This window comes from Theropithecus gelada, chromosome 18 (assembly GCF_003255815.1).
Source record: "Theropithecus gelada isolate Dixy chromosome 18, Tgel_1.0, whole genome shotgun sequence".
In the NCBI taxonomy this organism is placed as follows: Eukaryota; Metazoa; Chordata; class Mammalia; order Primates; family Cercopithecidae; genus Theropithecus; species Theropithecus gelada.
The window spans coordinates 70,498,237-70,570,325 of record NC_037686.1 but is presented as its reverse complement, the minus strand read 5'-3'; positions in this window follow the sequence as shown (position 1 = coordinate 70,570,325).

The following is a 72,089-nucleotide window of genomic DNA, read 5'->3' as shown; positions in this document are numbered from 1 at the left end:
TAGCTCCCACTTATGAGTGAGACTATAACATAGAGATTTTTATCCACTCGTTGATTGATGGGCATTTGGATTGGTTCCATATCTTTGCAACTGCAATTTGTGCTGTTATAAACATGCATGTGCAAGTATATTTTTCATATAATGACTTTTTTCCTATCAAGAAAGTACAGGTTTGTTCAGAGCCAATAAAAAGGTGATTTCCAAAACATATCATCTGAAATGAGAAGACCTCTTGGTATTACTTTTGTTGAATTAAAAAAAATAGAGAAGAAGATCCCTAAATATATTCTTTGCAAGCAAACAATAGACATCACAGTTAAGTTAGAAATACAAATTTTATATGCCTCGGTTAATTTGACATAACTTTAACCCACCACTCAAATCAACTGCCTTAGCCAATGAAATTGTCTTTTCTGGTCAGTAAGTGGCATTTTCCATGGTTACATGTCTTTGGGAAACGTCCTTGATTTCTGAGACCAAAACTTATAACTGAGGTTTAGATTATAAATGCTCTCAAGAGTGTTCAGTTGAATAACCCCTTTCCCAATATATGATGTATAATGCCATGGTTTCCAAGCATAATTTGTTTTCCTTGTCTCATAATTGGTTTAAATAAACAAATTGTTGTCCAGTGACCTTTATGCACCATCGCACCACTGACAAAAAACTAGTCCTACTTCACCATGTCAACTATTTTAAAACAAACATATCTAAAAATTATTAGAAGTGTTTTAAAATGCAAACGATTTTTAAATGCACCAACAAAGATAACAACCGCAAATCTGATATCAGTCTTAACCAAAAATACTATGACATATAAACCAATTGGTTTTGTTTCTTCATTGAAGTTCAAGAAAACCAATCAATTAATTCATTGCTCCGTAGTTCCAGCTGCCAGATATGGTAAAAATTCAGTGTCATAAATTATAACAACTTATTTACAGAAGCCAGTGCCAAAATAATCATGACATGAACTATGTGAAGCTTAATATATGTGTTTGATTTCTGAATGCCCACCATACTTGTTAGTGGTTAATGAACAGACTGAGTGGATGGGTATAACACACTAGTGTATTCACTTGTGATTAGCATGTGCAAAGGCAGTTCTGGGGAACTTTCACTTTTTTACTTCCGGTGTAAATATTTGAGAGGAAAGTGGGGAAATTCCTATGCATTTATTCAAAACCATACATTAATAAAAATCCAAAGAGGATAAAAGATGTAACAGATTACATATGAAGTCAATGTGTGAGCATGGTGCTTTGTAATGAACTGTGGATTTAGTCAGCATTCTGCAATTGAGTCATCGTTTAAAAAGAAACTGGTTAGTGAGAACCTAGGAACCAAAATTAAGTTGTTTGGGAATTCACTTTTTGATGGTATGTTAAACTGTGCTATTATAATTTCTCAGTGGAGTGGGTTATTAGACCCAGTTGTTGGTTCTATGTGGGAGTAATTCCAGTAGTCATAAAGCATAGTCTACAATTGGCCCACTTTTTAAAATGTAAGATTGCTTCATTTGGTAATGACTTTTAGAAGTTCCAGATGTAGTTTCAGAATCACTATAGGTGCCGGTAGAAATTTAAGGCACGTGGTGCCCTGAACGGGAAGACAACATGGTGCGATGTTCCAGCTGAGAGGCACTGGGTTGACGTGTTCTGTGTCCGTAACTCGTAGTAAGTTTCTTACATGGCCAGACCAATGGAGTGTGCTATAGGTCATGCGACTGTAAAATATGACACTAGGAGAACCAAACAATGGTCAGCACAGAGTCCTCCTTTTGTAGGTTAGGAAGTGAGAGATATTTGAAAGTGACTTGGCCAAATGCATCTGCTAGTTAGGACACAGTCAAGCCACCCAGGTATCATATCTGCTGGCACCCTGTCCATGCTCCCACAACTCCATCCTACTCTACTGTTATTATTCACTCAGAAGAAAAAAGTACACACACACACATATACACACACACACACACGTATATGTATATATACATCTAAAAAGAAAAAAAAAAAACAAACCTAAAGTGATATGTGCAAAAACGTAATGTAAGTAATGAAAAAAATAAATTCAGAGACAAATGTTAAAAATAATAACTTAAATTTACATTAGTGTGACTGTCATCTATCAAGAAACTACTTAGAAAAGACCAAGAGATATAATTACAAATATATAAATCAGAAGTGGAGAATTTTATCAGTATTCTAATTATATATATTTTAGAATTCAACTAAATAAAAATATAGAGTGCATTCCATGTAAAGGGTGTGGCAAAAATTAATGACATTATTTAATCAAATTAAAAAGATAGAATTTTGGTCTCAGTGTTCATCATTGTGTAATTAGATTTTTTAATTAGGAAAGAATTAAAAATAAGCATAATGTGATAATATAGTAAGTATTTTTAAAATTGATAAATTCTTAAGGAAAAAGTGAGAGAGACAGCTACAATACATACATGGTTTGAATAACAATGAATACTTAGAGAGTATAGTTTCACAGAGTTCTTTTACTTACTTTTAGATGTGAGAAGTCTTCTGTAATATGACTCATCTTCAGAGTAAAACAGATTCCACTTGTGAGAATTGGTCATTGGTAACTTCAAGTCCTGGGATCTTTTTCTTTATAAGGGGTTGCCTGAAAAAGTATTAAACTAAGTAAAACTTCATAAATTTAGAATATTCTGCCGTTATTGGTCTATACAAATGGAAATTGTATATGGTTCAACTTAATCAAACAACACTTTACTGAAATAAATGTATCAAGCAATGTCTAAGGGCTCATAATGAACGCAGCCATCTCTGCCCTGCTCCTGTTTACCTCTAACCCTGCCCCATGGAGCACCATCTTCATTGTTTTCAAACAAAACTGAGTTTATTTATTTGCCAAGCAAGGAAATTTAAAAAAATTCAGAGTAATTGCTGAGGGAGACATGTCTGGATTTTTAGCACTACAAAAAGTGTGGGTGGAGGGAGTGGAGGGATGGAGGTGATGACTGTAGATGGCACCTATTCCAACTAAGGCTTGAAAGCTGGCGTTTCAGGTAGAATGGGATGAGTTCTGTGGTCTGCATATAATGAGTTAAAACAGATCCCAGTGTAGTGAAACGGTATTTGGTTTTGACATCTCCCAGGCAGGTGCGAGCAGGTATAAATGGAAAAGTCTCTTGTCACAAGAGCTTCTGGCTCCTTTTCTAAAGCTGACTTAATGTCTTACGAAGGATCTGAACCAAACCGACTCTCCCGAGGGTCCCTATTGATGTGGTCTAAATTTGGTGAGCCACTGGCTTGGCAGTGAACAGCTTTCACTTAGCCATGAACTCCTAGAATATTCACAAAAGCCCCTGGATCTGCATACTTTCTTTGTGAGGAACCTTGGCTGGTTATACTATGGCTTTGCTCAACATATGCCAATCTTGCCAGAGAGTACAGAACTATGTGGGTGTTTGTTTGGGTTTTGTTTGTTTGTTTTTGTTTTGAGACAGGGTCTCACTCTGCAATCCCAGCTTTCTGTAGCCCCGACCTCCCCAGCTCAGGTGATCCTCCCACCTCAGCCTCTCAAGTACCCGGGACTGTGGGTGGATGCAGGTACACCCAGCCAATTTTTGTATTTTATGTACAGACAGGGTCTCACTATGTTCTTCAGGCTGATCTCGAGTTCTTGGGTTCAAGCAATCCACCTGCCTGGGCCTCCCAAAGTGCTGGGATTACAGGCATGAGCCACTGTATCCAGCCAGTGAGCGTTTGATAAGTGGTATTTTTTGTTGTTGTTGTTGTTATATACAACTTAGGATATGTATAATTTCTTGATAGTTTCTTTAGAATTAATTTCTGCTTCCCTTACTACTTGAAGTCTTTTATACTTTATTATTCAGTGAGCCCTTCAAAAGTGACTCACACTCTCTTACGACTCACACTCTTCATGGAGAAATCAGTGACCTCTCAGGACTGCTAGATGATTTTGCTTCTTGTAGGAAGGTCTTGAAATATACTGTGCTCAATTACTTTTATTTCACTGGAGAAAAGTTTGTATTACTTTGGATTCTCCTCATTATCGTAGGTTGTCGTTTTCATCTTTTTTGTTATCTAATTCAATATAGTTAATTTGTTACCAGTATACTTTGTAACCCCAATGGAAAGAGATGCAATATTTTTATCAAATCTTTATAATTTTTATTTTTGGCTGATATCTTTGCTTAGAACCTCCAAAACAATTTTTCCCCATTTTACAAATTGTGTTAAAATACATATAACATGCACGTTAACCATTTTAAGTGTAAAATAATGTATTAATAAATACATTAATAATGTTTATGCAGCCATCACCATCATCTATCTACCTGACTCTTTTCATCTTGGAAAACTGAAAATTATATCAATTAAAACATAACTCCCGATTCCTCTCTCCCCAAAGCCCAGCAACCACCATTCTATTTTGTAGCTCAATGATTCTGTCTCCTCTGAGTATCTCACATGAGTGAAATCAAATGGTTTTTGTCTTTTTGTAACAGCCTTCCTTCACCTAGCGTAATGTTCTAACAGTTCCCTCATGTTGTAGCATGTGTCAGCAATTTTAATCTATTTGTATATTTGGATCTAAAGTATTCTCTTATAGACCACATGTAATTGAGTCATGTTGTTGTTGTTTTTTAATATATATTCTGTTGATCTCTGTCTTTATTAGAGCATTTAATCTATTTACATTTCAAGTAATTACTGATAAGGGGGGACCCACTTCTGTCATTTTGCTGTTTGTTTCGATTATGCCTTATAGCTTTTTTGTCCCTTACTTTCTGCATTACTGTCTTCTTTTGTGTTTAGCTGAGTTTTATAGTAAAACATTTAAATTTTCTTCTCATTTTCTTTTGCATATATTGTAGAGCTATTTTATTTGTGGTTCCCATGGGGATTACATTAAATATTCTAAAATTATAACAGTATTAGAATTCATATCAGCTTAACTTCAATGGCATACAGAAATTCTGCTCTTTATAACACTGTCCCCAACCGTCTCCTTTGTTGATATCACAAAATTATATTTTTATTTATTCTGTGACCAAAAACATAAGCTAATAATTACTTTTACCTGCTTAAATCTACCTTTGAGTCCCTCTGGTGAATGAATTCTTTATTTCAGTTATTGTATTTTTCAGCTCCATAATTTTTTGTTTGTTTCTTTTTAGGTTGTCTTCTGTACAAAAATGATAGTTTCATTTTGTTTACACATAGTTTTCTTGACTTTTTTCACATCTTCCTTTCTTTCTTTGAGCATCTTTAAAATAATTTTTTAAAAGTCTTTGTCTAGTAGATCTGTCATTAAGTTTTTTTCAGGGACAGTTTCTATCAATTAATTTTTTCCTTTGAATGAGTCATACCTTCTTATTTTTTTGTATGACTTGTGAATTTTTTTTGCTTGAAACATGGACATTTGCATCTAAAAATGTGATAATTAAAAATCAAATTCTCCGTTTTCCCTATCTTTTAAAGTTTTTTCAGTGAAATTTTTTTTCTCTTTTCATTGTTGTAAGCGCTCTCTGTGCTGAAGATCAGCCTGAGGTGTAAACTTAAGGTCTTCTCAGGTTTCTTTCCGAGTCTTAGGTCACTTTCTAATTTCTCCCACATATGCAGCTGGTTTTGAATGTACTAATCTGTAATGTCTCGCCAGCCTTTTTAAATTCCCTGGAAGTCACTTCAGCTGGAGTGGGAGGGGCCTGCCACCGTAGGGGAAGGTTAAACAACAATGACCACTTTGTCTGCACCTCTTTGATTAGAAGCAGCAATAGATGACCAGAGCACACATCCTTGATATTTGGAGGACAGGGTCTTTTTGCCCACCTTGGTTTCCTCAAGCTGCGTGCAGAAACACGTGTGCAGCTGCCTGCCATGGGGCTAGCGGGGATGAGTAGCTGGTATTCTGCTGTGAGATGAATTCGACCTAAGTTAACCACCCTGTAATGCCTAAGCTTTTCCCTGGAAGTTGCAAGCCTTCAGTGGCCTCCAGCGTTCCAAAATAGTTACGTCAAACAGATTCTGCCATGCAAGTGTTGTCTCTGTGGGGAGGAGCCCTGGTGTTCCCGCCTGTCGTCTTCCCAGGATCGTCCCAGGCACCACTCCTACGTGTTTCTGGTTTTAGTTCTGGTGAATAGTGAATCCCCTCACATTGCTAATTCATATGCTTAGCCTACATTTTTTGTCTATTTAATGTATAGAGAGTCTATTGAGGTTTTGCTGTGATATGTGGATTTAGCTGTTGTAGTTTTATATATGTGTGTGTATATATATAATGCAGCATATTTTGGCTTATAATCCAATATGTTATGGCTATATAAAATTATATATAAATTAATAATCATATTAATATATAATTATTATATTACATAGAATGTCATATATTATATATTACAATGAAATATATAATGTCTATATTATAATTAATATTATATATCCTAATAAATTATATATCTAATTTTACATAGCCATAATATGTTGCATTATAATGTATATAAAATGTGTATTATATAACTCATATACATACATATGCATGTGTGTAAATATACATATAGAACGCTTCATTATTTCCTCTGTCATTACCTGTTAACTTAAATTTTAAATCTTTAGAGAATTTATCCAGACATCACACTCTGTAAAGCAAGGACCTGACATTTCTTACGTACACTGTCATCTCTCCTCCCTAGATTCCACTCTTGACTTCTATCACATCTACTTCAGATTTATAATAAAGTTTTGATTGTAGAACAGATTTAGATTTACTGGAAAACTTAGATACTTCAGAAAATTTATCCCTGAAAAATTGTGGAAAATTCTTTAGTCATTACTCTATCAAATAGAAGAGTGATTAAAAGTCCCAGCTCTGGAGTGACTGATGGTCCAAGCTCTGCAGGCAGACATTTAGAGTTCAAATCATGCTTTTATGATTTAAGAACACTATGACCTTGGTAAAGTTATTTGACCTTCTGATGCCTCAGTCTCTTTATAGTTAAAATGGGAACAATAATCTCACAAATATTATATGATTATAGGCTTATAAATATTTATAAACATAGGATTATTAAAGAGTTAAAGCATTTATAACACTTTAAACTGGTAAGTATGTATATATTAGACTTTGGTGCATTATTACCTATCTTTCAGTCTCTAACTTTCTGGGACATTGATTACTGTTACTGCACTGTTATCAATGTTGATTATGTTAAACCTTGCTGTTTAACTTTTCTATCTCAGTTTATCTTTCATTATTTCCTTACCTTGTTCACCTAGTATTATGAGTAATTTTTTTTCTGATCTATCTTCCAGCTCATTGATTTACTTTTTGGCTGCTTTGAATCTGATGTCTTAAACATCCATTATTTTTGCTAGTTTGTTTTTATCTGCAATGTCTGTACTTTTAAAATTCTAGATTAAATAAGTTCTAAAACAAATACATTATTTAACCAAATAAGATTCTTTTTCAAATCTACTTAGCCACTTTTTGAAAAACAATTTTGAAGTGACGTCTCATTCTGTCACCCACGCTGCAGTGCCGTGGTGCAATTTGAGCTCATTGCAACCTCTGCCTCCCGGGCTCAAGCTATCCTCCCACCTCAGCCTTCTGAAGAGCTGAGACTACAGGTGTGTGCCACCATGCCTGGCTAGTTAATGTATTTTTGTAGAGGTAGGGTTTCCCCATGTTGCCCAGGCTGGTCTCAAACTTGTGAGGTCAAGCGATCTGCTCGCCTTGGCCTCCCAAAATGCTGGGATTACAGGCATGAGCCACTGCACCCAGACTCTACTTAACCACTTTTTCTAATGCATTATGACTGGCTTATTTTTAATCCTATCATTTATATCCTGAATTATTATGTTTTATTGTAAACTATCTGGGATTATTCAGTTCCCTGAAGTACAAGAAGGTCTAATTTGTTGTTGCCAATTTGTCCTTATTTTCTCTGGATTTCTGCTTGCTCTCATATATGATGGCACTATCCTTAGGTTAGTATTATTACTTACCTTAATCGTTTGTGCTGAATTGAGGCTTCTCTTACACAGATAATATTTACTTATTTTTTCAGGCACTGAAAGATAGTAACAACCTGGTGTTATCTAAATTGAAATACCCTCCTTGGGTTCCCACAACCAAACTAAGATCATACATTTGAAGTCAAACCAGAGTCATAGAGATCTATCATTCCAAATTCTCAAGGGATGCTCTTTTTCTTGTTATTATTGTATTTCCTAACCAGTCCCATTTCCTTCTCAGTTCCTTTCTCTGCAAGCAGTTGGTGTTCTAAGCTGTCACGAGAGATGTGTCCCATCAAGAGTTTCTGAGAGCCTTTGCGTTGCTGTGGCCGCCAGCTGTGAATTCTGATCATGACCTCACGTTCCTATTTGCCATCAGTTGCAAACCTCGAATATTCTGCCTTTTCATTTGTTCTCAGGAAAGGGTATAGGAAAAGATTTTATTCAGAAATATAATCTATCATACTGCCAGAAATAATGCCCCACTTTAATTTTAAACTATAGGATATTATTATTCATATTGTCATTTTATACAGTCGATGCTTGTTTAGATTTATATATGTGTTTACCACCATCTCTTTTTTGTTACTTTCATTTCTACATCTCAATTTCTTCCTTCTAAGGAACAATTGCTTTCCCTGTAATTACCTTCTGTATTCTTCCTTTGATTTGGAGTGTATGTGTGATAAACACTCTGAATCTTTGAATACACATTGATTATATCTTTAGTTATAAGTAAAAAAAAAATTATTTTATTGTGGAAATCTAAGTAGATGTTATTTTTCCTTACAACTTAAAAATCTTCTTCACTGTATTCTAGCCTCTATTTTTGTGATGAGAAGACAACTGAAAGTTGAATTCTTTAATAATCAGTCTTTTCTCTTTGCTTGCATTTATGGTTTTCTTCTAACTTGATGTTCTGCAGTTTACTACAATATATGTTTATTTTTGCTCCTCTTGCTTAGTTAGTCAATGTGCTTCTAAAATCCAAGGAAGTACTAGTTTTGCTCTCCAGACTAGAGGAAAGGGAAGAGGATGAAGAGGGGAAAGGAGTGCATGCAGAAAATTCATTTGTTTTTAACAAGAAAATAAGATAATTTTCCAAAACCGCATTCAGTCATTCTTCAGTTAGCTGTCACTGGCCACAAGTTGTTACTATGACAGACAGAATCTAACTGGAAGGAAGTTAAGTATTTTTATGTGGCTATTCTACTAGTCAGGATTCTCCAAAAAAGCAGAACAAATAGGATGTGTACATACATATAGACATAGACATACATGCAGACATACATATAAATACAGACACAGACATAGACATAGACACACACATAGACACAGGCATACGTATACACAGACATACAAATATATATACACATACAGACATAGACGTGGACATGGTCATACATATATAGACACACATAGCTATAGACATACAAATAGATATGCACATATACACACACACACAGACGTAGACACATAGGCACAGACATACAGAGACAGACACATATGCATAGACAAACACATACACAGAGACATACAAATACATATAGACATAGACAACACATACATACAAACTAGACATAACACAGACACATACATAGAGACATAGATATTGACACATATACACATAGACACATAATATACATAGACATATAATATACATAGACATATGTGACTTAGGTATAGATGGAGACATAGGCATAGACTAGACACAGACATGTACGTGTACACATGTACAATGAGATAAAGGACGTTTTAAGAAATTAGTTCATGCAGTTTTGGAGACTGGCGGGTCTGAAATCTGCACATAAAATTAACTGTCACAGGCACACTGTTTTCACACACACACAAATCCGTATTTTTTGGCATGAAAGAAGGAAATACACTAACCGGGTTGGCAAGCCGACCGAGCGTGCACATTTACCCAGTCAGTTAGAGCCAGGGCAGAGTGTCCTGTGGCTCAAGCAGATGGACAAAGATGTCTAATCTCTTCTACACACAGAATGGAACACAGGCAGTACCACACAGACTGAAATGCAAGGGTCAAGAATAGCCTGGGCCTACTGTCTCAAGGGAGGCTGAAAACTGGAAATACTCTGGTTCTACATCTGTCTTCGTGAAATGTTTGCTCTACATTGCATACTTTTCTGGACACGGAGTAAAAGAGTTGACGATTTCATGCAGAATTGTTCCTATAGGACATTGCACCTTGAAGCTGTATACGAAATCGTAACAGTCTTAGTTTGCTTCAGGTTGGAGAGGTAAAAGTAGGCTTGACTTTGGCCAGTGCTGATATTGCTTTAGCTTAGTTTTCAGAAGATGGGGCTTCGTGTTCAGAGACGTTTGGTATTTTTGCAAGCATGAAATTATGCATGCATGTGTGTGTGTGAAGATGATTAAACGTTATGCTAAAATATTCTCCCTGGCTGTCGGGAGCAGGTAGGAAGGTCCCATTATCTGAAGTGCAACATACAGATGAGTTTTTCTCATTCATGCGGCAGAAGAATGAAACCTAGGCTCTGTGGGTGAAGTGAGGCTTTGGTTGAGATAGATTTGAAAATTAGTCATATGTAGGAAAATTATCAATCACCCTTGAGATCTGACGTTTCACATATTCATTCAGGAAGGACTGGAGGATGCAGACAACGCTAACAAAATGGATTACAAGGCACAAGCCTGGTCACCAACACCTTCTAATAAAAAGTAATAACCAACATGACATATAGGCCATTGTCAGGAAACTCAGCCTCAGCAGCCCAAGATCCTTGCTTATAAGCCACAGACTTGGGGAACAGGGGTCCTGTTATGATGCCAAAAATGTCCCACTCTTGTTTACTAATGAATAGTATTAAACAAGCTGATTTTAATTTGTAAAATATGCCATCTAGTTCCAGTAACATAACTGACATTTTCATATATAACTCTGTCTTCATATGTGTTTGTACTTGTATGTGTATGCAGATATTCATATATATATATTTATGTAAAAACACATTTATAGGTACATTTATGTATATGCGTGTGTGTGTGTGTATATATATATATGTGTGTGTGTACACACACACAAATTTCTCCTAAAAAAAGACAAAAGTCAACTGGTCAACTGCTGCCAAATATTTTAATTAATTATTTGCAAAATGTAATGTAAAAGGAGATAACCGAATACATTTCAGTAAATGTAGTTCTTTAATATAAAGGCTATATCTAAAGAAACACTGAATATAACACCCCAAGCTATTTTATCTGTATTTTAAAGCATTCAGATTGTATATCCCATACATGGCCTTCCATTTATGAAAACTGCATGCATCAGATATTGTTTAGTAGCTTCCTCCCTGTTCTACAGAGGCCATTAAGGGGTGACCAAGCCAGAAATAGTTCCTGCCTTGTGGAGCTTTTATTCTAGAAAAAGATATTGTTTACATATTATATTGTTTGATTTCTTTCCACTCTATTTTTATTTCTGTCACAAATTTCTCTCCTTGGTCTTCACCTCCTTGCTCCCGTATCTAGAACAATGTCTGGCACGTATCGAGTGCTTCAAATGAACAGGTGTCAAACAAAACAGAAGGCTTGGGCAAGGAATTTAGATGCGGTCAGATTCCTCTAAGGAGAGCTCATCAGGAGCTCAACCTGGTCCAATGAGGGGAAAAGGTCCCTGAGGAAGTTCAGACGTGCAACGAAAATGAAATCAAATACTGACCTTTCCTTCCTAAAGCTCATGTAGGAAAAAGGGTTTGATTCAGAAATTCCTGCTTGAATCCCCAATCTATCACCAAATGGCTCCTTGTTATTTAACATCTCAACACCTGAACTCCTTCATCTGCAAAAGTTCCTTGCTCAAAGTTAAGAAGTAATTGTGTTTTAAAGTATCATCTATGCAGCGTTTAACACAAAGTACATCTTAAGAAATAATAGTTAGTGTTTAAAATTATATTAACATAATTTTAAATTTTATTTTCTCTCTCAGCAGGTAACCGCACCAGAAGATTTTGCTAAAAATATGCTAATAGTAACTAGAACTCTTGCTATTTTTTCATCCTTGCAAAAGCGAGATTCTCACGGTTCAGGGAAACCTGGGTTTTAGGAGTCAATGAGCAAGTTCTGTAAATTCAACGAGAACTCCATATAAACATGAAGCAAGTCCTCTTTTAATAAAAGTGTGTTCTGGAGATAAGATAACGGGAATAACAGCAAACTGATTGTAAGACCCCAAGCTTGAATGCAAATGCTAATATAACTTGTGAATTAAATAATGACATTCAAAATTTTGTTTTTCTCCAGAATATACTCATCTCACATAAAATCTTGAGGAAAGTGGAAAACTTGTACGTAAAGCTGAATAAGACCAGGGAGAAGTGAAAAGTGATTCTGGAAAGGGGTTCTGGAGCCTGGTAGCGGCCCCCAGTGGTGCGTGGGACAGGGCGGTCCGCTTGGGAGGGCAGGTGGTCAGGCGCTGAGGACTTCGAGCTCCTTGGTGTCGGGCTGATGCCTTGACATTGGTCAAGCTGCCAATATTGACTGTGGAAATCGGCACATACCACAGAGAAGGACTGTTTTCCCCCGGAGAACTAAGTGTTGAACATTTTTACCTACGTACCAGTACAGATTTGCAACAAGGGCTTAACCTCTCTGGGGTTCAGATATTACTTGTGAAAAATAAGGTAAGGACAGGCTGCTGTGAGAACTGCGTCGTTGCATGCAGACGACCTGAAGGCATAAGTTACTGAGACATCCATGTAAAGGACATTTGAGGCTTGGCCATTTTCTGCGGGAGACTGGGGTAAAAGAAAACATTAGACAAGTTTAGAGAGAGAGAGAGTTGTCAGAGAACGAGAGATGTATTAGGTATCTGAAGTAAACGCCCTTCCTTCCATCTTTGCGTCATGTGGTAACAATCATTAAACAACTGTAATACTGTGCTTTGGACAGAAGAGCAGAAAGACCAAAGGCTCCCAGATCCATAAATGTCTTTTCAAGATGTGACATGTGCCCATTTCTAGACTTTTGTTTGCTAAGCCCACCATTCATTAGGTCTCACAAATTTTCAGCCAAACACAATTTCTAGGTGATACGACTAGATTTCATCAACAGATAACTTCCCTCATGCCAAGAGATAGATTACATAAGCTTCCACTGGCCTTTTATATTTAGAGACACCTGTTGCTCTTAGATTGGAATGGCATTATGATTCAATGTAATATTCTTAGTTCAACTTGTCGTTTTTTATAACTTTGCAGACATCGTTTCCTTTCCTTTGGTGATAGAGAATTCTAAGATCAACCTGACATTTTCTCATGCAGTTAATTTGATTTTTTTTTTTTTCTATCTGGATGCCTAAAAATGAGTTCCTTATCCTTGCAGTTAGTAAAATAAGTTATGCCTCTGTAGTACACATTTTGTAAGTGGCAGATATTTCTTGGAAAATGATCTATTTTCTGATCGGTAGAGACAGTTTTTTATTAAGTTCAGAAGATTTCTCATATCTTTGAATATATTTTCTGAATGACAATTTGGTGTCTCTGTTTCACAATAGTGATTATCCTTTCATGAGATGTTGTTTATCTTCTGTTTGCCTTACTATTTGATTTAATTTCTGTATTTTTGGTTTTCATTCATTGAAACTATTTAATTGTAGTTATGTTCGTTCTGTTCCTGTTGGCAATGTATTTGTTTGTTTTATAATTAGATGGCCTTAAAATTCAATTTATTTCTATAAGTTTAAAAGTTTCCTTTTAATCTCTTTCTCTTGCTTCATCAACGTGTCTCTGAGTCATTTTTTACTTGATTCTTGAATCCGCATTCTTATCAAGCTTTTCTATAAACCAATCTCAAGGCTATATCTAGTGTTTTCTTGTAAAGTAAACGTTGTGCATATTTTTCTTTTCTGACTTTTCTTTCACCTGCAGACATTTTTATATTGCTGTCGTGACATTTCTTTTCATGTGGCTTAAGCATAGAATGATCTGTCTGGGCTTTTACTTCCCTCCATGCAGTATTGGTGCCACTTTACAACTACCCTTCTCCCCTTATGTTTGAGAACAGGTTTTATTTTGTATCTGCCTTTCCCTCCTCTAAGGTACTATGTGACAGCTAGAATGTTGGCTTCATCCACACTCTGTAGTTGACGGGGTGCAGGGGGTGGAGGGGAGCTGCCTTTGCTAGCAAGCCTGTGCTCTGTGGCCTTTGGGTTTCCTGGATGTCCGTGCCAGGGCTGCTGAGCCCAGCTGGGAGACTTCACCCTCGGTGGCGAAGAGCACCCGCAGGCCTGGGGCCACTTCTTCACGTGATCTGCTCACTTGTTCACCTTCCTCATTTTCCCCATTTCTGCTGAAAAGCTGTTTCCCAACTTCTAAGACACCCACTTCACTTGCTGGTTTTCAGGGTGGGGATGTAAGAATTTACAGGAAATCTCAAATTGGTGACAGATGAATTCTGTGGGGCAGGAGCGAAAAAGGAGGCAAGCCTTGGTGTTGGGGTTTTTAGGTAGAATGTCTTTAACATTTCTCAAAAACACGCAGTGTCTGGTTTACCTGCCATGAAATAAATTGGGGCAAGAGTCTCAAATGTAAAGATGTGGTCCTGGTTCCTGTGCTTCAGCAGAAACCTAAACCCGGGTCTCCGGGTGACTTGTAACTCTTGCATTTGAGTTTTTGTTGTTTCAGAAAAGTTCCAGGAAGAAGCTCAGCCCTAGGAAAATACAAGCCGATTGGATCAGGAGACGCCCGAGCTGGAGATGAACATTGGCAAACTCCCCTCATTACCATGGTGAACTCCCTTCATTACCATACTAAAAACCCTGCCCAGGGAAGAGCTTCTCTGCCATTTTCTACACATTCGATGTATGTAGAGGCATGATCAGTGACGGCCTGCCCTGCCTTGGCTCCACCTCTGCATGCAGTGACTCAGCTGACCAGCCCGAGAGAAGCCCTGTTGTCACCGTGGTTCAGGAGGTGCTGCTTTAGGAGCTCTCCCTGGTGTTCTCCTGACTTGTTGCAAGTGATATAATCCCCTTGTTAAATCCTCCTTGGTTGTGGTCATTGGTTTGTCCCTCGCCAAGCTATGGAACCCACCTGTTGTGTGGGCGACAGAAATAATTATTAGGACCTGTTTGGATTGTACTAAACAGAAGCGCAGCCAGAACTGATGAACCTGTGGCACCCACCACTACTTCTCCTCTCCATGTGTGGTGCTTTTAAAAGAAGTCCACACATTTCCTGACATCCTCTGCCCATCAACTGCTAGGGAGTATCCTCCCCTTGAATATGGGCTGAATGTAGACGTTGGACCACCATTGGCAGATGGTGTAAATACGTGGTGTGACTTCCCTGGCAAGCTCATCAAAGGCAGTTGCAGGCTCTACCTGGTTTGCTGGAATGCTGGCACTGGAGCCTGAGTTGGTGACAGGTCTCACCCCCCTGAGCCTCCGTGCTGCGAGAAAACCAAGATGAACTATGCAGAGTAAACACACTGGGAGGCATCAGGACCTCAAGAAAAGAGAGTGAGGCTGGCCGGTCCCACATGCCTGAGAGCTCTCTGCCTGCTCCTGCTACCGTTCAGCCACATGAGAGACCTTCTGCAAGGACAGCACAGTGAAGGCATTCCTACATTTTCTATTCTTAGACACCACAAGAGATAATAATCGACACTGTTTTAAGCCACTATATTTTTTGGCAGCCACAGATCATTAGATTCCATTAATTCACTGACACCGGGCCCCTGTGGCTGCTGTGTCTCCCAGTGTCACTCAACACCTGACCAAGTAGCCATTGTCAACTCTCTGGAGTTATTCAGGGTGAAGCTTTTCAACCATCCCTAAATGAAGCTGTTATGGAGGTGGGTCTGGGGTTGCAGATTGCAGAGGTCTGAGGCTTCGTCGGGGTGCACAGGTGAAGAGCACGGTCACTGGGGTCTTAGCTGATGAGAACAGAGCACACGCTGGTGAATGCCCCAATCCCCAGCAGCCAGGTGCACCCGCCCAGCACCTGGAAGGCTTCAAACAGGCTCCAACATTTCTATTGTGTTTGGTATGTCATATTATGATAATAATTATCATATTTGACAATTCATATTAAGCATTTCTGGCTGGGTGTAGTGACTCAAGCCTGTAATCCCAGCACTTTGGGAGTCCGAGGCAGGTGGATCACTTGAGGTTAGGAGTTCGAGACCAGCCTAGCCAACATGGTGACATCCCATCTGTACTAAAAATACAAAAATTAGCTGGGCATGGTGGTGTGCACCTGTAATCCCAGTTACTAGCGGGGAGCTGAGACAGAAGAATCACTTGAACCCGGGAGGCAGAGGTTGCGGTGAGCTGAGATTGTGCCACCACACTCCAGCCTGGGCAACAGAACTGTCAACTCTGTCAAAAAAAAAAATTGTACTAAGTGTAATACGCCATTAAAGAGTTTTGAAACCATTGAGTTATAGCAAAACTCTCTCTCTCACACACACACACACGCACACACTCTAAAAGGCAGAGACCAACAGCTGTTTTTGTAGCCCTACATGTCTCCATAATAATCACAACTCTACATGCTCAATTATTAGAGGTCTTTAAAATATGTCATTTGCTCACAGAGGCGAATTAGCTACACACATACAGAATAATCAATTGGAATTCATCAACAATAAAATAAATAAAAACCAAAGACATTTCCAATTTTGTAAAGACAGATAATTGTCAAAAGTAAAAGAAGGAGAATAGCCACCAAACTTCTAACGTTTATGCTCAGTTGGTGTTACCAATCAGCAGTGTGCATTTCTTTTTTTTTTATATATATATGTGTATATTTTTATTATTATTATTATTATTATACTTTAAGTTCTAGGGTACATGTGCATAACGTGCAGGTTTGTTACATATGTATACTTGTGCCATGTTGGTGTGCTGCACCCATCAACTCGTCAGCACCCATCAACTCGTCATTTACATCAGGTATAACTCCCAATGCAATCCCTCCCCCCTCCCCCCTCCCCATGATAGGCCCCGGTGTGTGATGTTCCCCTTCCCGAGTCCAAGTGATCTCATTGTTCAGTTCCCACCTATGAGTGAGAACATGCGGTGTTTGGTTTTCTGTTCTTGTGATAGTTTGCTAAGAATGATGGTTTCCAGCTGCATCCATGTCCCTACAAAGGACACAAACTCATCCTTTTTTATGGCTGCATAGTATTCCATGGTGTATATGTGCCACACTTTCTTAATCCAGTCTGTCACTGATGGACATTTGGGTTGATTCCAAGTCTTTGCTATTGTGAATAGTGCCGCAGTAGACATACATGTGCATGTGTCTTTATAGCAGCATGATTTATAATCCTTTGGGTATATACCCAGTAATGGGATGGCTGGGTCATATGGTACATCTAGTTCTAGATCCTTGAGGAATTGCCATACTGTTTTCCATAATGGTTGAACTAGTTTACAGTCCCACCAACAGTGTAAAAGTGTTCCTATTTCTCCACATCCTCCCCAGCACCTGTTGTTTCCTGACTTTTTAATGATCGCCATTCTAATTGATGTGAGATGGTATCTCATTGTGGTTTTGATTTGCATTTCTCTGATGGCCAGTGATGATGAGCATTTTTTCATGTGTCTGTTGGCTGTATGAATGTCTTCTTTTGAGAAATGTCTGTTCATATCCTTTGCCCACTTTTTGATGGGGTTGTTTGTTTTTTTCTTGTAAATTTGTTTGAGTTCTTTGTAGGTTCTGGATATTAGCCCTTTGTCAGATGGGTAGATTGCAAAAATTTTCTTCCATTCTGTAGGTTGCCTGTTCACTCTGATGGTAGTTTCTTTTGCTGTGCAGAAGCTCTTTAATTAGATCCCATTTGTCAATTTTGGCTTTTGCTGCCGTTGCTTTTGGTGTTTTAGACATGAAGTCTTTGCCCATGCCTATGTCCTGAATGGTACTACCTAGGTTTTCCTCTAGGGTTTTTATGGTGTTAGGTCTAACATTTAAGTCTCTAATCCATCTTGAATTAATTTTCGTATAAGGAGTAAGGAAAGGATCCAGTTTCAGCTTTCTACTTATGGCTAGCCAATTTTCCCAGCACCATTTATTAAATAGGGAATCCTTTCCCCATTTCTTGTTTCTCTCAGGTTTGTCAAAGATCAGATGGCTGTAGATGTGTGGTATTATTTCTGAGGACTCTGTTCTGTTCCATTGGTCTATATCTCTGTTTTGGTACCAGTACCATGCTGTTTTGGTTACTGTAGCCTTGTAGTATAGTTTGAAGTCAGGTAGCGTGATGCCTCCAGCTTTGTTCTTTTGACTTAGGATTGTCTTGGAGATGCGGGCTCTTTTTTGGTTCCATATGAACTTTAAAGCAGTTTTTTCCAATTCTGTGAAGAAACTCATTGGTAGCTTGATGGGGATGGCATTGAATCTATAAATAACCTTGGGCAGTATGGCCATTTTCACGATATTGATTCTTCCTATCCATGAGCATGGTATGTTCTTCCATTTGTTTGTGTCCTCTTTGATTTCACTGAGCAGTGGTTTGTAGTTCTCCTTGAAGAGGTCCTTTACATCCCTTGTAAGTTGGATTCCTAGGTATTTGATTCTCTTTGAAGCAATTGTGAATGGAAGTTCATTCATGATTTGGCTCTCTGTTTGTCTGTTACTGGTGTATAAGAATGCTTGTGATTTTTGCACATTAATTTTGTATCCTGAGACTTTGCTGAAGTTGCTTATCAGCTTAAGGAGATTTTGGGCTGAGACAATGGGGTTTTCTAAATATACAATCATGTCATCTGCAAAGAGGGACAGTTTGACTTCTTCTTTTCCTAACTGAATACCCTTGATTTCTTTCTCTTGCCTGATTGCCCTAGCCAGAACTTCCAACACTATGTTGAATAGGAGTGGTGAGAGAGGGCATCCCTGTCTTGTGCCAGTTTTCAAAGGGAATTTTTCCAGTTTTTGCCCATTCAGTATGATATTGGCTGTGGGTTTGTCATAAATAGCTCTTATTATTTTGAGGTACGTTCCATCAATACCGAATTTATTGAGCGTTTTTAGCATGAAGGGCTGTTGAATTTTGTCAAAAGCCTTTTCTGCATCTATTGAGATAATCATGTGGTTCTTGTCTTTGGTTCTGTTTATATGCTGGATTATGTTTATTGATTTGCGAATGTTGAACCAGCCTTGCATCCCAGGGATGAAGCCCACTTGATCATGGTGGATAAGCTTTTTGATGTGCTGCTGAATCCGGTTTGCCAGTATTTTATTGAGGATTTTTGCATCGATGTTCATCAGGGATATTGGTCTAAAATTCTCTTTTTTGGTTGTGTCTCTGCCAGGCTTTGGTATCAGGATGATGTTGGCCTCATAAAATGAGTTAGGGAGGATTCCCTCTTTTTCTATTGATTGGAATAGTAGCAGTGTGCATTTGTGATACAAATTTGTTTTGTTTTGTTTTGTTTATTTTGCTTTTTATCTGAATCAATTATAAATCCCATAGGTAGAAAACTGTTCTGAATTTGCTCCAAACCATCATTGCTGTCCACTGAAGAAGTTATAGCAGAACGAATTGCTATTAGATACAAGTGAGGAAAATTCCTGGAAGGGTCCTTACAATTTTAAGGATACCTATTGGAAGAGAATGACCTTTACAAGCTGAAGCCAGAGGTGCGGCAGTTTCATTTTGGAATGAGCAGGTTGTCCTTAAACATGAAAGTTTAATGGTACACAGCCTGTCGTCTGCTGTATGAAAAAGCCCATCAAGACGATGGGAATGTGTCTTAATAGGACTTAATAGAAGTATACAAAGTGATTTCAGAATCCACATTTTTGGTCACCCAAGAGAAAGACATGCAATTTAGTTCATCTTAAAGTAGTGTTCTTAACAATTGCTTTGTTTTAGACTCTGCCTTTACGTGTTTGCTCAACACAGTTGTTCCGTGCATACAGAGAGATAGGGGCATTTCAGAGCGTTACTTACAATTATTAATAAACTATTTGGCTACTGAATATTCACACTGTGTAGCTTTTCAACTCTGCATCCAAGGGCTGTCTATTCAAACTGCCATGGAGCCCCGGTGCACAGCTGGAGAGGAAGGCAGGCTTTTACACACTGGCCAGATCAATGGCCTGACAAAGTGGGAGAAAAATTGGGAGAGTGCTCTTGATATGTTGCCCTCCGTATCCTGGGAGGCAGGGTGTCCACCAGCACGTATCGATCAGCCGTGCCGTACCTATTCAAAGGTCTTCAGCGGTGCTTATGATATTTTTCACCACATTAACTGTCGAGATGATATGCTGTGGCAGTTCTGTGCAAAACACAGGAGGGCCTCAAATAGCTGCGATTAAGCCCTCCAGAGAGCAGGTGCCTCCACCCAGGCATACGGTATTCCAGGGAAACGGGGGGAGGCCAAGAAAACCAATAATCGTCAGAGATGCGGAGCGATCCTGCCCATCCGTTCCACGCTGTCAGCACTTTCCTCGCCGCAGCTTTTCATAATCCTTAGCATATGCTCTTTGTTTTGATAGGCATGAAATTACATCAAGGTCATTTTTAATAACTGTCAATAGCTTGAGAGCAGCCGTCAGTTTTATTGACACCTACGCTGAAGAGCTCAGGGAGCTGCAAGGAGCACGTCCCCCTGCCTGGGAGCACCGATCCACTGGGAAACAGATGATTATTGATATTAGTAAATTAGTATTGATAGAAATTTGATGAGTATAGTGCATCTGGGTCACTCCAGAACGTGCTAATGTCAACATCCCAGAAAGAGCCGAGGCCCAGAGCTTTAAACAGACGTGCATTTATTGTCTGTGCGCCGTTCCTGTATCATTCTGTTCTTCTTCCTAAGAGACAGAATGGGAGACAAGCCTTTGTTTTAAATACATGTCACTTACTCCCACTCCAAAAACCCAAAGCAGTGCTAAATACCCACCCTTTAAATGTTGTTATTTTCTTTTGTTTGGAAAAGAAATATTCCTTCATCTATAGTTTATATTCTAATAGATCTCTGGAATTTTAATATGTTTGCAAAGAAGATATTTGAATGGGACCTTATTTGTGGAATAGGTCATCGCTTTTACACGAAGGCCTGATGGACCCTGAAGGGTCCCCAGTGATTTTCTGGGGAGGTTCAGGCTTGGCTTGTCCAGGGGACGCTGCGGAGGCCTAGAAATCCTTTAGAGATGAGGGAGGTCTCCGCATCTCAGCCCACAGACAGACATGTCGCTTTCCAGAGCGAGCCAGACGCAAGTTTCCGTGGAAAATGTTAGAAAAAGGGAAGACGGAGTTTGTCAGAACAGCAGCAAGCAGTGTTGCTGTGTGGTGAGCTCATGAAGTCACGTCTTTAGGGGAACCTCACCCCAGTAAGAGAAGACAACTGTGCTGGCTTCTCACGTAGGAGAGGCTGCAGGTCCGGAGAAGAGAGGGATCATGGGGAAAATTAAACTAGATACCCGGGAAAAATGAAGGCATAGCAGAAGGCAAACATCAAGTCACTTACAAGTTCATTTATACAAAATGTCCAGAATACACAACTCCACGGAGACAGCGAGCGGGTTAGTGGTGGGCTGGGCTGGGGGCCGGGGATGGGATGACTGCCTACTGGGAACAGGGCTTATTTTGGGGGAGATGAAATTCCCTAGAATTAGATTGTGGCGATGGCTGCACAACTGCGAATATACCAGAAACATCAAATTGTACACACTGAATGGGTAAATTCTATGATATGTGAGTTATAGCTCAATTAAAGAAAATATAAACGTGGAGAAGTCCCTGGGACAGCAAAAGTGAAAATCGTGAAATCGGAGTTAAATCTATTTATTTTAATTTAAGGTACAGATTTAGTAAATCAGGGAATTAGTGTTCCAGCCATTATACCTTGTATTTCTAATTCTGTAAATTCAGAGCAAGATAAGATAACTAGGGTGAAAAAAATGCCTGTAGTACCAGGCTGCTCTCAAGAAGGCTGGCTAACGAGAAGAGGTGCTTGCTGTTCACACGAGGAGGCCGGCACGTGGAATGACTGCAGAGTTGCACAGCCGGGCTGGGATTGCACGGGCCTCATGCACCTGTACAGCACGCGTATATTTTAATCAGGTGGTCAATGAGCGATCAGGTTAACAGTGGCGAATTCTAAAACTTTTATTTCTACCAATCCCCTCGAGTCGGGTAGCACCTTTATTGACCACAGGTGGCTGCTACCCAGGCCTCATCGCCCGCTGGCTGACATTTTGTTTTCTTCGCACATCCTCGGCTTGTGTTTCTTATCCAGGTTCTCAGCACACGATCTTTCTAGTCCTAATTACACTCCAGTGACAAATCTAACCATAAACTCAGTGGCCCAAATGGTTTAACGTGGGGCTATTTAGAAACATCTCTTAAAATATTTTCTCTCTTTGGAAAATGTACAAAGCAGATAAAATTCTACTCGTGAGGGCTGTGTCTCACTTAGGAGTCTCCACTGGCTCATGGTCTCAGGAAGTGCCCTCGGATACCATGACAGGTGAGATCATCGCATGCCCTGAGGGAGTCAGGTGACTAGATGGCATCACAGGAGCGTGGAGTGACAGGTGACCAGATGGCATCACAAGAGCATGGAGTGACAGCAGAGCTTGGTGATGGTCACGGCCAACGGCTCCTGTTTACAAGTGAGGAAGCAGAGACCCCAAGGCAAAGACAAGCGACTTATTTGTGGAATAGAATATGCAAATCCAGATACTTTAAGATAGAGAAACTAGATCATAAATGTTCAGATTAGAGGAAAAAATGCAGATCATGCATTCTGATGAGAAAAAGAAAAAACTAGCTTTGTCCTAGGTTCTTTCTGTGGTCCACTGAATGACACAGCTTCAGGCCTCCTGATTCGGTACTATCTTTCAAATGCCAGACACCAAAAAAATCATAATTTATAGTATGACTTCACCTGAAGAAGGAATCCAGTGAAGAGAAGCTACCATGTAAAAATACAGAGTTTACATCAAGGTACTACAGGTTTTTATAAACGTATTGAATAAACAAAACGTAGGCAACAGTGTGGAGGTGAATATGAACTCGCAACTTAATTAAAATTTTCTAAACACTTAAGAGGATTATCAGTCAAGAAACAACATTCTATGATACATCACGGTATTCAGATGCGACCAATAGCATTGCCTCAAACATCGCTTCCTGCAGACTGGAGGGTAAACATCATCAGAGAGAGTTTATCGTGAGGATTTTTCTAGTTCTTTGTCAGAGGTGCTTTCTGAGAAGGTATTTTGAGAAGTACACATTCAACTGTCTTTACTTAGTGAAGATGATTCTGATGTTTCTTGAAATTATCACCAGCAGAATCTACTTACAATTGTGCTACAAACTGAATCAGAAAGTGTGTTTAAATGATTAGCAAAGTAAAATCCCCATGTGATTAAGTACTAAGATTTTGGTCATTTTTTCCTAGATCTTCTAACAATTTTAGCAGTCATAATTTATGACCAAAACAAAGGATGTAAAAAAAGATGGCAAAAATAAATAAAAATATAAACAAACTGGTGAGTAAACATCTAATACCAATTCTCTCAAATAGGTTCAATGGTATGAAATTTGAAAACAATCTGTTTTGCCACAGCATTTAGCATAATCCTCGTTAAAAAGAGAATATTTTGAATAATAAATTTCAAATTATTTCCTCGTACATGTCCATATGCGTAATAAATGAGTATTTTAGTTCCTATCTAATTATCTAGATTGGTGCAGAATTTAAAAAAAAAAAATGCCAGTTTTAATTGCAAAAGTGCTGCCGGCTTCAGATTTTAATTGCAATTCACAAATGGTTGGACTGGCAGTGCTCCATTACAAAGAAAAAATCATTTTAATAGCAGAAGTACTGCCTCGCTGCAGATTTCAATTTCATTTTACAAGATACTGGGTCATTCAGCAGCATTACAAGGAATAGAATAGCTGGTGTGAACCTCCGAGGTGTTGGCTGGGTCATGATGCTGCCTTGTGTGCCGCAAGGAGCCTGCCTTGAACTTGGCTCTTATCATCCAGAAGAGCAAACCCCAGAGAAATCCTAAAAGCCTTTCAAAGGGGCTCACACCCAGCCGCACCTGGCGTAAAGCAGCCTCTCCTGTCTGTTACTTGTTCTGTCTTCTCTATCAAGGACTCCTTCAGGGTGAGAGCGACTTCAGTGTTGGTAATCTGTAGAATAAAAGAAACACAATCTGCTTTCATGGAGATATTTTCCCGTTCATCTTATCCTAAGCTCTCATGCGTGTTTTCAGTGTGAGGCTTGGCTTTTCTCGGACAGGAGGCTATAAGCACACAGGTAAAAGCCGCCATAGGATTCACCTTGTCTTTGCCCAGGTGAAGGTTCTGGGGGTGGGTCTCCCCAGGTGACAGAGCGCCCTCATGACACTGGTGTCCCTGTTGATCAGGTTTTCTATTGGTCACATCACAGACTCTGAATCAGGAACAACAAACGTGGAGCGAAGCAACTAAAGATGCCTTTTCCCTCTGTCACTCAATAGGCCTCTGAACTTAAGTCTCCAGCAGCTGAACATGAAGCTAAGTTGTACATGGTCCTTCTCGGCTCATCATTTTCCTCTGGGGGTGCCCTGGAGCACATCCTGTGCTCAAGGAGGCCACACTCCCACACAGGTGCTGTTGCACCTGCCCAGGAGTGCACCTGCTCCGTTCCCACTCCTGGGCTATTACTCCTGGTGTGGGCACGGCTCTCCTCCAACAATCACTGGTGAAACCCAGTGTGCTCTGCTGATGGAAGTCCTGAAGTCAGATAAGTGAATTAAAAGGCCAAATTAATCTATGATTTAAATACATTCCAAACAGATTTCAAATATCTTGCTTGAGCTCTGAAAAATTACAGTTTCTAAAGCTCATGATTACTTTTTAAAATCTCTTAGGAATGTATCAATTTTTCACTACACATATTTTTATTTTTACAATTTGGTAAAAGTAAATTATAAACAAATGACATGTATTCCATTATACAAAGTCACATGTATATTCATATATTTATCTCTCTATAATGATATCTGTATATATAATTTAACAAAACATGGAGGTACTGAGTCTGCACATACCTCTGCTAAGATAGTTACAGGGATGTAATAACAAATTTTACTTTATAATGATAGTAAATTCATTTGACATTGAAATATAATAATTTTTATATTTTTAAAATGAGCCAGAAGATAAAGGTTAACTTTCTTAGTGTGCCATTAGCAAATTCTCTTTATATTTTAAATAAATGGAAGTGTTTTAACTCAGAAAACATTCTCTCATTGCCAGAGTATTACACATTTTGAAAATCTATAAATATGTATAGAGATAAATGTATGCAAACATAAAGGCCCTGCCTGGCATCTCCAGTGCACTTTTGTCCTAACTACTCTAATATATCTCAGCACAAATGAAGCACCATCATTATCCGTTATGTATGACAGTGATGTTACATTTGAAGTGTATTTTTCTTAAATTCATCTCAAGGCACTATTAAAACAGAGTTAACAGTTAAATGGTTGCTATTTTGTGCATACAAAATAAGAGAGAATTGCATTCCCCATCTATTTCTGCAAATATTTATTGTAAGACGCTGTGCTCACCCCAGAGCTTGATAGCCAGAAGGCCCGACAGGAGGTCAGTGAGGGCAGAGACGCCATGTGCCCCGGACACGCAGCTCACGGCCAACTGCTCACCTATGTGGGAACTCCCACGGGGACTAAGTGCCCCAAGTCAAAACACTTATGTCATGTTACACAAAATCCTAAAATTCCACGATGCAGTGTTGATGGTGTTTAGGATATGGCATCTTTCAAGGTGACTGAACCCGGGTTTACAGCGCAGGCACAATGGCTCCACCCAGAAGCACATGGTGGCCTCTGAAAGGCTCTTCCGCTGCGGATACCACTCCATAAACTTCCAACCTTCTGCCCAGGATGGACCTGACTCTGGGGAAAACGATCCATTGCGTTCTAAAGTGTACTGCAAACATTAAAAAGAAGACGACGACACATAAATTTTTGTGAGAAAGCCATAGCCAGTAAATCTGAGCGTGATTTACTTGAAAAACAGGAACTAGAATGAAATGCATGCTAAGAGCTTCCCACTGGGGTGGGCATTAAAAGGGCTCAGCAAGCAGAATCCGCCAGGGAGTCACCAGATGTCCACGCTAAGGTCGCTCCTAGGCAGGGAGGAGGCTGAAGCTGGATGAATCCGTGAGTGTGCGCCTGCGAACGCGCAAGCGTGTAAGGACACACGTGTGGGTGCCTGTGGTGTGTGTGCATGTGTGTGCTTGCATGTGCCTGTGTTTGTGCGTGTGTGTGTGTGTGTGTGTGTGGAGGGGGAGATTGCCCAAGAAGATTCACTGAATCAGACCGAAACACACTTACAGGCAGTTAGTTGCTCAGGGAGGGAAATGTTAATCAGAAGCAGCGTTCTGCCCTTACGCTCAGGGGCAGGCACACACGTGCGTGTGTCATGCACATTCCTACTTGCCAGAGCCGAAGCAAACCCTGCTCACACCCCAGGCTTTGCCCCAGCCTCCGCTCGTGGCGCCTGGACTCCCGGAGGGGTGGGTGCAGCGCAGGCCCTCAGGGGAGGCCTGCTCCATCTCAGGAGTGCCCAGGCGGCGCTGGGCAGCAGCGAGCAGGTGGTTTGTGGCAGAGACCCGCCCAGCCAGCCTGAGGTTCCAGACGGCGACGGGGGCGCAGTGAGAAGGCCCTGCAGGGGAGGCTGAGCCTGTGTGGACAGAGGCAGTGGAAGGGAGGCCCCCAACCTTCACCGAGGCCAGGCCGAGCGTGGATGCCCCAGCTCCTGGCTGGCCATGGGTGGTGTGAGAGGCGAGGAGCGAAGAGTGAGCATGAATCCCGGACCCCACGGCGCCGAGGCAGAACCCCCTGGCAGAGCTCACCCTAGGGAGCAGAAGCCACGCACAGGGTGGAGATGGAGAAGGCAGGAGACAAGGGCGTCCCCCCCTTCCTTCCCCTTCCACCTGTCCATCCAGGCGTCCGTGGCCTCTGCAAGGCGTGGACCCCACACCAATGCACCCAGAGCAGGTGGAAGAGGCGGCCCCCGGGGTTAAGAACCATTCCCCTGCGGTGCTTCTGCAGGCAGGGGACAAAGAGAATTTGCAGTTTGAACATCCTACCCGTTCCCACTGTGCGACATGGCACAACTTGCTCGATTTTGCTGGGCGTTGATTTTCTTATCTGGAAAATGGGGAGCCCCCCTCGGGGGCTGGTGTGAGAGCCAGCACCCCAGTGATTCCAACGGCTGCCCATCAAGACCATCGCGCGGGCTGGGAGGCACCCCGGCCCCCTGGTTTCCATGCGCCCTCACACTGCAGAGCAAGCCCCTGGCTGGTGGGCCACCTCTCCCTCAGTTTGTTTCCACTAGCGTTTCCTATTGAGCTTTCTCCATGGCCGTGTTAGGTCTAATGAGGTCCACAAATTTCACTACAGTATAGTCCTTGCCCTCAAGGAACTTTCAGCCTACAACATAAGTCTCTCCCTCAGTTTCCCTGTGCACTGAAGTGTTTAGACAACTATAACCATCCTCTGGTAACAATTTACAGAGTGTCATAGGTTACAAAGTGCTTCATAAGCGCTAATTATTACTTCAGTAAATTATTTTTACATTTTTTCCTAAAAGAGTGAAATAAAACAGCATAAGCAGAAAAACATAAAACGCAAGAATTGTTTTATGGGTCCCTGGCTGAGATTTCTGAACTTGAACATTATACGCAGGGAAACATTAGATGCAGTAATTATATAATGATGTTTCACTGTATAACTATTATCTTCCTCATTGTCACTTCTTTCAGATGAGGGCTGGAGGGATTAACCCTGTCTATTCCGTGTTCAGAACAGCTTTCTAGACCCAATGTTTTCCTTAAACTCATCCATGGGAATTCAGAATTTACATGACCTAAGAGAGAGAATCTCGCAGATCCTAGAATCACTTCTAAACTTTATTAATTATTCCTTGCTTTCTCAAAATATCAGGAATTCAAAGAAAGGTGCTAAAGCATCAAATTGAAATAGATGTAGGTTAAGGGACTTAGTGGGTATGTATTTAGTTATAGATGTATTTAAGATGGAATGAATAAATGAGTTAAATGAACTGCGCACGGATCTTGTGCTTTTTCTAATTTTAATAGCACTTGACATCAGCTATGTTCCACAGGGGCAGCTCAGGAACAGGCGTGGCCTGATCTGAAAGGATCAAGCTAAGAAATTCAGGACCTGATTTCACTGGAATGGCTTCTGGAACAATGGCACATAGTACTGACCAGGACAGAGGCAGACGCAATAAACAAAGGTAAAAAGCTGTGGGTACTGTGGGTAAGGTAGGAGTTTGGGGAAAGGTGTATATCTGCACCAGTGGGATTCTCAGATACCAAGGAGCAAATGAACAAGGTTGGTGTTTACAAACAGGGATACCATTTGTAAACACAAGATAAAGTTTATTTAAATTCAGTTTAGTGAGAAATACCAGTCCTTGAGAACTCTACTGTGAAGAATAACACCACCCATGAGATGTCTGCGCACATGGAGGACCACTGTTCACGGCTCTGGTGGTCTTACCTGGGTGCCTCTGTAATCCTAGGAAATTACTGCTTCCCAGTGATGTGCTTGGAGAATACAAGCAGGCAGGTGTGTGTGTGCTCACTCTAACTTTATGGGTGTTAATAACTTACATAGATAACATTTGTGTGCTCAATTAAAATTTAGCATTACTGAATTTTTATATATATACATGGTTTTTAAACTTATATATAGGTAATTTATGTATACTATTATATACATATTATGTATAGATATGTGTATATACATATGCTTTATGTACTCATGGTATACACATATAAATATATATATGTGTGTATGTATGTATGTGTGTATATCATTGGTACATAGAATTTGCCCAATTTAACACACCATTAAGCTATTTCTTCCCTCAATATTTGCAAACTATTTATATCAATGCCCATATCTATGTTGATAAAGATGTCGTAAATAACATGTGTGTAACTGTATGACACTTGGTAGCAATACTGCTGGAAAAAGCAGAGTAGGATATACAGTAAGGCACGTGCTGCGGCCCAAGGAATAATCAGGTAACTGATGGAATTAAAAGCAATTAGGATTTTAAATACGCGTTTATGGGCCAGCACTGCCACAAACTGAAAGGCGCAAAGATTCTCCTATTCATTAGGCATTTTCCCTCATGTATACATGGTGTGCTTCTGTTTGAATAGGAAAGCAATTATGTTTTTAATACACTTATATTCTACTCATCTCCTCATCATTCCAGCATAATGAGTCATTAGAAAAAAATAATATTCAGCAGTACAGCTTATTGTTCGGTATAAATGATCATTGCATTCACTGAGTGTGAGCACCTGACTGTCCGGAAAGCTCAGAAATCAGCAGTTTCTGTCTGAGTGTGCTCCTGCCTGCCCAGCGTTATTCTCTGCTGTTCCAGAGCCTAATGTTCGTGGCCTTTACGTCATCCATAGGCGGGAAGGATACCATTGATGACTCTGAAAACCTCTGTGTAGCTGCCACCTCTGGAACAGGTGCGGAATGACCAAATGCTTTGACCATTGGACTGCCTCGGGTTCAATTGTAAAGGCAGCCTACTGTGAACGACACTATAAACATTTGTTGTTTTTTTTTTTTTCATGAATAATCATGGATTTAATACATTGTGGGACAAGCATCAGTCAGCAACGACTGGCAGGTACAGGTGAGTGACAGCAGAGGTTGTGAAGGACAGGGAATATCAGGGTTCCTGCTCTCCGCAGAAGAGGTCCCAGTGACCTTCCACTGACACCCAGGTCACAGCTCAACTGTGCAAAGGGAGCTTTGCAAGAATCACAGTGGTCAGGAGGAAACACTAGCAAAGGTTAAGCAGTCGATCTTTGAAACCCTCGATGTCCTTGTATTCACCAACTGCATGGCCTCAGAAAATGACCCAGGCGTCGACCCCAGGCAGGCCCAAAGTTCTCTGCAGGCTGCCTCATGGTAGGAGTGTAGCCACTATTGCACCCCAAATAGTGTCCAGATAACGTGTCTATGGACCCAGGGCCTACAAACTGCATAGAGCTTGTTGATAATATCTCTGTGTTATGTAAACACAAATGGCTGAGTTCCAGCAAAAAGGCAAAGATCACCCTTTAAGTCCCATAGCAACTGTATTTGCAAAAGCCATAAAGATCCTTCATAATTTATACCTTAGTAGCATGCTGTTTGGTTTTGAATATTACTATTCAAGCTTTAAGCAACAACGTTACTCAGAACACGACTCCAGAACAAAATCTTTGAAGAAGAATTTATTTTTTAAAAAAAATGAAATATGAAAGAATTGTGTTATTTTGCATTTTAAATAATTCCAAAAAGATACTTGACAACACATGAGGAACACATAGGCCATAGGTGTACATATCTGGACGTACACATCAATGTATTTATGTTTTGCTTTACATAAGGCAGAACCAGGTAAGACCGTTTTTGTTTTGAGGATGCTGGGGCATGAAACACGCACAGAGTGAAGAATTGAAGAAGGGCTGTCACTCCCATGATCAATGTTTCGGCTCACAGGCATTCTACATGCATGTTTCATTCCTGTGACAATTAGGACCAAGGAGGCTATCTTAGAGTTTTAAACAACTCGTTGAAGAGAACATAATTTTTCAATTTAATATAATTGCTCTAATCAAAGCTCTAAAAGAATCAGTTAGCACTTCTAGCAACAGTTTTCCTGCATTAAAAGCACGTGTGAGGCCTAGACAGCATGAAGCAGAAAACAGTGTGAAGCCGAACAGACGCTACTAATAATGAGAGTGTTTGAAGGCCTTGGATCTTAATCACGGTAAAGGACAACTTCATATTTTGCATAAATTAAAATTGTACACAGTGTAAAGTTTACTGTTTTATTGAATGCCACCCTTGCTTACACCATGTCTTATTTACTATGTGATGAGGATTGTAATGACATTGGCGTGTGTTAGGGAAAATGACCACTGCATACTCTTCTTTTTTTTTTTGAGACAGAGTCTTGCTCTGTTGCCTGGACTGGAGTGCAGTGGCCTGATCTCCCTCACTGCAAGTTCCTCCCTCAGGGCTCAAGCGATTCTTCTGCTCAGCCTCCCAGGTAATTGGGATTACAGGCACATGTCCCGATGTCTGGCTTATTTTTGTATTTTTAGTAGAGATGGGTTTCACACCACGTTGGCCAGGATGTTCTCGAACTCCTGACCTCAAGTGATCTGCCCACTTCAGCCTCCCAAAGTGGTGGGATTACAGGCGTGAGCACCGCTCCCAGCCGACTTTCAAATAATTATGAGCACCGAGTGTTTGCAACCTTGGAATGAGACTGATGACATTTTGGCACTTTTTTAAAGCCATCAAAGGGCACATATTTAATGCTACTAAGAAAATATCAATCAATGTCTTTAAATTATATCTATATATAATGCTTTAATGACTTTGTGTGGGGAGATTTGTAGTTAGATTTTTATAATATATAGGATACATGTTATATATTATTCACATACTATATATTTAAATTATATAGACATAATTTAAAGAAATATATATGTGTTTATAGGTGTGTGTGTATATATATATAGAGAGAGAGAGAACCATACACCCATTTATGCTCTGGGAGGAAAAAATAATAGTGCAATATATAGTTCAAGTTTCTCAAATTATTTTAAGTACAATGTCTTTTATTTGGACTTTGTTCAGAAATAGATCAAGACAATAATACGCAGTCAGACTCCCAGTAAAAATCTGACTCCAAGACCCCGCACCCCAGCCAGCACCGTCAGCATCTGGAACCCAGGCCCCTGGCCCGGGCTGTGGCTTCCCGCGAAGGGGCGCGATTCTTCTCGCAGAGGAAACTGGTATCGTTCGGAGCAGCTACCCCGGGTCAGGAACCTCATTTTAATTCACTCTCAGTGATTCAAACATAGGCTTCACCTGTGTGAAATTTAGAGGAAAATAAAAATGCAGTGGCTCCTACGGAGGCTCCGGGCTTGCAGTACATGTGAGGGTGGAGACAAGGATGCCGCGGAGGGAAAACGCAGGAGCCCGGCCATGCCCTCCAGCCTCCGGGCACCCGCGCCCCGCGCCCCGCGTCCCCCGCGCGCCGCCGCCTCCCGCGGGCCAGGCCGGGGCTGCGCTGCCATCTAGCGGCCGCGCACCCAGCTCCGCGCCACGGCCCCTGCCGGCCGCCGGGGCTCCTGCTACTCCTGCACCCCCCAGTGTCCTCTGTGGCTACTTTAGGTGCCTTACTCCGTCGGAAGTGCGTCCCCGCTCAGTGTCTGCAGGATGAGCCAGCAATGCACCATTTCTTAGCAGGTGCTGGCATTGGGGCTCGCCTGAGGCTGGGGAGGGTCTAAGGTCCACGGCTTTGCTCAGAATCCAGGACACGGAGCAGCGGCCTCCTCAGTGCTCAGCCGGAGAGGGTAGAGGGGAGGCTGGAGGTGTGGGCAGCGCAGCGCCTTCCTCCCCCGGGCCATGGGGCCACACAGTCTGCAGCAGTGGCCTGGGACCACCGCGCACTCACCAAATGCTTTTAGGATCTGGAAATATCAGGGCGAAGGGAAAGTTGGGGTGCTTGAAGGTGCAATATATTGCATGTGTCACGTAACCTCAAATGGCTGGTTTCCAGTGGAAAGGCAAAGATCACTCTTTAAGTCCGCTAGCAATTGCATTTGCAGAAGCCCTGCGCAATATCTTGGGGGAAAATGAAGAGGAAATTGGGCATCCGGAGACTGCTGATGAAAAGCGGCCACCCCAATGTGCCCAGCACCTAGAAACTCTTTTAGAAAGCACAATGGCAGGTAGCAAAAGTCTTCTGATTTAAACATTGATTTCTACTGGTTTAAGTTTCCTTTCATGTTTGAAACATATATATATATATATAAAATATGTATATATACATATTCGTATTATATATAATTATATATAATACATATTCATATTATATATAATTCATATTATATATAATACAATATAATTATATATAATATATGTATTATATATTATATATAATATGAATATGTATATATAATTATCTATTATATATGTTATATGTATATAGTATATATAATATATGTAAAATAATATATAATTATATATAATTATATATTACATATATATGTAATATATAATATAATATGTATATATATGTATATATGTATAATATATATACATAGCCCTTTTTCTGTCCATGTAAATTAACAAGTAATGTTTTACAGGTTTTCCCCAGTAGTTTAAAACACGTGATCAAGATAAAGCTGATGCCTATTTGGGAAAACACTAAACATACCCAAATATCCAAACTCTGCACCTCACAAATGATTTTCAAAAAAGAAAGAAAAAAATATTGAAACTGATTTTTTTTTCAATTTCAAACCCTATTGAGTGTCGTCATCGATTAAGATGCTTCAAACAGAATATTCTTTTTTTAACAGTTGAAAAATTTCTCAAAAACTGTTAACAGAACTAAAGTTTTAATACTAGATTTATTGCTTATTGCACACACACATATAAGCAAAGAGTACAATTATGATAAATATTTATACATTTATAATAAATATTGCAAAGAAAAATCAAAACCACTTAGTCTATAGTGATTGTCATAAATATCTTTTTTAAATATGGGAAATTATTTTTCCTTTATACTGAACTCTTTTGAATCTGAGGGAAAGTTAATTTTCAAGCTTGCACCAGTAAATTTTTATATGTAACAATATTTTTGTGATAGTGCTATAGAAGACTCATTTCTTGTCCCACTAATTCTATGATAATGGTTCTATCAATTACTTTTCAGGCTACAGAAGCTTAATACTCTTCCCAAAGCTGCCTGTTGGATCTCACTGGCCTCCTATCAGGGTCACGGGGCTCTGTGTGCTCTCTGCTTGCAGAGCTCATCTTGGTGTGATGTGTACAATCATGGGCTGTGACACATTTTATTGCATAACTTGTGTATCATTTTTTGCCTTTCTATAAATTATTTTCACAAATAAGAGCCATTGACCCCATTATTTTAAAAAAGGTGTCTGCCTTTCCACTGATTGCTTTTCATCAGAACCCTCCAGATTTCTGGGGGTGGTTCAGCCACAATCCCAGAACATTCCCGTTTACTTTGCTCTTCTGACAAATTCAAAGAGGGGGGGCCACTCATGGTAGATGAAAAGCAAATGCACATTAGATCACACTCTTCCTCCCCCCGAATAGCCTGTACTCCATCTTCCTGTATGTGATTTATTTACGGTCACTTGTATTTTGCAATATAGCTGTGACGCATTCAAAACAGCAATTAGTCTTTTCCTAAGAAAATTAGAAATATGTTTTTGTATTATTGACATTGAAATTTCAAATATATGTGTACCTAGTAAAGAAATCAAGTATGTTTAGTAAAAAACTGTATTGTATATCAGTGCTAAGATCACAAAATACTTAGTTTATTTTCTATGGTGCTTCCAAAATGTTCATATTTTCTTAACTTGTCTTCTTTAAAAGAAAAATATGGTGATTTATAGTTTTAAATCACCGAGTCAAACTTGTCTAACTTCAGATTTCCATCAAATCGCATTTGAGATTGTCAGTGTTTAGAGCAAAAACATCACGGTTAACAAACTCGGATGTAAACCAGAGAGCTGACCAGAGGTCCATTGGCTGGTGGTTGTGATGGAGAAGTGCATTTTCACGTAACTGGAAAGTCTGAGATTCCCTGGTTCTGCCAGCCTAAGGATTGATTCGGTTTTAACTTTTGTTATGTCAAAGGGTGTCTCTACTTCCACACCACAGGCTATATGTTGATTCTGTTAACAACTTCAATGCAAATCATAGCCAGGTACAAACAATGGGTACTGCCTAGCAACACCGCCAGGGGCTTCCCTCAAAGGAATACAAGAATCGCCAAAGTTACCAGAGGTGGGCGTTGACTTCACTTCCCTTGAAGACCATGTCTATCAAAAGAGCTCTTCTAAGGTGAAAGGCAGCACCCTGTCCTCGCCCGACATGCACCCTCCTGCAGCGAGGGAGTCTCCTGGGCCAGGTGGGTGCCTCATTACCATGGGAGGTGTCTGGGAAGATCCCCGCCGGCTGACTGCTGTGTATTGATTCAGAAATATAGCCCGGGGAATGGCAGAAGCCCTCGGTATTGTCCAATTACGATGTGGAAATGGAGCTGCGTGAATTCTAAAAAACTTGGCTGGCACTCAGCTCTGTCACTAGCTGTGGACAAAACACAACCCAGACAAGCCATTAAAAACACATAAATGTAATGATTTTGGTACTCATCTTGCATGCTTAGTTAAGAGTGAAAATTCAGCAGACCTCTCAGCTGCACATTTTGATGGCAGACTAAGCCCACTTCAGTGTGCCCACTGCCCGAAAAGAAGAAAATTAAAACCTCATTTTCCTCTCATTAAATTTAGAATACATATTTTATCAAGGAGTATAATTTCCTTTTTGTTTTTGTTCTTTGATATCTTAAAGCATGTGAGAATAAATACGTACAATGACCCAGCTTGGTTATGGCCCAGTGTGTGAGGGCCAGATCTGAGGCTGGTGGGCGGGAGACCGAGGACAAGGAGCTGCCCTTCTCTGGGCCTCACTCCTCACTCTCGCATGTAAAACACAGGCTTGCCTGCTTCAAAGTGACGCGTGTTTGGAAATACTTTGTCATATCTCTGGTGCTGAGTGGAATATCCATCACTGGCAGCTAGTTTGTTTTTGATGTTCTTGTGCTTGAGGAAACATTTATTTCTGGACTATAGCCTTCCCCAAGAGCTATCCTTGGGCAACACATTGAGAGAAGACAGCGTTGTGGAAACTCTGTCTTCCTGCGAGTCTGCACTCAAAGCCAGGAATCGGCACGTTTCCCCTGTAAAGGGTCGGATATCAAATATTTCAGGCTTGGTCAGGCACACGGTCTCTGCTGCAGCTACTCATCCTGAGTTTGCAGCACAACAGCGGCAACTGTCCCCGTGTCAGTGAGTCAGCGCAGTGAGTCAGCGCAGTGAGTCAGCGCAGTGAGTCAGCGCAGTGAGTCAGCGCAGTGAGTCAGCGCAGCCATTCTCCGGCAGAAAAGTTGGGGAAGAGCCAGATGGGCTTGTGGGCGTCACCCTGTCTCCGCTGCTCAAAATCACGGGTCCCAGTTTGTGAGGCCGTGTATCAGGTGAACGTCTTTATTTTTGCTTTGAAGAGATAGTAAACATGATAGAAAAAATTATCCTCAGAAACATCCACATTTTTTAAATTTTTGCGGTAAAGTAAAACTTCAACATCCTATAGATTCTTAAAAGTAAGAAAGACACTTTTTCCTTTTTTTTTTTTTTTTTTTTGAGGTGGAGTCTCGCTCTGTTTCCCAGGCTGGAGTGCAGTGGCGTGATTTCAACTCACTGCAGCCTCTGCCTCCCAGGTTCAAGTGATTCTCTTGCCTCAGCCTCCCAAGTAGCTTGATTACAGGTGCCTGCCACCACGCCTGACTAATTTTTTTTTATTTTTGGTAGAGACGGGGTTTTACCATGTTGGCCAGGCTGGTCTCAAACTCCTGACCTCAGGTGATCTGCCCGCCTCAACCTCCCAGAGTGCTGAGATTACAGGCGTGAGCCACCACACCCGGCTATGCATTTTAAATACTGAAATGGAAAGTCTTCTTTTAAGTATTTTTATGCACAGGTAACTTCTCTCTTTTATGCTCAGTTTCTATCCCTTTATGTGTATGATAGATACACTTTATATGGAAATAATTTTCTTGATTTAGAAGACAGCATATTGTTGTAGGACTTCTGCAGTAACTGCAGGTAGAACACTTGTATCATGAAGGTTTCTAATTATAACTGCTATTGCAAAGAACTTGGAGATAGATATGCATGCAAGCATTTGAAATGTTGATTCTTGCAATTACCTGTTTAATCAAAATTTTGAGCCAAGAAAAGTAAGTGTGACTTGAGTAGTGAAGAAGATCATTTTGTTATTAGTGGAGCATTGGGACAATGAAATGCTTTGTTTAGAGATTTTGTTTATTTGGCATCTGCTTTAAACTTGTATGAAGATATGACAGCAAAGTCACATGGCAGCCAATCCCAATGCGATCAGTTGTGATTACTATGTTTTTCAGTGATGTCTGAAACTGAAAATAAACTCGATAAAAGAATTAAACCAAACCGATTTAAATAATGGTGGCCCCAAAGCTTCTTATTTGATGACACTCAGGACTCCTGATGCTATTGAACATGTAGGGCAGGGCTGATTTTGGTTCCTTTAGCAGATTTGATGAGGTCACAAAACACAGTGATACAATTTCGGAAACATTATCGTATTTGCTGTTAAAAATAGAACTGTGTCTGAACTACTCCCTTCATTTGAGAAATTCCAGTTCACATGCTCAAGAGGCGAATCTACGAACACTCCCATTACAGGTTCAGAATTATGAGGGCAGCAGCCACGCTCTTGATGGCTGCCTTTGAAAGCTCTCACGGGAAGACTATTATCATCAACTTTCTCTCTCTCCCTGTCTCTCTCTCTCCCTCTCTCTCTCTCTCCCTCTCTCTCTCTCCCTCTCTCTCTCTCCCTCTCTCTGTCTCTCCCTTCTTTTCTCTTTCCAGCCTCTCCTTTAGTCTTTCTGGAAATTTCATTAGGGATGCTGTCAACCCTTGATCAAACCCCAACTCAGCGTATTCTGATCATCACTGCAAATCATTAGAATTAGTATATTATAATTTAAAAATCATGACAAAGAGAAGAAATATAGGAAAAATAGCTCTTTAACACTCTCTGTAAAAACCATCTTTTCCTTTAATTCCTGCAGGGTACATAAGCTCCAAAGACACACACACACACACACACACACACAGATACACACACACACATATATACACACACATACATACATATATGCAGAGACACACATACACACAATATACAGACACATACACACATACACACATATGTACATGCATATATATACACAATATACACATATATGCACGGACACACATATACACACACATACACATACATATAAATGCACACTTATATGCACATTCATATATGTGAACATATATACAAAAACATACATACACACATATATACATTGATTTGTATATGTGTATACACATATATATTCTAAAGACAAAAGCATTTGCAATTATTATCCATATCCTATTTTATCTTTTAGTTGGGGGATATATTAATAGTTTTCTAAACATAACAGAAGTAAACAAATAAAAAAGCAAATAAGTAAAATGCTTTTCAGGGTGAGCAATTTTTCTCGTTTTAGTGCACACACTACTGTACATTTGTGGTACTTATTTAACATTTCTAATTAAGTGAAATGGTTCTGCTCGTTCTGAATCTTCATTTACTGTAATTGTGGACCTAAACACTCCCACTAGTATTCCCTTTGAGACAGTTTTAAACTCACGGTGATTGTATACACCGTGGCCACAGGAGTAACCCCTTTCATTCTTTAGCCATGTCAGCTCATTGCAAAAGTTGATGTGTTTCAATGTGTCTTCTCCCCATCCGCCCCCCAATTCCTCATCTCTCACTCTGGACACAGTCCTGGACACATCATGTAAGCTACCTTCTTTCACAATAAATAGTAAATCATTGCAGTTGAAGCGCTACGCCGCTATACACTTATGCAAAGATTACTGTGGCACTTTACTAGGTTTGCTATACTTGTGTCTCTTTTACTACCTGAGACTAGAAGAAAATGAGCTTCCTGACCTTTCAGAGCTATGCACCTCCCGACGGGAATGCTTTTGCTTACAGAGGGGTCTTTACAAGAGTTACAGTAATTTCCCCACTGTTCAACTATTGATGTTCTTTTGTTTATATAAGCTCATGTATCTTAGCACCCTTCATATTTAAAAAAATTGCAATTAAGTTTCATGCCCCATTTTACAATTCTTCTCTAGCTTTGGAAAGCTAAGGGGCCTAGGAGTTGACCACTTCATAAGGTAAGAAAAATCTTTAGTGAGCAATGATCCGATGTCCACTTTGGCCAAACTGAATCTAGCCTAAGACAGAATTTCCTCCACTGAGCACAGGAAATTAAAAATAATAATTCTGGGAGCGCCTTGTGAGGCAGGGAGGTAAGGAGGAGGGATAGAACGTCCCTGAAAGAGAGGGGATAGCAGGGCTAGTGGCAGCTGCAAGCTGGGGTACTGCTTCAGCAAGACCTGACCAATCTCAGGCCACACCTGGGATGGGAAGTGGGGCAGGGAGGGGAGTCGGGGGAAGGAGGAAAAGCAGGCAGGGAGAAGGAGAGCACAAGCCAGGAGGGGCTCTGAAACAACGCAGAGTCCATGTAGTGGGGCCCAAACTAAAAGAAAATCAGTGCCTAAGTAAACCAACGGAATACGTGTGAGTCTGTCTTCTGGCAAGGCGTTGGGTGGGTTTTACTTCCTTTATTTTGCCTCTATATTTTCTACATTTTCTACAACAAATGCATTAATTTTAATTGTTTTCATACATAAACATGTGAAAAGTAATGCAAAACTCCAGTATATAAAGCAGTGTGATAATACCAGTAATAACACAAAGACAAACACATCAAGAGGAAATAGACAATCCCCAAAGTCTGGTCTCATTTGATATAAGCAAGGTATCCATAAACTAATTAGTATTGCAAATCAATAGAGAAAGGAATAATGGTTCAATAACTATTTCTGATCAACTGGTTACTTATTGGGAATAAAAAGTAAAGTTAAATCATGACTTCATGTTGTTTTTACCTTTAAGGTTTACATTTATGTACTAATATTTACATCAATGTAAAATAATGTCCTTGCAGATTAAAGATTGCAGGTGAAAAATGATATACAGATAAAGAAGAAAGTATTTGATGTGCAGGTAATTAGGGAAACGTATGTTAAATGTGCAAGCAACAGAGAGAGACTACACAAGCAAGGAAGACACATACATGCAACTACCATCAACTGTAAAACTGTCAACACTATAAGTAAAATCTAAAGTTTAAGAACAAAAAAAGTACAACAAATTTTCATGTATAAGATAAAGGGTTACTATTTACATAGTTTTAAAAAGCTTCTACCAATCATTAAGATAAAAAAGTTAAATAGCAAAGTGATTAAAAGATATGAACAGGCAATCCAGAGAGAAGTGACACAAACAGCCTATCTCACAAGCAGAAAAACCTCAATTCAATAAGCAAACAGCAACTACCCCCATGCATTTTCTCTACTTACCAGTAACACAGGCTGGAGTTTAAACAAATCACCACACCAATGTTGACAAGGGTTTAATCCAATGGACACTCACCTTGAAACTGCGGGCGTGGTGGTGGATTACTAAATATTCAAAATTTCCAAGAGGCAGTTTGGGGCTGTGTGTTAACACCCTTTGAAGTGTTCACGAAGTATTTTCCCTGAGGAACAACTCAGATAAACAGTGCAAAAATGTATGTGCAAAACCTTTAATGAATGCATTTAAAACAGAAAAAGTTGGAAACAGTATTTATGCTGTCGTCAAAGGAATGATGAAATTAACTGTAACATATTTAGTAGGTGGAATAATATGCTGCCATTGAACACACATTCTCTATGAATATTTTGAAAAATGTCTTACATGAATCTGGATTTTGTGAAAAAGTCATACTTACAGAAAAATAAATAAATGTACCAGCATATTAATATTGAGGCATGTCTTGATGCTGGCCCATTTTTTTCTTCTTTTCTCAGTTTATTTATTCTCAGTTTGTAAATGTAGAAAAATAATCCACAAAGAAGTTTTGCTTGTTTGTTTGTTTTTCTGCATGCGAGGTGTCCTACGGGGAGTCATCCTCCAGGTGAACAATGGCATTCGCAGGCATCTGGAGGGACAATAAGGAGGAAGAGCAAACCATGGGACTTTGCACAGCCAAAAGCTCATATTTACAGATTAGTAACTAGAATCATTAGGGTATAGAAATAATCTCTAACTGACGAAGTCTTAGTGCTTATAGGGTAACTGCATTTAGAAAGATCAAGACTTCTCTGCAAAGTTTATACACTTCTAATGTAAAAACCTTTATAGTGAGGCTCATTCAGAAAATGGAAAATACGATACACAATGGGCATTTGCACGATGACCCAGAATTAAAACAGAGACCAAAGGTGTGGGGGGTGGGGGCTGGGAGATACATGAAAGACCAGGACAGAGTTAAATGCCTTCATTACTATTGGCTGCTGGGCTCAGACATCACTAGGTAGGGGGTGTTAGCAGCCACATCATAACCGCTCTGTACAATTGTAATCTGTGATGTATTCATGTTTATTGAGCCCAATTTTATCTAATAGTTGTTTTAATAGTAAACTAGAGTGGCTTCATTTATTTTCATACTCTTCTAGAGTGTGTGCTATTTTTTCAACTCTGTGCAATGCTAGGCACAGGAAAGTGAAAATGACTAATGCCCAGTCCCTGTTCTCAAAGAGGTCATTTTACACATATATGGGTTGAACACCCAGTAGTATTTTAATCATTATTTACAGAGTAAAAATGCGTAAATAAAAACGCAAGCGTTTGAGATAATCAGCTATATTGGACAAAAATTTAAATTATTTCTAATTCTTTTTCTGTATTTTTAGAGCTAGTACACAGTTTTAAAAGTTTATAATAATGTAAAAAATGCTAATCAATAGTAATAACAGCTCACAATAATTGTGTGCTTGCTTTTTACTAGGTCATATTCCAAAGGCTTTATATATATTAAAATTACTTCACACACAAACAACCCTGGGAGGTAACTGCTGTTGTTTTTCCCCTCTATAAAGACACTGTGATTTAGCTTAAACAATTTGCTTCAAGTTACACACCTGGATGATTTAGATGGACCCAAAGAGGTTGGTGCCAGAGTTAATGTTTTAAAACATGATTCCATAATATCTCTCACTTTAAAAAATGGTTCTAAAAAGATGTTATCAGTAAATTTGAGCCATCAATTGGCTACTTCAAAGGCTCATCAGTCCCCCAATTGCCCACTCAAAATCCACACTCCAGGTACCTGGTATAAAAATCTCCCATTCTTGTTTGGATGGGCCTGTTCCTGTTGCATGTTTACAGAGTGGCAAATTGGGCATAAAGGGGGTTCAGACACGTCTGGGAGGCTCCGATGAACACAGAGGCCCTGCTGGGTTGTTTATGGATGAAATGATAAAAGCTGAACCTTTCATCATTTGATAACACTGAATCATTTCAAATGAACACTGAAATGAATCAGGAGGGAATGGGCTATGCAAAGGACTACTCATTTGCGTAGGAGTTTATATTCTCTTTAATGTTATGGCCATGGAGTTATGGCTTATTGTTATAATTTTCTTTGTGTATTGGTGATTTTATTCCTTTGTTTATGATATATATTGCAAAGGTTTTCTTCTAGTTTATCATTTGTCTTTGACTTCCACCTCAAAGAAAAAACAAAAAAACTCTGAAGCCATTTTCTCATGCAAATTATTTATTTATTTTTACTGGTTTTTTCCTCTTTTGTTTTAGTCAAATATATTCATTTCTTTCATTGCATTTACATTGTGATGTATACTTAGGCAACAGAGGAATTCATTTGTGTTTTCTTCTATTGTTTTTATAATGCTATTTTTACACTTAGATTCCTGATCCATTTTAACCCTATTGGGTAGAGTGTTAGGTATTGATCTAAATTTATATTTTTTTCTGAATGGCCATCCAGTTGACAGAGAACCAGTTACATTTTTTTAAAAAATCTTTGCCCCAGATATTTAAGATGCTACTTTCATTGCAGAGGCAGACCTAATTGTATTGTTCTTTGCAGAAATTGCAGTTTATAAATTAAAACTTTGTAGCAACCTTGCCTCAAACAAACCTGTCGGTGACATTTTTCCAACGGGCATGTGCTCACTTCATGTTTCTGTGTCACATTGGATAATTCTTGCAATATTTCAAATGTCTTTGTTATTATTATTATATATGGTGATCTGTGATCAGTAATGTTTGATCTTACTATTGAAATTGGTTTGGGGCTCTATAAACTGTATCCATATAAGACAGTAAACTTAACTGATAAATGTTGTGTGTCCTGACTACTCTGCCAACCATCAACTTTCCCATGTCTCTCCCTCTTTTTGGGCCTCCGTATTCCCTGACACCCAACAATATTGAAATTAGGCCAATTAATAACCCTACAATGGTCTGTAAGAGTTCAAGTGAAACAAAGACTTGCACCTCTCTCACTTTAAATCAAAAGCTAGAAATGACTTAGTGAGGAAGGCATGGGGAAAGCCAAGATAGGCCTCTTGCACCAGTTAGCCAAGTTGTGAATGAAAAAAAAAAAAAAGGTCTTGAAGAAAATAAAAGCACAACTCCAGTGAAAACATGAATTATAAGAAAGCAAACAGCTTTATTGTTGATGTGGAGAAAGTTTGAGTGGTCTGGATAGAAGATCAAACCAGCTACAACATTGCTTTAAGCCAGAACGCCAGAGCAAGGCTCTGACACTCTTCAATTCTGTGAAGGCTGAGAAAGGTGAGAAAACTGCAGAAAAAAACTTTGAAGCTAGTAAAAGTTAGTTCATGAGGTTTAAGGAAGGAAGCCGTCTCCATGACGTAAAAGTGCAAGGTGAGGAAGCAAGTGCTGACGTAGAAGCTGCAGCAAGTTCCCCAGAAGATCGAGCTGAGATCAGTGATGAAACTACACACAGTGAACAACGGATTTCCAATGTAGAAAAATATCTTTCCATTGGAAGAAGATGCCATCTAGGAATTTGATAGCTAGAAAAGATAAATCAGTGTCTGACTTCAAAGGAGAGGCTGACTCTCTTGTGAGGGGCTAAAATAACTGGTGACTTTAAGTTGAAGCCAATGCTCATTTACCATTCCAGAAATCCTAGGGCCCTTAAGAATGATGCTAACTATTCTGCATGTACTCTAGAAATGGAACAGCAAAGCCTGAATGAGAGCATTTCTGTATACAGGATGGTTCACTGAACATTTGAACTTCACTGTTGAGACTTACAGAAAAAAAAAAGTATTCTTTTCAAAATATCCCTGCTTATTGACAATGTACCTGGTCACCCAAGAGCTCTGATGGAGATGTACAGGCGATGAACGTTGTTTCCATACTTGCTAACACACATTCAGTCTGTAGCCCAGGGATCAAGGAGTGATTTTGACTTTCGAGTATGATTATTTTAGAAATAAATTTTGCAAGTCTACAGCTGTTATAGATAGTAATTCCTCTAATTGATCTGGGCAAAATAAATGGAAAACCTTCTGGAAAGGATTCATCATTCTAGATGCTATTAAGAACATGATTCACGGGAGGAGATCGAGATGTCAACATTAACAAGAGTTTGGAAAAAGTTGATTGGATGATTTTGAAGGGCTCAAGGCTTCAGTGAAGGAAGAAGCTGCAAATGTAATGGAAACAGCAAGAGAACTAGAATTCCAAGTGAAGCCTGAAGACATGAATGAATTGCTGCAGTCTCTTAATAAAACTTGAATGGGTAAGGGGTGGCTTCTTGTCGATGGGCAAAGAAAGTGGTTTCTTGAGATGAAATCTATTTCTAGTGAAGATGCTGTGAACATTGTTGAAATGAAAACAAATATTTTGTTAAATTTATTTGATAATAAATTTAATAGATAAATTTGTTTGATAAAGTGGTGTTTGATAAATCTTTGAGAAGATTGACTCCAATTTGGAAAGACGTTTTACTGTGGTTAAACTACTATCAAACAGCATGTCAAGCTACAAAGATACCTTTTATAAAAGAAAGAGTCAATCAATCAATGCAGCAAACTTCATTCTTGTCCTGTTTTTTGCCACTTCCAACCCAACTTTCAACAGTTACTATCCTGATCAGTCAGCAACCATCAACATCAAGGAAAGACCCTCCACCAGCAGAAAGATTAGGACTCACTGAAGACTCAGATGATAGTTAGCATTCATAAGCAGTGAAATATGTTTTAAATACAGTGTGTACTTTTTAAAGAAATAATGCTATTGCACACTTAATAGACTATGATATAGTGTAAACAGAGCATTTATATGCACTGGGACACCAAAAAATTTGTGTGACTCATTTTATTGCAATGTTCCCTTTGTTGAAGTGGTCTGGAATGAACCTGAAAATATTTCCAAGATTTGCCTGTATACGAAATTCAATATGTACTTAAACCTATTTTGGGAGTTTTCTATTTTATTCCACTGTTTTGTGTGTTTATCCATGTTTCAGAACCACACTGTTAATTATAGGGTTTTTGGATGTATCCATACCCAATAGGGCCCATCTTCCATATGGCTGCTCTTTTCTTTTATCCCTTAGATTTTATTATTTTATATGTTTTTTTAATACAAACACGTGCATCAAGTTTTCTAGCCCCCTAAGAAAGCACATTCATATTTTTACTGGAATACTATTTTACTAGTGAGTATTGCATGTTTATGACATTGAGTCATCTTATCTAAGAACAACTGATATCTTATTTGCTCAAGTCTTCCTTTGTGTCCTTCAGGATGTTTTAAAGTATCTCTGATGTAGATTTTGCATAGATATTTTTAAACTTATTACTAATTATTATATCCTCTGCTGTTTTCATAAATGCAGTTTCTCTGCCATTAATCCCCTATTTTTCATTGTTTGTGCGTATGAAAAATATTGATTGCTGTGAATTAATAAGATTTCCTGATACGTCTTTGAATTTGATTACTGTTTTAGTGAGTCCCATCTTTGTCTAGCTTTTCAGATACACTCGTATCATCAGTAGAGAGAGCGCATCTTAGTTATATTTTTCAATTATTTTATGTCTCATTGTTATGACACATTAAATTGTAGTGTTTCCAGCAATACATCCAGTATAATTTGAATTAGCAACAGAGATAATGATTACAGTTTTCTGTTCTGAAATTATGTTTCTAGTATGTCAAGGACTACGTTAAGGGGATATCTGCCAATTCTTACTTCTTTGGGTGTTTTTTAAAATTTTCGATCTGGAATTGAGTTTTGATAAAAGTTTTTAATGTTTAAAATAACATGTAAGGTTTTTCTCCTTACATCTGTTATATAACAGATCTAATAAACATAATGTAGTAAAATGTAATGATGTATTTTGTGAATGAGTTTTCTAATATTAAACCTATGTTGTATTCCAGGAATGAATCCTATTTGCACACGGTGTATTATTGTTTCCTTTTTGCAGATTCAGAAATTACTGTTATACTATCTTCATAAAAGTATTTGTTAAGCTTTTCTTTATATGTATGTTCTATAGTGAGTTTTGTGCCATAGACTCACCTATTAATAATTTTATGAAGGTTGGAACAATTCCCCTATGGAACTACCTGAGTGCTCCTTCTCTACTTCTTCTGCAATTCCTCTATTTAAGTTGTCTTTCTCTACTGGTCAGTTTTGGTAATTAGGTTTTTTCTGTAGAAAATTATCCACTTTGTCTAGTGTTTAAAGTTTATTTGCAAGAAAGATTTTCAAGTAATCTTATTATTTTTTCTGTTATGTTTCTCCTTGGACATTTCTTAGTAATTAAACTTGTGATTTCTCCCTTTTATTATTAAATTAGCCAATAGGTTATGTGACTTTTTATTTCGATAAAAAGAATACGGATTATTAAACCAACTTTTTCTATTTTCTATTTTAGTAATTTCTGCTTTTATTTTTGTTATTTCCTTTTGATATTTTTACTAACTATTTTCCTAGTTTTCTGAGTTGGAAATTTAATCTGCTTTTAAATGTTTTTTAAATTTGCACTGATATGAGTTTTTAAAGCTATGACTTTTCCCATGATCACTGCTTTAAGTATTTTCCACATGTCTGATTTCCAGTGTTTTACCATTATTTTTCATAAGTTCTGTACTAGTGTTTGTATTTCTCCTTTTACTCAAGACTTACTTTAGAAAGCTTATTTTTAAATTTCCAGGTGGATGGCCTTTTAATTTGACATTGCTTTTTACTGTTATTGCATTATGAGAGTATTATTTGTAACATTTGTTTATGTAACTTAATTGTGTTTTCTTTGTGACGATATTTTTGTTCCAGTGAGCTACCTGAGAGTAGTGTTAAAATCTCCTATTTGCATTATTTCCCCTTGCATCTCCCTTGTTACTTTTCATAAAGTGGATGCTAAATTATTTGGTACGTATGAATTTATATTTGCAATATCTTCCATGTGTATTGTATCTTTCAGTACTAAAAGATGCCCTTGCCACATAATGCTTTTTAGCTTGGATAATATTTTGATTAGCATTAGGACTGCAACCCCTGCATTCCTATTGTTTCCATATAATTGGTATATATTTGCCCATATCTTTATTCTTATGTTTCTGAATTACTTTACTATAAATGTGTATGTATGCATGTATGCAAAATCATACATATGTATGTGTGTAAAATCATGTATTTATATATAAATCATAGATATATATAGCATGCACACACACATATTTATGTCTATGATTACTCAGCTAGATTGAAAGTCATTTTTAATAGATGTTTGAAGCTCATTTACATTTATTGATGTGGCTGATATATGTTGCCTCAACTTTGTCATAGTATTTTAATATGATGTATATTATGTTATTGTTGTTATATTCTTTCTGTGTGTAAAATGCTTATTTTCCCTTTGTGCTTCACATTTATTTTGGTATTTAGGAAAGTTTGAATTTTTAGTTGCATTGTTACATTTGTACTCATACCTTCTTTAAAATCTTCATCTCTTGTGTTTGTTTTTCAACATTTGTTTTCAACACTCTGGCTTGCTAGATCTGCATGGTATTCGTTGACTTTGAACTATTACCTAAATAACAAAAGTTTATTCTACTTTCCTGTTTGCCTCTCTTTCTGCAGTTTTTAGTTGTTGCATTGTCTACTTTGTTAGTTATATGAGTTTCTTGCTACGGGTTTTTCTGAAGTTTCTGCAGTCCACTTTTAGGTGGATGACGCTTATCAACTGCTGAAGAAGGGCTTGGGTTTTTGATAGCCCCTATATTTTGTGTGATTAACATCATTTTTCTGTAGCCTTCATACTTATATAGATGGTTACATGGATGGTTGATTATAAAATCTTTGTTCCACTCTTCCTTTTCCCTTGATTCCTTGATTTTCTTGAAATTACTGCACCGTCATCACTATTATTACTGTTATTATTTTGTTTGTTAACTACTTTTGAGAATTCTGAGGTCAAACTAATTCTCTTGCTCTTGGAAGGTGTTTGATCTCTCTTCCTTGAAGCCCTGCAGACATTTTTTTCTTAAAATCTGATTGGTTTTCAAAATGCAAAAGTTTTAGTTGTATTTCTTTTTTGATAGTTTCAACTCATATTTTAGATTCAGGGGGTACATGTGCAGATTTATGACATGGGTGCATGACATGATACTGAGGTTTAGGGTGTGGATCCCCTCACCCAAGTAGTGAGCGTAGTTCCTCATAGGTGGTTTTCAATCCTCCTCTCCCTCCACCCTTCTCTGGTGGTCCGCAATGTCTACTGTTGCTCTTTTATGTCCATGAGTACCCAACATTTAGCTCCCAGTTATAAGTGAGAATGTGGTATTTGGTTTTACGTTCCTGTGTTAACTCACTTAGGATTACAGACTCCAGCTGCAGCCATGTTGCTGCAAGGGCCATGATTTCATTACTTTTTATTGCTGCACAGTATTTCATGGTGTATATGTAGCACACTTTCCTTATCTAATCCACCGTTTATGAGCGACTAGGTTAACTTCATGTATTTGCTAGTGTGAATAACACTGCAACAAACATACAAGTGTATGCGTTTTTCTGGTGGAATTATTTATTTTTCTTTGGGTATATGCCCAAAGAAAATGGGATTGCTAGCCAGAGCAATCAGGCAAGAGAAAGAAATAAAAGACAAACAAATAGGAAGAGAGGAAGTCAAACCATCTCTCTTTGCTGACAATATGATTCTATACCTAGAAAACCCAAAAGACTTAGCCAAGTTCCCTAAAACTGATAAATGACTTCAATAAAGTTTTAGGATACAAAATCAAGGTACAAAAATTAGTAGCATTTCTATATACCAGTAATATTCTAGGTGAGAGTGAAATCAAGAAAGCAATCTCATTTACAATGGCCACACAAAGGAGAAATACCTAGTAATATAGCTAACCAAGGAGGTGAAAGATCTCTTTAAGACACTGCTGAAATAAATCAGAGATAACACAAATATCAATCTGTGTCATGGAAAAACATTCCATGTTCATGTATTGGAATAATCGATATTGTTAAAATGGCCTTACTGCCCAAAGGAATGTACAGATTCAACACTATTCCTATCAAACTACCAATGTCATTTTTCCATGGAATCAGAAAAAAACTATCTTAAAATTCACAGGGAACCAAAAAGAGCCCAAATAGCCAAGGCAATCCTAAATAAAAAGAACAAAACAAGAAGCATCACATTAACCAACTTCAAACTATACTATAAAGCTACAGTAACCAAAACAGCATGGTACTGATACAAAAAGAGACACATAGACCAATGCAACACAATACAAGAACCCATAAACAAATCCACACACCTACAACCACCTGATCTTCAACAAAACTGACAAAAAATAAGCAATGGGGAAAGACTTCCTAGTCAATAAATGATGCTGGGATTGCTGGCTAGCCTCATGTGGAAGTATGAAACCGGACCCCTTCCTTAAACTATATACAAAAATTAACTCAAGATGGATTAAAGTTTAAATGTAGGATCTTAAACTATTAAAATCCTAGAAGAAAACCTAGGAAATATCCTTCTTGACACTGGCTTTGGCAAATAATTTATGGCTAAGTCCCCAAAAGCAATTGCAACAAAAGAAAAAATTGGCAAGTGGGACCTACGTAAACTAAAGAGCTTCTGCACAGCAAAATCAACTATCAGCAGAGTAAACAGACAACCTACAGAATGGGGGAAAATATTCACAAATTATGTATCCGAAAAAGTCAAATATCCAGAGTTTATAAGGAACTCAAATCAAAATCTAATTGTTTTAATAGGATACATCCCTGAGAAAATCATTCTGGGTTATTTATGCCGGATATCTGGAAGATTCTTTCAATGTGTCAACTTATCTTTTATTTATTTCTACAATGTTCTCTTCCACTAGAGTTGTGTGAATTAATTCTGTTCCATTGTTTCATTTCACTTCTTTAGTAGCTCCTGTTGCCCATTTCAACCCCTTTCTTTCTGACAGTTTTTTTAGCCTCATTTTTATTCTCTTAGTTGTTCTTTCCTTTCTCCGGTATTTTTTATTGAATTTTTATTTAAACTTATTCTTTCTTATAACCTTGTGACTTAGTCGTCATTTTTAGATGCTTTTGTATTTTCTTTTATTTCCCAAGTTTGATCAACATTTCTTTCCTTTTTTTACTTAATTATTTTTGTTTTTAATTATTGAAGTGGATACTGCATTTAAAAATTATTGCAGAATGTTTATCAAGGACATTTGATTAAGTCTCGAGTACTTGAATAACACCTTTTTTTTTAAGTAAAGACGGAATTGAGAGAGAAAACTGTAACCACCTGAAATGATTTTTTTTACTGTTTTCTTCCAATAGTAAGTTTGCAAGTAAGGTTTGTTTATACATATGCATTTTGAGTTCAACGTTTTTGTTCGTAGTGGTTTAAGACTCCTAGTCCAAAAAGCCCTTTTCTCTGGTGTAGCAAACTGTGGCTTGGAGGGGAGAAGTGAGGAGAAATGGTTTGTCCTATCGTTTGTCCTTTGTCTTGCAGGATCCCCAAGATTCTCTCCAGCCCCTGCTTCTTATTTGCAGCAAGTCTCCAGAGGGGCTGCTCCTTCCTCATCTACCGTCTTCTCTCCCCAGTGCCTTGCTTTCCAAAGGCACGACTTTGAGCCTTGTGTATGCCCAAGCCCCTTCCCAGGTGCTCTGATCTATCAGGATCCTTTCTTGGTAATTTATTTCTCTAGCTTCTTGGGGTGACTTTAAGTCAATCTTTGGGCTTTTATTTCCTTTTCTTACTTCTGGGCAGCTTTTCATTATTCCCTAACTCTCTGAAAAGTCTTGCCATGAGAGCTCAAGAAAAAACTATTCATGTAGACACTTTCTACTACAGGTAACTAAATAAAGGACTGTGATAGTCCCTTTCTTCTAGCCATGCTGTGTGGTTCCATTTGTTTTTCTTCTAATTGCTCAGTTATTTTGACATGCAGGGTTAGGTAGACACCATTGCCTTGGATACTCTAACGTCCTCTGAAATTTTTCTGAATCCAGTTGTTACTTTAAAACTTGTATTGGCAGTTCTAGTTGTGTCTTCCTTGGGACAGTAAAATTTATCAAGGGAAAATTAAGAAAAACTAAAAAGGATAATACTTTAAGAAGGGTTATCTCATTTGGCATTATGGTCACCAGTACATAAGTTAAGTGAATATTTTTACTATCTTAATAGAATCTGTAATTTAACTCAAGTGAAGGTAAGAAAAATAAGTTTTATGACATGAACACATAACAATTTATGAACTATAAATGTCTTTATCATATTATTTTCCAAAGATCTACAGATACACAAGCAGCCCCAATGATAATTAAACAAAACTGCCTTTTATGTCATGCCTACTTTCATCTTTATAAAAATTATAACTTTATCCATAGTTGTATTCTGTTTCTATAAAATATATTTTCTAAGTTATAAGCATAGAGCATATTTATTGGACATATAAAATTCTTAGACATGCGGACTATCTTGCTGGCACTCCACTCGGGTAGAAGAGGATGTGCGCTCACACAGCCACAACAATCAGTGTCCGAACCAGGATGCTTCTGGGAATTAGATGAAGTGTTAGCAACGATTATGCTGCAGTTAGGTAGACTGGAACCATGGCTCCCCCTAACTGACCAAACTCCCAGGCTTATCTCTTATCAGTACACCTTCATTTTGTCCACATTTCAGTCACATGACATTTCCTTTCCCAGGCTCTTGGCATAAGTTCTTCCCTCTTCTCTGAATAAATTTATACACTCTTTGGCATGGATATTTCATATTCATGCCCTGGTCTCATGTTACGTGTTGCTTTCTAAATGCAGTCCTTTACTTTTTCATCATATCCATTATATTCTACCCCTTTATATAATTCGTACTGGAGTTTAACGCCCTCCTCTTCTTCTGGGCTGTAAATGCAATGAGGATGGAACTGCATCTGTGGATCTCACCACTGTCACCCCACCACCTAGAATGTGGTAACGGGTTAGTCCACACTTACGGAATCAATGGATAAATGAATGGATGCCCCTTTCTAGCTCCTGGGAAATTGATCTGGGAAACATAATTTAATCTCTCTTAGATTCTGTTTCCTCATCTGAAAGAGGAAAAAAGTACAACGCTCACAAAGCGTTAACAGGAAGATTAAAAAAGTACAACGCTCACAAAGCTGTGTCAGGATTAGGCAAAATAAGGCAAAATGATCAATAGTGCAGGTGCACAGAGCTCAGAGAGCTCAGAGATATCCTGTATGATTGTAACGGACTGTTCCATTTTAAGCTGAGATCTCCTTTATTCACTGTGCATATTTCAATCAACTTTGATTTGAGGTGGAAAGTGCACAGTGACATCAGTCTTGCAAACTGGTGTACATCCTGGCTGAATCCAATCCAATCAGACCTGAAACCAGGGCGTCCGGGCCACGCGCAGGAGTTCACATTGTTTTCTGAGCTACAACTCCCAGAAACCAAAATGTGCCCGTTCGAATATCAAGACCGGGCTCCTCCCTCCCACGCTGTGCATCTCAGGTGGATCCCGGTTCTGGCGCCAGGGTTACCCACCGGGCTCCTCCCTCCCCCGCCCTCCACACTGCCACCTGGGCCTGCTGTGCCCCAGGAGCTGTTCTGCCCACCGGGCACTCTGCATTCCCAGTGTCCAATGTGGCACTGATCTTCTCTTGCCAATGTTGATTTTAACTCCTGGGAAAGGCCCTGGGTGACTGGGCCACTGTCTGGCAGAACTTCAAACTGCTTCATGTTTCCACTTTTCTTCCACTTTTATTTCTGGAGATTTGCTGAGCTGCTCTAGTCCTTCCTTCATGCACTTAGGGCTAACTTGATGGGGATGGGTAAGAATCTTGCCCTGCTTCCTTCTAAGACCTGGCATCTGCCTGCCCCCAGCCTCTGCCTTCACTCCACTGTGGAACGCTTCGGTTGTCAGGCGTCATTTTAAAACATACAAAAAAATGATTTCATGCCTTAAAGTTTTTGTTTTATATGTGTTCATTAGAATAACCACTTTGCAGCTTTTTGTTGTCATTATTGTTGAATATTCATAAGAGTCTGCCTACTTACTGGATAATTATATTACATTAATATGGTATGAATAAATAAAAGCAGTAATTATGCTTTTATCCTGTTCTGTTTTGCAATTTACAGTTTGCTTGTTTCAAGAATAAAAGGAAATTGCCACATTGGAAACAATGTTATTTTATTGCTAAACTGGGAAGAACACAAGAAGGCCCACCCAGGGTGACAGGTTAAAATATATTTTATTTCTCCCGTTCCTTGTTCAGACAGAGACTTACATCTTGTATCACATTGCTGACTCATACGTAGACAAAACTAGGATTTTTTTTTTAAAGGAAAAGAGAAGCATCTCTTAATCAGAAGATGACATTTTCTCCTGGCTATCTTTGATTAATAGCAATAATAAAGGATGGAGACATTTTAACGAGGTTGAAGCCAATCATATTTCAACTTCCAAATCTAAAGATATGTGTCACTGTTTTCAGAGAGGTTGCTTTCCTCTGTCTCTGTCTAGGAAGCACAGACTCCCTCTGAGAAGAACCACAATACGCTACCACTAGAGTTGGTTCAGCATCCTTGTCCGAGAGTGACGCCATCTACCAAGTATAGACATGGATATAAAAGGGCTCAGAATAAATTCGCATTGACCTTTTGGGCTTACAGTAGGTGTTCAATGAATACTCACTGAATGAATCTAAAAGCTTGTTTAGATTTTGATTTTAAAAGTTTCCACTACTTGGCCAGGCACAGTGGCTCATACTTGTAATCCTAGCACTTTGGGAGGCCAAGGCAAGTGGATCATGAGGTCAGGAGTTCGAGACCAGCCTGGCCAACACAGTGAAACCCCGTCTGTACTAAAAATACAACAATTGGCTGGGCATGGTGGTGGGTGCCTGTAATCCCAGCTATTTGGGAGGCTGAGGCGGGAGAATCTCTTGAACCTGGGAGGCGGAGGTTGCGGTGAGCTGAGATCACACCTTTGCATTCCAGCCTGGGTAACAGAGCTAGACTCTGTCTCAAGCAAACCAAAATGAAACAAAACAAAACAAACAAATGAAGTTTCCACTGCTTTAGGTGAGGCCCTTATCAGCATTGAAGCATATGGCATTAAAATGTCTTGAGTTTGATACGAAGAGGAGAACAACAGACAACGGGGCCTAATGGTGGGTGGAGGGTGGGAGGAGGGTGAGGATCCAAAAACTACCAATCAGGGACTATGCTTATTGGGATTTGGTCATGAAATAATGTATATACCAAACCCCCAGGACATGCAATTTACATATATCGCAAACCTGCAACCTAAAACAAAAGTTCAAAAAATATACCATGACTTTGAAAACATAGTCTGAAAATTAATTGAAGCTATTATATGCTTGGTTATATTTTAAATATTAAAAAATTAATGTGAATGAATTATTATATAATTTGTTTAAAGTTCATTCGTTTTTCAGATATAGTGTTAACTGCTTTTGTATGTAGCTAATCAATAAAGAAAATCCACAAGATAATTTTAATCAGATAGAAAAGAAACGTTCCACTTAAGCCACAGGAGAAATGAAACTCCACCCCAGTTCCTCATTGTTTTCTGTGATGTTTGGGTTCATTGTGTGTGAAATTCCAGTCAACATATGGGAAAAGACTGCCTAAATCATAAGTAAAATAATACTTGGAGGCTGGACTCAAAGCATACTTCCAGTGGCTCAATGTCAATATGAAAGAACATAACAGGTGGCGTTTCCCTTAGGAAAATCTTGGGTTCAATGCTATTTAAGCACTTTCATCAGTTTTCTGAAGGATAGGATGGGAAGTATGTTCATTAAGTGTACAAAGAAACCAAGCTGGAAGGAGCAGATAACACCATAGAGAATAGGAACAGATTTAATCATGACCATGAAATCTAACTAAATGGTCAGAGGAGGTACAAGGGTCAGCCCAGGGAGTGCAGGGATTCTACCAGCATGTGTGTGGGGAGCTGCCTAGGAGACGTTCACGGCTGCGGTTTCACCCTGGGTGCACATTATGTTCACCTGGGGAGCTTTGCGAACACGCCGAAGCCCAGGCCACAGCACATGCAGCCGCCAGGTGCTCCAGGGGCTGTCCAGGTGGCCTTCAGGTGATTCCCACCAGCATCTCAGCTCGCAAGGCCCTGTTGTAGGAACGGAAGTCGATGTGGTCACAATCTGACAGAAGAAGGCCTACACTCTATGCTGAAAAGGATGCAACAAAGTCGTTTGGAAATTTAAAAACAAAAAACATCAGTGTAGGAAGCTTGTGAATTATTTTTTTAAAATCACATGAGATGCATTATCCAGTCCAAATGGTAATTACTTATATTATCCCAACAGCCACAGTTATAGTTTTAAAAACTTGACATCGGTCTCAGTCTCTTGTTTTCATGTCATCAGTTTAGCTTTTACGGTTGTCGTTACTACTGTCATTATTCTGTTTTTGCCGTTGGGGGGGTGCGGGGAGGAGGTGACTGTCTTGCCCTGTTTGCCACCTGCCCGAAGGAACAGAAAGAAGCAGCTTTCACAGCCACTTGGCTGTACCGTCAGGCAGAATTTGCCTGTCACTGGAGACGTACCTGCAACATCTTCGGCTGCCCAGCTTTTCAGATGGTCCGTGCCACCCCTCTGAAGAGGTGACACACCAGGACTTAAGCAGTTGAAAGGGATTCTGTAGAGAGCAGCAGAAACGATTAAAGACTCGGAAAATAGGACCTATGAGGAAGATTAAAGGATCTGTGATTATTTAGCCTGGAGAAGAGAAGCTGACCTAATAACCATCTTCAGGATGCTGAAGGGTTATTATGTGGAGGGTGGTGACCAGCTGTTCCTCTCTACACTGACGATAGGAAAAGAGGAAATGGGCTTAGGTTTCAATAGGGAGGGTTTAGGTGAGCCCAGAGCTTCCTCCACCAGACCAGGCACTGAGTTAAGATGCGCAGTTGCTGGGGGAGTGGGTGGGGTGGGGGGGTGGGAGGCAGTGTCCGCTCGGAGGGGTGCCCGTCCACAGGGGTGACGTGGCGTGGTCCCAGGCAGGGGCACAGGCTAGAGAAGCTTGAGCATCCATACCCTATGCCCACAGTGTGTAATGGTCCCAGTGCCATGCTCCCATTTCCATTGGTTATCTGCGCAGTGCCTTGAAGAGTCCTGTAAACGCTTGTCTGTGTGAAGGTCAAGCATTCTAAAGGGCGGCTCTGCGGAGGGTGTGCACTCACTGGACGTGACGAGCCAGCCAGCTGCTGTTTCTTCTCTCTTTATTTTCATAGATTATTGCAGTCGCATCATCAAAGGAACTGCAATGCTGTTCTGAAGGAAATAAAAATTAGAATCAATTCTAGCTTTGAGTTCAAATTATTTTCTATTGGTTTCATCTTTGATGATTTTTTTAAAAAATGTGTTCATTGGTATTTTTGTTCAATAGGGAGAAAGTCAAGAGAAAGGTGCTATTTTTGCCATTTTGAATTTCTATAATCAAACCCATTTCTAATACATAACTCTTATGTGGGTCTTGCATAAGCCTCAGGCACACATAATTTGGGAATTATTCCTGGTTCCAGTCAAAGCTTGCCTCCTTTAAACCATCACAAAATGGAAATTACTGGTCTGTTATAAATGAGATACAGGCTTCTTTTTTTTTTTTTTTTTTTTTTTTTTTGGAGTATACAAACATTCCTCTTTTAATAACTGACAGAATAATCAGAGAAAACAAATCAGTAAGGATACAGAAGTTGTGAGCGACACTACGAACCTCCTTCACAGAACTAAAATTTATGGAACTCTTTGCATTTTCTTTTTTTTAATTATTATTTTTATTTTTTTATTTTTTTATTTTTTATTTTTTTATTATTATACTTTAAGTTCTAGGGTACATGTGCATAACGTGCAGGTTCTTCTTAAGATACATTTTTTGTGGGGTGGGGAGTTATTGGCTATCAGTCTCATGGTTTTTTTTGTGCCTTCACCACTCATGACAATGTTTGTAATAAATTCGTTATGGCCACAGAATAAAAATATTATCTTTGATTTCCCAGTGAGATACTTACAATATAGCAAAAGTGAGGCCAGTGAAATATTAACCAAATCCTTTTATTTTTCTTTCTTTTTGTGTGGGGAAGGCTCTAATTAAACATCATTGCTGTCATCAGATAGTTTCAAAATCTGAATTTATTTTATAAGGTGCATCTCCTCCCAAATGCAATATTCCAGCCATATGAGAATACTTAATATTCCTTGGCTACACCGTGACTCTCCTCTTTTTGCACATCGTGGTTCTTCCCCCTTCCCCCTTCCAGGGAACCCCTTCTATCCCCACACCCCACTCCTGTTTGTCCTTTAATTATCTGGGAAGTCAATATTTCATTATAGTACTACACATGGTGTATTGTAATTTCCTATGTACTCACATGTTTCTCCCATAGAACCATAAACTCCTGAGAACATGTTCCCTCACAATTGCATTATCATTGTCTAAATGTGTGTATTACTCAGACACTCAAGCAATGGGTGGTGGATTGTGGAGGGTGGAGGGCTGGGTGGAGGGGTGTTTGGAGGAAGGAAGGATGAGTGGAGGTGGATGGTCAGTTCTTGGCTGGAAAAATGGGCACAGAGAGGGGTGTGGGGAGGTGGAGGATGGGGATGGATATTTGGGGGTAGAAGAGTGGATGGAGGAGGAGTGTGAAGAGGTGGAGGCTGGGCAGGTGGATGGAGGATGGGCGGGCAGATGAACAGAGCTACACTGTGTGGGGAGATCTGTCTGGGTCAAGTATTGTATCACGAACACTGGTCTTATTAACACCCTAGAGTAAGTCATTTACTGAAAGACATTATGCTGTTTTACAAGAATCAATTTCATTATATTGCCATTGTTGAACTTCCTTAATTTTGGAATCCTGTTCAGTCTATTTTAAAGGAAAATGTATTTTTAAATCATGTAGACTTTTCCATCTGCCACACAAATACTGATATACAATTCTTATTTATTTTGGTGCTTTAAGTGGCAGCGAGTGCCACCTGCGCGAAGAAGCCACACCTTGTCCGCTGACGGTGGCCAGGAGCCTAGTGGTCGGCAGACCACAATCATCGCAAGGCTATGTCTTGAATGTTGACACCTGTCAGTAATTTCAATTTCCGTCAGGTTTAGGGAGGAGGGGACTCTGGGACGCCTCTGATTTTTTTTTTTTTTTCTTCTTTGTAAGCAGAAGTCAAAGTGTTTTACAAATCATCAGGAAAACATGATGTATTCACATCATGCTTTTTCTTTAAGAATGGGCAGAGGGGAACTATTTTTATGCTCAAGACAGATTTTTAGAAAGAAACCTGCTTTATAAATCTGACCAAAAGAATCAAAACCGTTCTCCTCTTTCAGGATTAAAAGTCGATACACTCCCTACAAGCACACAAAAGCGTGATCCCTTCAGTCAGAATTTTATTAACAGTTCTTTGTTTTTCCCTCTACTTTTCTCTAAACCTCGAAACAGAGAACCAGCTTTTCTTTTTGGTGGAGAACACCGGTAGGTAGACATATCCCTCTGAATTTCACCAAACCACTGAATGTAGCTACTCCTTTGGATATGGAGAAGGGATGGTTTGCTTTTGTTAAAGCAGTCTCCCATTAAATAAATAGTAGTGAATGATGCTCCAGAAATTATTTTAAAACAATCCCAGTGTGTAAATAGTAATAGTATTTTAAAGACACATATCTAACACCAGATAAAAACTGCAAGTTGCTGAAGAACGCACCGAAGTAGTCAGGGTTCTCCAGAGGGACAGAACTACTAGGATTTATGCACGTGGGAAAGGGAGTGTCTTAGGAAGAAATGACTCAGATGATCACAAAACCTTCTGCAAGCTGGGGAAGAGAGAAGCCAGCAGTGGCTCAGTCTGAGTTCAAAAGCCTCAGAAGCAGGGAAGCTTACAGCATAGCCTCCAGCCTGGAGTCAAAGGCCCAAGAGCCCGCAGAAAAGCCACTGGTGCAAGTCCCAAAGTCCAAAGGTCGAAGCACCTGGAGTCTGATGTCCAAAGGCAGGAGGAGCAGAAGTGAGCCTCTGACACAGAGAGAAGAAAGAAGGAAGCCAGGAGATTCAGCAAACTGCTCATCCCACCCTCTCCCGCCTGCTGTGTTCTAGCCACGCTGGCACTCAATTGGATGGTGCCACCCACATTGAAGGTGGGCCTTTCCCTCCAGTCCACTGACCCAAATGTCCTTTTCCTCTGGCAACACCCTGCCAGACACACTGAGAAACAATACTCCACCAGCCACCTAGGCATCCTTCAGTCCCGTCAGACACACTCAGAAACGATTCTTTATCAGCCATCTGGGCATCCTTCAGTCTATCAGACACACCCAGAGACAGTTCTTTACCAGCCACCTAGGCATCCTTCAGTCTCGTCAGACACACCCAGAAACGATACCTTACCAACCATCTAGGCATCCTTCAGTCCCATCAAGGTGACACCTAATACTAACCATCACACCCACTATGCATGTTTCTGCACAACAGAGTGCACTGTTTCTGTTGTGTTCAATTTACGCTACCCAGATAACCACAGACTCTAATTAATGTCGTTAAATGCTCAGATGCCCTTGATGAAAACAATAGAATAACATGCAAAGTTAAATAATTCAATGATTATTTATTATAAATAAAATAATTATTAATTATAAATAATTAAATAATTAAATTCACTGGAGATTAAAATAACTGTAAACAAAGATTCTGGGATTCTCAGGATGGAACACATTTCTGGTTCACCTAAAATACTTAACACACTAAACGGCAGAATGTATGGAAGATGTTGGTTCTCTGGAAAGCAGGCATTTGGGATTTTACTTCAAGACATTGAGGATATTTGAATCTGGGTAACTGAAGACAATAGTAAAAGATTTTTTGAAGATTTTGAAAATGGATATATATTCACTAATCGACTCTAAGGACAGGGAGAATAATCTATGTATATATGTATTTATTTATTTCTGAGGTGGAGCCTCGCTCTTGTCACCCAGGCTGGAGTGCAATGGCGCGATCTCAGTTCACTGAAACCTCTGCCTGTCAGGTTCAAGCAATTCTCCTACCTCAGCCTCCCAAGTAGCTGGGATTACAGGCCCCCACCACCATGCCCAGCTAATTTTGTTTTTTGTATTTTTAGTAGAGATGAAGTTTCACCGTGTTGGCCAGGCTGGTCTTGAACTCCTGAACTCAGGTGATCTGTCCACCTCAGCCTCCCAAAGTGCTGGGATTACAGGCATGAGCCACTGTGCCCAGGAGATGTATTTGAAATAAAAGTTCCTATGAGGCTTTTAAAATCTCAGGTGAGAAGAGCTGTGCGTCTGTCTTCCCCAGCCGAGCCCTCTGCTTGTGGGATATACCCCCTTTATCCTCCCTGGCACCTGGTTCTGACAGTCATCTCCCTTGTCCGGCCTCAGCCGATTCACCCCCTCAGCCTCCTGAGCCGAGCACTGGGCACTTATATGATCTCAGCCAGGATGGCACCTGTCACCCGCTCCTCTCCTTCTTATTGAAGTAAAGCTCCTTGAAGGTCTAGCCACACCTGTGGTTGTCAAACTTCAGCGTGAGCACTTGCATTTCTGACAAGCTCCCGATGCTGAAGCTGCTGGCATGGGACCCCGTTCAGAACCAGGGGGCCGCGCTCTCCTCCGACCTCACTCCTTTCCCCACGCTCCCTTTACAGCCTAAATGGTTCTGTGCAAGTTCCGCTTCACGTTCCACCACGTCCGCTTCCATCAAGTACAGCAATGACTTCCTACCTGACATTCAGTCTAGGCCTTTTTTTCTGCCCTGGATTCACTAGACCTCTCTGTGGCATAGGAGACCACTTGCCCATCCCCCCTGAACTGAGAGGGTTTTGCCTCCCTTCTCCTTCGGGCCCATCTGCAAGGAGTCTCTAACACAGTGTCCACCTCCCGCTCCGTCCAGGAATCACAGGGTCCTGACACGCTCTGGGCTTTCTCCTTCTCTTTGATCTGGGCGTCTGGGCCTCTCTGTGAAACCACAGCTGAGTTTCAGGCAGCAATGCGGCTGCAGTCAGTGCAGCTGATCCACCAAATTGGCTGCATTGGTGGTGCAGCCAAATCCACCACAGTCAGAAGGGACTTTGGCGGCTCGGTGAGGTCTTGAAGAATCCCAGCTGTCTTCTGAGACTCCACTTACTCCTTGGATCCATTGTTTTCAAGAAAAGTCCTTAGCCGTGTCTTTTTTTAAATTTCATTTTCTTTGCTCTTGTATCCTTTTTATCCTCTTTCTTTCCTTTATTATTTTTTATGGGATCACTGTCCTTGACTCTTTTTTATCGGAAGGTTGACCTTGACTTGGGGAATGCTGAGATTAAACTTCAAGGTATGTAGGAGATCTTAGAGCTATGTGCAAAAACTCAGAAAACTTGGCTCTTCCTTTAGAAGGGAGCTAAATGCGTATTTGGTTACCTGAGTGAGCATAGAATTGAATGAAGGAGGAACACTTATTGGTAAGTGCAAGTGTGGGAAATTGTGCAATTTGGGGTCACCGAGTGCTTGTGCCACAGTCCTCGCTGGAAGTTTTTTGACTACTCTCGCCTTCCTATAGAGAATTTCCACAGTGAGGACCGACTTAGAAATGGAAAGAAGAAGCCAGGCAATGTGCTTTCTGTAATTCCATAACTAGGGAGCAGAATGACCCTTCGGGTCTGAATGCTGAGAGAGTGGCATCTGGGAGAAGGAAGGTGGATCCTGGTGGCCGCAGCCACTGACGCCTGGCGCAGGTGCACAGAGGGGCTTCCAGCACTCCCATGGCCCTGTCTTGGCCATGGCCCAGTCGTGCCTCTGGCTGCTTTGTTGGTCCAGAGCCTTGTTCCTGTCTTCTGTGGAGCCTGTGATCCAGCTAGCACCTTCCAAGGCCCCGCCCTGCTCAGTGAGCTGAGGCTTTCCTTATTCACCACCCCGGGACCCACAGGTCCTCTGTCTGCAATTCTTTGCTTCTTTCCAGGGTTCTGTTTCAGTTCATCCTTTTCAATAGTTCATCAGTGAACCGTAGAAGGTGTTCTACTAAAACAAACAAACTTATCCAACTTGAAGATGACAAAAGCTGGGTGGTGGTAAAGAGGTCTGGAGGAAGATGTTAACAAATGGGAAATTAAATTCCACACAATTATGATAAGTAAAATAAGGAGATAAAATGACTCCTCAAGTAGGTTAAACAAACAAGCCTCTGTTAAAATATTGAAAAGGCAACCCAGCGGTACGCTGGTAAATGTTTAACAACTGGTTCTCTACAACTAAAAACAAAGACAAAAGCCCAGTTTGTCATGTCTGCTAATTTCCTACTGTGGCTGATTTCAAGCTACCACCGGCTCACAGAACTGCCGGAAATTTGAGACTTGGCTCTGGTGCACGCAGGCCCAGCTCCAGGGAGCTGTGGAACCGCTGTGGAGTGCATCCTGCATGGCTCCAAGGGCTCTGAATGCTTTAATTTATCTTAGTCTCCAGGGGCAATGCCACAAGGAGGTCGGCTAGAAAGTGTGGAGCAGGGATGGGAAGCCATAGGCTGGGCTCAGCCGGGATCCCTGGCTGCACTGGACGTGTGGAACAGGAAGGATCAAGGCATCAGATTGCTCTGCAGGGCAACATCGCATCTGAGGTACCATCTCCAAGGGCAGTTTGTCTCTGTTTAAAGAGAAGCAGCATAAAATACAGGGCATTCAGAGAGTTCTGCAAATGGAGCTCAGAATGCCCATCACCAGTCATGGCTGAAGAAGAAACCAGGAGGAGCCCCGTGGTTGTGTTCACACTGCTGAGGCTAAAAGCATTTGGCCCGGGTTCTGCAAAGATCCTTTATTTTAGATACACAGACAGCAGCATTCTGAGTCATGTTCTGGGATATGGAAGATCCGTGTAGAGTTAGCCCAGTTCTTAGCGGCTTTTAGTGACCGCCATGCCCTAAGAATTGGGCTGACTCTACCCTCTTCCACATCACAACCCAATTCCACTCGCTCCTCTCTGTCTTTTCTTCATCGGGCTGGGGAGAGGGGATGCAATTACACTCCCAGGAAGGACTATAGAAATGTGACCGTGTATTCATTGAGGAGTCCTACGCAATGTCATCCTGCTAACAGGCTTCTGAGTGACAACCTCCCTTCCGCAGCCTTGCTGTCTCTGTTTTTCTACTTGTTTTCATTATGTTTCCCTTTCTTTTCCCTACAGGGTCCTTTACTCACTATTGCCCCTCTTCTTCTGACCTTGTGTTCCTGCATCCTGGCCTTCTGCTCCTCCTCCACCTTCACCTCTTGTTTTCTCAGTTCCTTCCTTCTCAATCCCTTGGTCAACCTCAGCTATTGTTTGTACCCCAACAACTCCCAAACTTCCCCCTAGAATGCAGCGCTTCCTCCCCAGTCCCACAACTATCTCTGAGCCACCCTCTGCATATTTCCCATGGATACCCAAAGCCAACCAGTCCAAGGCTCATCAAAGACCCTTCAGACCCCCATTGAGCTCCTCCTCGGTTCTTGGGGCCACCGTCCCCCAGAGAAGCCCACTCCTGAGTATCAGCGTCCCCAGTTCCTTCCAGGCAGTGGGCCAGGGACCCGGAATTTCTGACTACTTCTTATCCCTTAAGCGCTTGCCTGCCTCCACCCCATCCCTGCTGCCCCTGCCCTGAGCACACAGCCATCCACCTCTGCACCTCTGCATGGATTCCTGCAGGAGTCCACACCCGGGGTCCAGGCTGTTGTTCTGCCGCCCAATCCTACAGGTGTGTTCTCATCAAGGGCACTTGTATACAAATTCTGTTCAGGATGACCCTTGGCTGGAAGGCCCTTAGCTGAAATTCTGCTCACAACAGCCTTCCTGCGGCATGTCTGCCCATGCCTATGGCTGCCTTCGCCAACACCACAACTGCAGTGACTTTAAACAGGGTAAATCTATTACCTCACAGTCTTGAGGTCAGGAGTCAGATGTGTGTCTCCCTGGGCTAAAATCCAGTTGCTGCAGGACTGTACTTCTTTCTCGAGGCTCTGGGGAGAACCCTGTCCTTGCCTTTTCCACCTTCGTTTTCACATGGCCCCTTCCTCCGGCCTTGTAGTCAGCCGTGACCTATCGAGTCTCTGGACTCCCTCTTGAATCTTCTGCATTCCTCTTCCACATCTAAGCGCTCCTGTGATCATACCAGGCCCACATGATGGTCCAGGACAACCCTGGCTTTCAGGTTGGCTGATTGGCAGCCTGATTTCCAGCTGTAGCCTTAGTCCTCCTTTGCCATGAACATGAGAATCTCACAGGTCCCAGGATTAGGGTGAGGGCATCTTTGGGGTTCCATTACTCTGCACACCACTACGACTTCCAGGATAAGGTGAAACACCCCCAGCCCTGGCATCAGAGGCTCCATCACCTGACCCTCCCCTGCCCTGGCCTGAGCTTCATTCTTAATCAGTGTTACAGGCGGTTTCCCCAACAATCCATTCTCACTCTGACTTCAAGGCTGTTGGAAACACCACTCTGTCTTCCCACATCACCATTGTCCCTCTCCCTGCTCTTCCGGCAGCTGACACCTGCCCGTCTCAGGCTCCACAGCCCTTCCTCTGAAAGTGTCAGAGGTGTTTAAACCAGAGCAACTCCATATTGAGTAGGAGCTGGGTAAAATAAGGCTGAGATCGACTGGGCTGCATTCCCAGATGGCTAAGACATTCTAAGTCACAGGATGAGGTGGGAAGTCGGCACGGGATACAGATCATAAAGACCTTGCTGATAAAACAGGTTGCAGTAAAGAAGCCAAAACCCACCAAAATCAAGATGGCGACGAGAGTGACCTCTGGCCGTCCTCACTGCTGCACTCACACCAGCACCAGGAGAGCTTACAAATGCCACGGCAACGTCAGGAAGTTACCCTAAATGGCCTAAAAAGGGAAGCATGAAGAATCCACCCCTTGTTTAGCATGTCTTCAAGAAATGACCCTAAAAATGGACAACCAGGCCGGGCGCGGTGGCTCACGGCTGTAATCCCAGCACTTTGGGAGGCCGAGGTGGGTGGATCACGAGGCCAGGAGATGGAGACCATCCTGGCTAACACGGTGAAACCCCGTCTCTACTAAAAAATACAAAAAAAATTAGCCAGGAGTGGTGGCGGGCGCCTGTAGTCCCAGCTACTCAGGAGGCTGAGGCAGGAGAATGGCGGGAACCCAGGAGGCGGAGCTTGCAGTGAGCTGAGATCCGGCCACTGCACTCCAGCCTGGGTGACAGAGCGAGACTCCATCAAAAAAAAAAAAAAAAAGGAGGACAACCAGCAGCCCTCACAGCTGTTCCGCCTATGGAGTAGCTGTTCTTTTATGATTTTACTTTCCTAATAAACTGCTTTCACTTTATGAATTCGTGTAGAATTCTTTTTTGTGCAAAATCCAAGAATCCTCTCTTCGAGGCAGACATCCCCCTTGGCCTCATGAAAACTGGTCTTTCAGAGACCACCGTGGAAGGAGGGGAATCGGTGACCCTTCCTTGTTTGCTTGTTTCTCCCTGAACAGACCCTTGAAGCCCACATCCAAAGCAAGCATTTTAAACAAATCCAGATTCTGTTGAGAGAAGAAAATGCTTCCTGACGTCAAAAGTGAGTTACCCAAGTGAGGCAGGACATGAAGTGGTTGTCAAAACAATGGACTCTGAGAGGGAAGAGTAGAACCAGAAGCAGGATAAAAAGGAGGGTGACTGACCGCAGGACGGCCAAGGTCCAAGGTAAAAAGGAGGGTGACTGACCGCAGGTGGAGAGGAAGGTGTGTGGGCGGGCAGTGGCCATGGACAGCCCTGATGCCTGAGCAAGTTGCATCGGGGCTCACACAGGCAGAGCAGAGGAAGCTGAAGAGCCAGCCCAGGCCCAACCCTTGCCTGTGCCACATGGGAGAGCCAGGCCACACCTGCAGAACCGCGGGACAGGTGAGCACGCAGGTTCCCCGGGGAGGACACATCTTCCCACTGCCCTCTGGGGGTTGCGGGGTGAGGAGTGTCCACCAACTGTGATCTGCCTGCGGCCCATGGATTGTCCACCCAACAGGACCCTTCTGTGCCCCAGGACTGTTCTGCACACTGTCTGAAGACTTTGCCGTGAACATGCCTCTCAATGGCCCAGGTCACATATAAGCCCCTGCAGGAGAAAGAGGTGGAAATGGAAGCTCTCTGTCCAGCGTCCAAACTTGGGTGGGTTTTGCAGATGGAAGCTGAGTCTGTTTCACCTGCTCAGTAACACAGGCACACGTCCAGGTGTCAGTACCAAGCTCCAGACCAGAGCCAGGGCGTTGGCTGGTGCACAGTTCCCAACCTCATTTTGCTTCGGGTGACGCTGCTTTTTGCTGGGGGTTGGGGGTTGTCAGTTGGTCCCCTGCTGCCTAAGACCCGAGCATTTATTCTGATGTAAAATATAATAGTTAGTTAATCTAGAATGGTTAATATGCTCCTGCGTAATAGGAATGTGAGTGTAATGGCATACGTTGACCCTTGAAATTACTTTATAACCACGAAACGTGACTAACCTGCCAGCAGTCTGAGCTGGGACATGTGAATTTTAAGAGACTGCAGTGGTTCCCAGACAGCAACCTCAGGACAGAGCTTGCCAGGCACCTCTGCATGACTTGAAGAGCTTTGAAGACTGCTGGTCACCCTTTGCCACCACCATGGACGGGCTAATCCATTCATTCTGTAGAGAACCACATAGTTACAGAATTTTATCATTTTAGGTAAAGGAAAATGCAGGTGTGGAAACTATTGGATCAGGACCTGTTAGCGGGTTAATTTGGCAACTGTTTTTGAAGAAAGGAAAGCTCCTTTAGGTGGTGCCAACCATGCAAGGGAGGACTGTAAGATACCAAATTCCATTAGCTTCTGGAACTCATTTTTTGATCTAAGTAATGACACAAACACACTCTTTGAAGTACCAACTCAGCGTGTGTAGGACCTGAGTGGAAGAAGGCAGCAGGGAGGCTCTGTCCCCCTGGAGGGAATGGGTTCTGCCACCAGCCACAGGTGAGCCCCAGAAGGACCAGGGCCTGACCAGAGGGTCCTGTACCACAGGTGTCCTCGCCTCCTGGGGGACCGTCGGCTTCCTCCCCAACCTGGACACATCCAGACAAGACCAGGCACCAGTAGGAGGGGATGTAATCGCAAGAGGTGGGCCAGGCAGCCTCTTGGTTCTACAAACCCAAAGTTATCCTTCCTCACAGAAATGCAGACACCAGGGCTCCAAGGGACACCAGCAAAGGTGAAGCTAAGGCAAGCAGCACAGCCTGGGAAACCCCTTCCTCCCTCCCCAGACTGAAGAGTCCTGTCCCTACTGAGATGGAGAGCCAGGGTTCCCCACCCGCTCCCCTCCTCCCTGACCGCAGCCCCAGGAAGCTCCTCCTGCCCCAGATGCCACCAGCAGAATCCAGTGGAACCCAGCGCAGCACAGAAACCAAGACGACCACAATAACACCAGGACATGCTGCTACGATGGGAAGTTTAAGGACTCGGGGTCTCCTACCGTAACACAAAATGCCCAGGACACAGAGAAAAATCACTCATTATCCCAAGAACCAGGAATATCACACCTTGAACAAAGGCAATCAACCATCACCAAACCCTGAGATGAACCAGATGTCAAAACTGTGGCCAAGAATTTCTAAGGGCTGTCATAATAGTAATGCAACAACCAGTTACAAATTATTTTGAAACAAATGAGAAAAAATTAGCAAAGACATGGAAGTTATGCTAAAAACAAACTGAAATTATGTAGCTAAAAAATACAATCACTGGTTACATAAAACTCACCAGATGAGTTCACCAGCAGAGCGTAGATGGTAGAGCACAGGGTCCGTGGCTATGAGGATGGGTTGGTGGGATTTATGTGATCTGACGACAGACAGAAGACAGAATTTAAGAATCCCAAAATAAACAGAGCTCAGGGACCTATGGTACAATAACTGAAAAATCCCAACTTTTATCTCTTAAGAATTCAGGAGGAAGAAGAGAAGAGAGTGAGATAAAAGAGGATTTGAATAAAATAATGACTGGAAACTTCCCAGATCTGGCAAAAGATGTAAACACATAGACTCAAAGAGCTGCATGAATCCCGAAGAGGATAGACTCAAGTAAATTCAGGCTAATGTGCACCACGATTAAACTCCTGAAGAGTAACAAAGCAAAAGTCTTGAAAGGGACAGGAGCTGAACGATGCGTTATCCACAGAACAGCAGACTCTCCCTCTGAAACTGCAGAGGCCACACACAGTGGCACAAGGTTTTCCTCACGCTGAATGAGAAGAAGCGTCAGCCACAGATTCTGTATCTGGTGAAAAGATTCTTCTGTAATAAAGGGAAAATAAAGACACTCTTCTGATGAGAAAAACAAGGGGAATTTGTGGCCAGCAGACCTGTCTTTAAAGACTGGCTTAAGGAAGTCCTAAAAGCAAAACGAAATAGCACCAGAGTTTGGGAGCATTACAAAGGAAAAGGACACAGCAGGAAGAGCCTGTTCTTCCCATCTACGTTGATACGGTCTGGATTTGTGTCCTTGCCCAAACTTCATGTGGAATTGTGATCTCCAGTGTTGAAGGAGGGGCCTGGTGGGAGGTGAGCCAATTAAACTTCTTTTCTTTATAAATTACCCAGTTTCAGGTATTTCTTTATAGCAGTGAGAGAACAAACTCATACAGAAGTCATCTATTTGATAATTGCCAGATAATTCCAACAACATCTGAGAGTTAAGTCAACCGTATTTAAGAAGTGGGGATTGTGGGGATGGTGGGGGAACCGACGGAAGTAAAGTTAACCTGCTGCACTTCAGGGTGACACAGCGGCGAAACTGAGGTACAAAGGCTTCTAGAGAAATTTCTAAGAAACACGCACAAAGCAATGCAGTAAAAACACTGTAAATAAGTACAACTGAATCCTTAGTCAAGCACAGTACTACCTAGGAAGGCACTAAAACAGACAGAAATAAGCAACTGGGTCAGACACACAAACAAATAAAATGGCAGATTTGAGCACTAATCAATAATTAACTTAAGTGAAAATAGTGTTATGTAACACCAGTTAAGAAGTAGTGATGATCAGAGTGGCTTAAAAACAAACAAAAAATAAAATAAACACACACAACAATATGTTTTCATAAGAAATACATTCAACGCCAAAGACAATTTGAAACTAAAATTAGGAAGTAGATATGTTATGCAAGCACACAAACATGTACACACTCCCCCAAGACATGGCTACATTAACATAAGGTAAATCAAGCTTCCAAGCAAAGAAAATTACCAGAAACAAAGAAGAACATTAATAAAGATACAAAGATCAATCCAGCAGGAAGACAAAATGATCTCTAATGTGTATGCACCAAAAAATCGCAGGGGATCTCCAAAATTCCCCTAGAATTAATAAGTGCTTCTACTTTGGCTCCAGGATGGTAGGCAAACAGACGAAAATCAATCACACTTCTCTTTACCACTAACGATGAGTATGTGATTACCAAAGTTCACAATTACCATGTATAACTGCTCCAAAGAAAATGAAATATTGTCTACCGCCACAACACCCTGCACGCGTCTGATCTCAGAAGCAAAGCAGGGTCGGGCCCACTCAGCACCTCCATGGGAGAAAGTGAAATGCTTAGGTATAAACACAGCATAACCCATATAGGATCCAGATGCTGAAAATTATCAAATGCTAGTGAAATAAAGATCCATATACATGGAGAGACATGCTGTGTCCATTAATCAGAAGATATCACAGAGAGAGGTTAATTTTCCCCAAACTGATCTATAGGCTTCATTCTATTTCCTTCAAAATCCCTGCAAGATGTTTCATAGACATCCTACAAGCTCATTCTGAAATTTCTGTGGAAGAGCACAGAAACTACAATTACTGAAACAGTCTTTAACAGTAAAAGCATAAAACGTGAGAGATCATTCACCTCGATATTAAGTATTTCTATCTAGTTATAGTCATCAATACAGTATAGTATTTATACAATGATAGATTCATAGTTCCATGGGACAAAATAGAGAACCCCAAAGTAGACCCAAACAATTATGCCCAACTGAGTATTGACAAAGGTACTGTCAAATTCATTAGAGGAAATACCGCGTTGTCAATCAATGGGGCTGTATTGGACATTCATGAGCAAAAACAAACAAACAAAAAATACCCTTCAACCAAAACCTCATACATTATACAAAAACTAACTCAATACGGCTTAAATGTTTTGTGAAAACATTTACAAAAAAATAATAGAGAACATTTCCTGCATTTGGGACTTGCTATTAGACTTGACACAGAAAGCATATTCTGTTAAAGAAAAAAATTGGTAAATTTGACCTCATCCAAACTAGAAACTTTGCTCTGTTAAAGCCTGTTAAGACAATGAAAAGACAAGCAATGGGCTGGGAGAAAATGTTTGCAAGCCACCCATCTGAAGACGAGCTCATTTCTATGATATACGTGACATTCTCAGACCTCAACAGTGAGAGCACAAACCATCCAACCGGAAAGTGGACACGAGACATAAACAGACATTTCACCAAAGAGGACGTATGATGGCAATAAGCACATGGAAAGATGTTCAGCATTATCAGCCAATAGGGAAATGCAAATTAAAACTGCATGAGACACCACGACATACCTAACAGGAAGCTGAAAATTAAAACAGGTTGAAAACACCAAATTTTGGCCAGGATGGATCATTCTTCTATTGCTGTTGGGAATGCAAAATGGTACAGCCCCTCTGGAAAACAGTTTGGCAAGCTCAGAAAAAGCTACCACATATGCTAGCACTGAAATTAAACTTCTTGGCATTTATCCCAGAGAAAGGAAAACCGAGGTTCGTACAAAATTCTGAACGAAAATCTTTGTAGCAGCTCTACTCGTGACAAGCCCAATCTAGAAGCAGCCCCAGTGTCCTCCAACGACTGAATGATTCGACAAACTGCAGTACGTCATATCTTGAAATACTACTCAGCAGTGAAAGTGAATTACTGATACACACAAGTTAGATGCGTCTGAAAGGAATTACGCTGCGTGATAAAAGCGAACTCCCCGAAGCCTGCATCATTTACAGTTCCATTTATGTAACATTTTGACAAAAGGGTAGAGGTGGAGAATGAATGGGATGGTCAGGGTGTTCGGTGGTGGGAGAGAGGAGGCAGGAAGGCTGGGTATGGTGGTAAAAGGCGTGTGAGGGCTCCTGGCACTGATGGAATGCTGTGTATCTTGACGAATCTCCACACATGATACAATTACATGGAGCTAAACACACACAAAAACACACTGTGTAAAACCGGAGAAAGCCAGACATAACCAATGGACTCTACCAAACTCAGTTATTTGGCAGTGATATTGTTCTCTAGTTTTGCAGGATGTTGCCCTTTGTGGAAACTAGATTCATGGTACATGGACTCTCTCCAAATTACTTTTTACAATCACAAATAAATCTGCACTCATCTGAACATAGAGTGATCAATTAAAAAATAAAACGTGGGGCAATGTGATAGCTACATGCTGAACCTCAAAAGAGGACCTTCATGTTATCAGTCTATCTTTATATTGTAAACGGGAGTAATTGGCTTTATGTATCTAAATAAAATCTTGCACATATTAATAAAATATGGATTCAAAATACGTAATATTAAATATCAGTGTAAACAAGAGAATGTGTTATATTCCAGATACGTATTTTAATTAACTTTATAAAAATAATGGCTTTTAAATTCTGGTCGTGAGTCTTTGTGCAAAAAGCATCGGGGGGAGTTTGAAGAAGCCGAAGGATGGAAGAGTTAATCTGTGTTGCTCCAAAGACAGCCATGTTGGTGAATACCGCAGGTCTGATGTCTGATTGGAATATATAGTTATATGAATT